The sequence below is a fragment of the Lithobates pipiens genome, unplaced genomic scaffold, assembly GCF_037356315.1.
Source record: "Lithobates pipiens isolate NorthernLeopardFrog02 unplaced genomic scaffold, aLitPip1_a1.2 Scaffold_56, whole genome shotgun sequence".
Taxonomy (NCBI): domain Eukaryota; kingdom Metazoa; phylum Chordata; class Amphibia; order Anura; family Ranidae; genus Lithobates; species Lithobates pipiens.
This window is the reverse complement of record NW_027507878.1, coordinates 94,775-166,863: the sequence shown is the minus strand read 5'-3', so window position 1 is coordinate 166,863 and position 72,089 is coordinate 94,775. Positions and strand designations below refer to the sequence as shown.

At 44.3% G+C, this 72,089-nt stretch overlaps 1 protein-coding gene across 1 annotated transcript; it reads right to left on the bottom strand.

Moving 5' to 3' along the window:
* Nucleotides 1-44,477: 44,477 nt before the first annotated feature.
* On the bottom strand, nucleotides 44,478-63,275 carry LOC143958061 (uncharacterized). Its single transcript, XM_077467516.1, has 2 exons — nucleotides 62,545-63,275; nucleotides 44,478-46,734 (listed from the first exon to the last, which is right to left on the bottom strand). The coding sequence occupies exons 1-2, from the start codon at nucleotides 62,962-62,964 to the stop codon at nucleotides 46,444-46,446; spliced, it is 711 nt and encodes a 236-aa protein (XP_077323642.1). The 5' UTR covers nucleotides 62,965-63,275; the 3' UTR covers nucleotides 44,478-46,443.
* Between the last annotated feature and the right edge of the window lie 8,814 nt (nucleotides 63,276-72,089).

Here is a 72,089-nt window from a genome sequence, read left to right as displayed (position 1 = left end):
GTTGTAACGAAATAACGTCATCACGTTATGTAAAATCGGATTTTCCGACAACGGATTTGGTTGTCAGAATGTCCAACCGTGTGTACAAGCACTTAGATTTATGTAACATCTGTGCCTCCGGGTCCATCGGAACAGTCTCCGCTGAGAAATTTTAATCTGAACTGATATAAATCTGATGCCGCGTACACGCGATCGGAATTCTCGTCGGAAAAAGCCCTGATGGTTTTCCCGACGGAATTCGGCTCAAGCTGTCTTGCCTACACACGATCACATCAAATTACGATCGTTTCGAACGCGTACGACGGGACTAGAAAAAAGGAAGTTCAATAGCCAGTAGCCAATAGCTTCTGTCTCGTAGTTGAATCTGAGCATGCGTGGTTTTTGGCGTGTCGGAATTGCATACACACGATCGGAATTACCGATAGAAAGTTTTTCCGTCTGGAAAATTGAGAACACACTATCAATTTTTGGCTGGCGGAAATTCGGCCAGCTAAATTTCCGATGGAGCGTACACACGGTCGCATTTTCCGAAGAAAAGCTCTCATCTGTCTTTTTCTGGCCGGGAATTCCGATCGTCTGTACGGCGGCATAAGTCAAGCTGTCAAGTCATTAGCTGAACAAACAAATCATAACCGCACTAACCACAAAGATAAAAGAAGTCCAATTAACTCGGTAACATTTCCACAAGAAACAAGCCTGCACAATCCTTTTACTGATAATCTGCGGTGTATATAAGGAGAAAGGTTTGTGCTTTGGCTGGAGACGCCTGCCATACTTTTATGCCAGCCAATGATGGTGAGCACAATGAAACGCTGGTTAGAGGTTTGGAAGATCTCCATGCCCTGAGGGTTGATGAAGGAGGAATAACCTTCATTTGGACAACATTACCGTCTTGGAAACAAGATACATAATTCCAAGAATTTTGTCAGATTTAATTGGGCAAAAAGAAGTTTACAAAACCAAGGAGTGGCCCCGTATGTCAAGAGAAACCAATTATATAGATTTATGGTCTAGTTCCATGGAAGGGAACCTGGAAAATGGAGTTCTAAAGGCTCAATTTTTATTTTATTTATTAATCTTAGGCCCAGTGGCGTAACTAGAACCTTCAGGGCCCCGATGCAAGAAACTATGAAGGGCCCCCCTGAACCCCAGTCAGGGCCCTTCCCTCCGAGTCCGGAGGCGGAACTCCAGGGCGTGGTCACAGGTATGACCTTTGTGAGCCCTGTAGTTCCACCACTGGTATCAGTAGTTTTTTTTATTAGTTTTTTTTAATTTTTAGGTGCCCCATTGTGGGACTGTCCCTAGGCAGGATGGGGTCCCCGTCCCCAGAAGAAATTAGGTCCTTTTCTCCAGGGCAGATGAAGTTACTGCCCCCAGGTGAGAAGGGGTCCCTGTCCTCAGGGGAGATGGGGGTCCCTGTCCTCACGTGAAAAGGGGTCCCTGTCCCCAGGGGGAGATGGAGGGGGTATGTAATAGTGTGTGGGGGATGGGGTCCTCTCACTCACCATGACCAAGCTGTAGGCAGTGCACTCATCCATGTTGGCCTGGGCTCCATCCAGTGTGCTGGACGGGTGATCAGCATATCTCCCAGAAAGACCTTTCATCATCTGTGTATGACGGGGGAGGGGGGGGGGGCTGGCAGACAAGCCTGCAGTGTCCTCCGGGGGGCTCTCATAGGGCTGCACTGCATCTGGGTGCTTAAAGTTTGTTTACCCGGGAGAAGTATGCAGTGCAGTGTGGGCTGGAGTCGGGGGGGCGGGACTCTGGCTGGGGAGAACAGACATCGGACTGAGCGGCAATGCATGGAGTAGGAGAGGGGTACTCTGAGGAGCCGGCCGAGGACACAGGTCATGCGGGGAATGCATAACTAAAGAGCAGCCAGTGCGATAGTCAAGCATGGAGCTCTGCTAGTCACCCTCCACCTCCAGCCACCCGTGTGCATGTTACACTGGTACCCCTAGCTGCCTATGCTGCTGCCGGCCATATATAGAGGGGGCTGCATGGGCCCCCTGCATCACAGGGCCCAGTTGCGGTCGCTACTGCTGCACCCCCTATAGTTACGCCCCTGCTTAGGCCTGATTCACACCTATGGCATTTTTAGTGCTTTTTGCATTTTTCAGATTTGCACTACAGGGCATTTAACATGATTTCCTACGGCACACGTCCTGTAGTGCAAATCTGCAAAATGCAAAAAGCACTAACAATGCCATAGGTGCGAATCAGGCCTTAATGCATTCTATGCATTAACCACTTGCCGACCGCCGATATATGTCCCTACTTTGAGGACGGATATCATTGTTACGGCATAACCCCAGTATCCTCGTGTTCAGTTGGCTACAAGATAAAAGTGGTCTCTGCGGCAGATTCGCCGTGAGATCACTTTTACCTCCCACCTGCCACGTTCCGGTGCACTCCGACTGTGCCCTTACCGGAGCCGGCGGCAGCGTTGGAGGCGATCCGGTCCTATCAGTGGCTGTGCATGGAGACGAGTGAGGGGGATGATGGCCCCCAACCCATCTGCATGACACTGCAGGGCGGAAGCGACATCAAAACATCACTTCCGCCCATAGCTCTTAAAGGGCCATTTTTTTTTTATCATTTTTTTAAAATGACAATTTTTTTTTTTTTATTGCAATTTAGTGTAAATATGAGATCTTTTTGACCCCCCAGATCTCATATTTAAGAGGTTTTTCTATTACAACGGATGTTTTACATTCCTTATAATAGGAATAAAAGTGATACAATTTATTTTATTTTTTTAAACAGTGTAAAAATAAAAAATAAAAGGTTAAATAAATAAGAATTATTCTTATTTATTTTTATTTTTTTAATGCACCCCATCCCGCCGAGCTCGCGGAAACAGTGTTTGAACCACACATGTGAGGTATCGCGATGATCGGTAGAGTGAGAGCAATAATTCTAGCCCTGGACCTCCTCTGTAACTCAAAACATGTAACCAGTAGAATTTTTTTAAACGTTGCCTATGGAGATTTTTAAGGGTAAAAGTTTGTCGCCATTACACGAGCGGGGCGCAATGTTGAAGCATGACATGTTGGGAATCAATTGACTCAGCGTAACATTATCTTTCACAATCTAAAAAATAAAATAAAAATTGGGCTAACTTTACTGTTGTCTTATTTTTTATTTCAAAAAAGTGTATTTTTTCCAAAAAAAAGTGCGCTTGTAATACCGCTGCGCAAATACGGTGTGACAAAAAGTATTGCAATGACTGCCATTTTATTCTCTAGGGTGTAATATGTATAATGTATATGTATATGTATATGTATATATATATATATATATATATATATATATATATATATATATATATATATATATATATATATATATATATATATATATATATATAAAACACACACACATACACACACATGTATAATGTTTGGGGGTTCTAAGTAATTTTCTTACAAAAAAAAAAAACTCACTTTTGTTGCCAGCGGTTTAGACATTAATGACTGTGTGCAGGGGCGGATTGACCATTTGGCCACTCGGGCACTGCCCGAGGGCCCCCGGGCCACTAGGGGGCCCCATCAGGGTTGCCAGCCTCAGTAAAACCAGGGACAGTATGTAAAAATCGGTGTTTTTTTTACATCCTTTTGATCTAAAAATCCTGCAATTATAGCTGCCCCTCCTCTCCAGTACCTTCTCAGCCAATAGAAACATGTCTGTGTATACTGTGTGATTGTATACTATGTGTGTGTATACTGTGTGATTGTATACTGTGTGATTGTATACTGTGTGTGTGTATACTGTGTGTGTATGTAAATGTGAGGGGTGTACTTACTTTTGTCAGATACTGTACATTGACAGAGGCTCCAACCCTACTTCACTCTAGTAAGAATTGGCTTTCCCGGTGGTAGATTTCCCATCACTGCATGAGTGGAAATCTCCCCAATATGGACATAAATAAAAATAAAAATCCAACAAACTCTGACTCTCCATCCAAAGAAAAAAAAGAATGTGGCTGCTAGGGATGGCCGAACAGTTCGCCCGGCGGTTGTTTCGCGGCGAATTTTGGCTGTTCGCCGTCCGCCCGATCGGCGGACTATTGGCGCCGTTCGCCCGGCGGACTTCCGTGTTTACTGTGTAAAAGAACTTTGACCTATGATGACACATCCATCATGGGGTACAGGACAGCCAATTGAGACATGACAGCACATGGACACTTGAACATTCCCCCTAACTTATAAATACACCTGATCCGGCGGCCATTTTACATTCTTTCTTCTGTCACTATAGGGAGAGGTTGCTGTGTGGAGCAGGGAGAGATTGCAGTGACCCAAATCGCTAGCTATTTGGTACACAAAAGTTCTTTTAAGGACTGGTATAGGTGTTAGGTGTAGTTCAGGATATAGGTTTGAGGCAGTGCTGTGCTACTGATTGTTGCAGCAGCCTGAGTGTCTTTTGTCAGTGTAGAGAAAGGGACAGGACGCTGTGTGCAGCAGGGACAGTCAGTTTAATCATTAGCTGTTACAATTAGGTCCACAAAAGTCCTTTTCAGGACTGGTATGGTAAAGTAGTACAGGATAGAGTTTTGAGTGTTATTCAAGTTATTGTTCCAGCAGCCTGTGTTTTGTCAGTTTAAATAGGGACAGGCAGGAAGCTGTGTGTGAGGCAGTGAGGGACAGTCAGTTTAATCAGTAGCTGTTACTATTAGGTCCACAAAGGTTCTTTTCAGGACTGGTATCAGTGGTATGGTAATAGGCTTGTACACGTATAATATTCTTTCTTCCAAATATAGAAAGAATATTATACTTGACTGCTGCCCTTCTGCTGCAGTCTGCTAATCAGTCACAACAACCTACTTGTTCCACAAAGGTCCTTATAAGGACTGGTAACTTGGTCTAGGGTGCTACAGTACATAGGGTTGAGTGAGGTACAGTCTGCTATTCTGTAAGGACTGGTATAGGTCCACAATACATAGGGTTGAGGTGCACTACTGCTGACCGCTGCCCTATACTGCAGCAGTCCTTCATCAGTATAGGGACTGACGTACAGTCTGCTAATCATTCACAACCTACTAGTTCCACAAAGGTCCTTATAAGGACTGGTAAGGTATAGTGTACTACAGTACATAGGGTTGAGTGAGGTACAGTCTGCTATTCCTTAAGGACTGGTATAGGTCCACAATATATAGGGTTGAGGTGCACTACTGCTGACTGCTGCCCTATACTGCAGCAGTCCTTTATCAGTATAGGGACTGAGGTACAGTCTGCTAATCATTCACAACCTACTAGTTCCACAAAGGTCCTTATAAGGACTGGTAAGGTATAGGTTGCTACAGTACATAGGGTTGAGTGAGGTACAGTCTGCTATTCCTTAAGGACTGGTATAGGTCCACAATATATAGGGTTGAGGTGCACTACTGCTGACTGCTGCCCTATACTGCAGCAGTCCTTTATCAGTATAGGGACTGAGGTACAGTCTGCTAATCATTCACAACCTACTAGTTCCACAAAGGTCCTTATAAGGACTGGTAAGGTATAGGGTACTACAGTACATAGGGTTCAGTGAGGTACAGTCTGCTATTCCTTAAGGACTAGTATAGGTCCACAATATATAGGGCTGAGGTGCACTACTGCTGACTGCTGCCCTATACTGCAGCAGTCCTTTATCAGTATAGGGACTGAGGTACAGTCTGCTAATCATTCACAACCTACTAGTTCCACAAAGGTCCTTATAAGAACTGGTAAGGTATAGGGTACTACAGCACATAGGGTTGAGTGAGGTACAGTCTGCTATTCCTTAATGACTGGTATAGGTCCACAATATATAGGGTTGAGGTGCACTACTGCTGACTGCTGCCCTATACTGCAGCAGTCCTTTATCAATATAGGGACTGAGGTACAGTCTGCTAATCATTCACAACCTGCTGGGGGGGCGGAGCGCCATGACGTAGGAGCGGCCGCACGCCGGATCTCCCGAGAACCTCGCTCTGTCTCCCTCTCCTCGCGCTCTCGATGCTGGGCTACGTTCAACGCTATCGGCCCACGGAGAGTTCCAGCAATGCCGCGCCGTTTTAAACTAGGCTCTGGCGGTCTCGAAGATCTTCCCTAGTCAGCTTGCAGGCGCGGTCGGGACGAACGCTGGGACGAACGCTTACAGCCAGCCTCTGTTTGGAGCAGTGAATTGGTGGAGGGTCTGAGAGATGCCTATCCTGCAGCGAGGGAGATCCCCTAACCAGAAGACAGCTGAATCTGGAACCTGGTGCTAGAAAAGGAGCTGTGGATCCGTGGTGCTGCGTATGTGCCTGGTGGCGTTCTGCGGTCGGTCCATGATGGTGGAATTGCGGTAAGACAAGCGCTCAGACGGGGGCAGGGGCAACTCAAAGCTGGAAGCGGCTAAGGACAGTATACAGGACAGCATACCAGATAAGAAGGTGTATATCTCTTGGCTATAGTTTGGGCTTACCTGTGCTTACCCCCCCCCCCCCTTATTGAGAATAAGAAGGTTGTTCCTGGATGTTTTTGGATGTTCCTGAATGTGCACCCTGAAGGATAGTATCTCTCCCGTATACCCCAATCCGGCTGTAGCCAGGCTATAGGTGTAAGCTGAGAGGGGAAGGGAAAAGAGATAAGAAGAGGAAAAGAAAAGTAACAATTTGTTTGCCGCTGGAACCTGTTCTATCTGCTAATCCCTCCCTGCTTCTTTTTCTCCTTTTGTTTTAAATACAAAAAACCAAGCGGATACGTATCTTTATGGTCAAAGGAGGAAGGCTGTGCGGCTGTGAACAATAGGTATCGGAAGCTCTTTGATTTTTTGATATCTTACGCAAGAGATACCTTTGCAGGAAAAACTTTAAAAAAAAAAAAAAAACTTCTCCCTGGTTGCTTGAATGTTTCGCCTGCCAACATTTAATAGCTAAAGATCTGGACATATCTGATATTAATTTCCTTTTTTTGTTTGTCATTTTTTTTTTTTTTTTTTTTGGTGTTAGAGTGGGATAACTCATCTTTAAATGTAAAATGAACTCAGTGTCACAGCTGTAATGATATTAATAATTAATAGCCCTACGCTGTTTACGCTTATGCACTACAGGTGAAACTGCTTGGGATGCATGTTATTGTTTGGTCAAGAGGATTTACCTGTGGTGTGGAAAGCAGTTGAATTGGGCCCCACTCTGCTCCCCCCTTTTTTCTTTTTTTTTTTTTTTTTTCTCCCGAAAGTAAGCTAGCTACCGTTGTAGGTATTTTTGTTCTTACTGGGCCTTACTGTGAGTGGTTTCAGACCCCTGGAGATCTCTAATGGTCCGAGAGGGAGGTATATTGGACTAGGGGGGAAGGAGTAAAGAGAAACCCCTAGTGATTGATAGATAAGGAGAGGGGGGTTTTGGTTTTCCCAAAATGAGGGGTAAGGCAGGTAAAGTAAATAAGACGATCACCCCGGCTACAAGTCCGGTCGGAATCCAAAAATATTTGGCTGCAAATTCCAGCATAAGAGAGGATGAAGGGTTGGGTAGCCCCAGAACAGAAAAACTAACTCGTGCGGGCCCTAGTAGGCAGAAGGGGGAAGAAGGTAGGGGGGTAAAAAATCCTGCCATAAAGTCAAGTGAGCTTAAAAAAAAAGCGCAGTAAACCCGCAGAATGAAGAGGTAGGTCAGAATAACCCTCGGGGAGAGGTAGAGATGGGTAATAGAGAGGCAGAAGAAGTGGTTTTGGACAGCCATAAAGAAACCCCCCAGCCCCCACAAATCAGGGAGATGCTTTCTGAGATGTTCTCAAGAATGGAGATCTCCTTAAGGGCGGACATAGCAACAATAAGAAGCGATATAGGTTTGGTCTTGGGGAGAGTGGAGGAGATAGAAAATAGAGTGGAAACTCAAGAGTGTAAGATGGAAGGAATCTTAGAGCAGATAACAGCCCTCCGGAGTTCAAATAGAATAATCAGATATAAGTTGGAGGACTTAGAAAATAGAAGTAGAAGGAAGAATATACGGATAAAAGGTCTCCCTGAGACACATAGCGGGTCCGCCCTTGAGGAGATAGCCCAACAGATTTTTAACCCTCTATTGGACAAGGAAGACTCAGCCCCACTGAAAATTGATAGAGTACATAGAATAACTCGACCCCGGGGGATTAGAACAGAAGCACCTCGAGACGTTATAGTGAGATTTCATAATGTTGCAGATAAAATGCAAGTTATGAACAGAGGGAGAACACAGTCTGGGGTGGTCTATGAGGGGACGGAACTGCAGATTTACCCTGACTTAGCGGGTGAGACACTGGGTAGAAGGAGATGCCTAAAACCACTCACTGAATTATTGAGAGCGGCGGACATCCCATATCAATGGGGATTTCCTGCATGCCTCATAGGGAAGAAAGAGGGACGATCTGCAGTCCTACGTTTCCCTGAAGACCTCCCAGAATTTTGCGAGCAGTTAAGCATACACCCCGCCCCGAAGATAGAATGGGGAGTTGAGGATGTACTGGGGGGGGGGGGGGAATAGAACCCAGGGGAGTAAATGGCAGAGTCAACCAAATAGCCGGAGCCGAAAATAGATTACTGGAATTAAGGTGAATTAATAGGCCATGCCGAGAGCGGGGGAGTGTGGGGGGGGGAGATGGGGGGAGGGGAGGAGGGAAGGTGTGTTGGGGCTTCGGGCGGATAAGGGTCTGAGCCCCAGGGATACTATGGGGGTGAGGCGAACACAAAGATCGGCCCACCAATGCCATAGGCTTAACGGGAAGGGGGGTGTCCTACCCAGTCTTACGAGACGTTCCGTTATAGGACAGGGGGGGAGGGGGAGGGAGGGAGGGAGAGGGAGGGGAAGGGTTTTTGGTTGTTTTTGGGAAGGGGTTAGCGGGGATGGGCACCACTGGATCCACTGGACGCTCAAAAAGGAAAGGTAAACGAGGGGGAAAGGAAAGGAAAAAAAAAAAAAGAGGGGGAATTACCCCGGGGTAGAGAGGCATGGTAGTTCTTAATGTTATTACTTATAATGTTAGGGGGTTGAATTCAAAAAGGAAAAGATATAGGATAAACGATGAACTGCAATATATGGATGCAAATGTAGTATGCCTACAAGAGACGCATATAACATGCACTTCTGGGGTTAGACTGAATTCGATTAGTTTTCCGTTATGGTTTTACGGGGATTCCCCATCCCCCTTTTCGAGAGGGGTTGCGATAGGCTTTAGTAGAACGATGAAATTTGTTCTAGATGAGCGACTAGTGGATCCGGAGGGCCGATACCTGTGTTTAAAGGGCAAATTGTTTAATCTTAAATGTACAATTGTTAGTATCTATGCCCCAAATAAGAATACGGGAAGATTCCTGAAGAAAGTATTGAATAAAATAGAAGATTTTAAAGAAGGGAAACTAATCCTGGCAGGGGATTTCAATTGGAGTATGAACCCTAGAATGGATACTACAGGGGTGGGCCCCAGGATTTCTGAACATAAACAGAGAATGTTTTTAAGGGCGCTGACTGCATATCAGCTATATGATACCTGGAGAATACTGCATACAAAGGACAGGGACTATACATATTTCTCCTCGGTCCACGGTTCCTTTTCCCGAATAGACTATATTTTTTTGGAACACTCATTTTTAAGGGTGCTTAGGAAGGCGGAAATAAAGATAAGAACAGTGTCAGATCATGCACCTGTGCTGATCCAGCTTGAGATTGGGGGGGACCGTGGACCGATGGGGAATTGGAGACTGAATGAATCTCTAATACAGGATAAAGAGACAGTAGAAAGGATTGAGCAAGAGATTGTACAATTTTTTAGTTTGAATGATATCCCGGAAACCTCCAGCCCAGTAATATGGGAAGCGCATAAGGCAGTTGTTAGAGGAGCATTAATAGGGATTGGCGCAGGGAAAAAGAGAGAGAGGGAGAGGAAGAAAACCCTATTGTACGAAGAAATTCAGAGACTGGAACAGATGGGGCGACCAGGGGGGATTCGGGATACCCAAGATTTAATAACAAAAAGACGAGAGTTAGATGATTGCCTGGAGCAGGATAGGAGAATGGCCTACCATATTTTGGGAAGAGAAAGGTACCAATGGGGGAATAAATCAGGTAAATGGTTGGCTAGGAGGGTGAAGGAAAAGAAAAATAGAACTTTCATTCCAAAAGTAAAGAATGCCGAGGGGGATTTACAAAATATGCCAGATGATATTGTGAATACATTTTTTACATATTATCGGGGCCTTTACAATATCGAGCAACAGGATAAGGCAGAGGATCGAGTTAGGGCGGAAATAAAGGATTACTTAAATCAGATAGATATCCCTAGAGCCAAGCAGTTAGAAATGGAAGCACTAGAAGCCCCAATAACAAGGGGGGAGGTTGAGTGGGCGATTAAAAATACAGCTAAGGGAGGCTGCCCGGGGCCCGATGGTTTCCCGATCTCCTATTATAAGCAATTCCAAAAACAGCTAGTCCCAAAATTATGCGACTATTTTAATGCAGTAGGGAGGGGCGAAAAATTTCGCGAAGAAACACTCTTGACACATGTGGTCCTGATCTTGAAAGAGGGAAAGGACCCAACGGCAGTAGAAAGCTATAGGCCAATCTCCTTACTAAATTCAGATATTAAACTGTTTGCAAAAATTATCGCTGAAAGATTAGGACCGCATGTGCCAGAGTGGATACGGCAGGATCAGGTTGGATTTATTGAAGGGAGAGAAGGTCGGGATAACACACTAAAGACCATTATGTTATCCCAAGAAGCTGTTAGACGGGGGACCCCCACGGTACTCATGTCAATTGATGCGGAAAAGGCATTCGACAGGGTGGGGTGGGGGTTCCTGTTCGAAGTCCTGGAAAGGTATGGATTGAAGGAGCGGATGAGGGGCTGGATAGAAGCCCTATACACCCACCCTAGGGCTAAAATAAGAGTAAATGGGACCCTGTCCTGTCCCCTTGAGTTGTTCAACGGGACAAGACAGGGTTGCCCGCTGTCCCCAATATTATTTATATTATCACTTGAACCCCTGCTGTTGAACATTAGGTCGAACCGAAACATCCAAGGGATATGGGCTGCTGAGAGGGAGTTCAAGGTTGCAGCATTTGCGGACGACCTTTTGCTTTATATTGCCAACCCCGGGTCTTCCATACCAGCAATAATGGAAGAATTATCAAATTATGGGAAGGTCTCTAATTTTAAGGTTAACATATCCAAATCTGAAATTTTGAATTTAAATCTGCCCATAACTGAGCAGAGTATCCTCCAATCCAAACTCCCCTTTAGATGGTGTGGGAGGGAATTGGCATATTTGGGAATAAGATTGACTTCGGAAATGAGTGATCTCTTTGAGGCCAACTATATTCCCATACTAAATAAAATTAAACATTTGGAAAGGTGTCAACATAAAGTTCTATCATGGACAGGGAGAATAAATGTAGTCAAAATGTTCATTTTGCCAATTTTCACCTATACATGCCAAATGATCCCAATAGTTTTACCACAGGTCTACCTAAATAAATTAAAAACCTTGATTAATAGATTTATATGGAAAAAAAAACGGCGAGGGTGGCACGGAATTCCCTGATAAGAAGTAAAGATAGGGGTGGCCTGGCAATGCCGGACCTCCAAAAATATTATGAGGCTATAGCAATTTCACGAATACCAGATTGGATACATAATAAAAAGGGAAAGGATTGGGTTGAACTAGAAATTAAGTTAAGTAGCAGGGAATTAGGGGAAATAGTATGGATTCCTGCAAAACACAGAGAATTAGGTCTTAGCACAAACACACTCACAAAAAATTTATTTCAGATATGGGATATAATAAATAAGCGACATATTAACTGGGAACACAACTCACCATTAATGCCACTATTGGACACGAAATTTTTTATCCCTGGTCAAGAGGAATATTTATATTATAGTAGTTGGGTTAAGAAAAACAATATTAAACTACAGGAGGTGATGGAAGGTAATAGGATGTGCACATATGAGGAAATTATAGGGAAATGGGGTCACAAACCACTAGACAAATGGAGATATTATCAATTATATTATTTTATTCACTCTTTATCACAGCCATTACGGGGTAAGGAACAATTAAGACCATTGGAGAAGCTATTAGTGAACCGTCACTGCCTAGAAAAAAGGATTTCAAAACTTTATAAAATCCTAATAGAAAGAGTAGAGCAAAATTACCCCCCCTATCTAGAAAAATGGGAAAGTGAAATTGGATCTCTAAGGGATGACTATCATAGAAATAGGATAATAAGACGAACCTATTCAGTGGCCGTAGATGCACAGACTCGAGAGATGTCATATAAACTTTTAACAAGATGGTACATAACCCCACAACAAGGAAATAAAATATGCAGCGCGACCCCTCGGTCATGCTGGAGAGGCTGCTTGGGGGAGGGGTCATTTGCTCATATATGGTGGTTGTGTCCCAAGATACAGACATTTTGGGATAAAGTAATTGAATTTATTTTTGAAATAACAGGGGAAAGGATTAGAAGGGATCCGTGGGTCTGCTTATTTCATGATATAGATAAAGGAGAGAGAGAGTATGGGTATTCCTTGATTCCCTGTTTATTGAATGCTGCCAAATCTAAATGGCGTCTTTGGGTATTATTTGTTAAAACTGAAAATTATTTGAAGATGGTGGAATCCTAGGTGAAAGGATCCCCACGGAGGAGGATCGAGTGAGAGAGGGGTGGGTAGGGCGGGGGGAGGGCGGGTAAAGGGAGATAATTTTTATAAGAAAGGATGTTGTATCTAGGATCATGTGAATCATTCACAACCTACTAGTTCCACAAAGGTCCTTATAAGGACTGGTAAGGTATAGTGTACTACAGTATATAGGGTTGAGTGAGGTACAGTCCGCTAATCCTTAAGGACTGGTATAGGTCCACAATATATAGGCTTGACTTTAGGCCAGAGCTTGCCCAATTTGCAATTGAATTGTTGGCTTGCCCCTCGTCCAGTGTCCTGTCCAAAAGGACGTTCAGCGCAGCAGGGGGGATCGTGACCGATAAGCGTATTTGCCTAGCTCACGACAGTGTTAACTACCTCACATTTCTAAAAATGAATGAGGCATGGATCTCGGAGGAATTAAACACATGTGACCAGTAGACCATGTATATTGTAGACATGTCACTGGAGAAGTGATCGAGGGGGTGTACATCTCACCTAGGTTGCTACACAGTGTGAGATGGTAAATCCAGGATGGATCAGTTTCTCAGCAGCGATATGCTGCTGAGTTGTTATTTAATTTTGCCGGGCCTGGGTTTATATGGAATGGCAGGTAGGTTTGGTAGAGGGACCTGTCATTCCACATCCCCTGATCCAGTTCTGGGTTTGGGATCAGGTGAGCTTTGATCCTAATTAGCCTGGGAAGCTAAAGGCTCTGCAGGGTCTGCAGGTGATTGCTCTCAGCCAGGGAAATGAACAGTCTGTGTGTTTGAGGAAGCTGCAAGCACAGCCACTGCTGGAGCTAAAACTCACCCTGCGATATCCAGGCGAAAGACGCTGTGTTTGTAAGTGTCAGATAGGTGAGCAGAACCTGTTAGTAAGCGCCCAGCCGGGCTAGGACTTTTATTTTTGTTGTACTTAGAAAGCACGGTGTTGCTGTATATTTTGTTTGCTGGACTGTTTGTACCACGAATAAACGCCAAGATCTGCTTTATAAATTCCAAGTCTGCTGTGAACTGTGTCCAAACACACCCTACCCCGGGAAGATCCCTTACAATTGGTGGAGAATGCGGGCAACACGGTTGCTAGGGGCAACGGTGTGGACAGACTTGGCTACAGCTGCTGATGTCCTGGGTGAAAGCTGCAACTACACTCCAAGAACAGTCCAGCAACATGGAGGAGATGCTGAAGCAGTTTATGCAAGTGAGTTTGCAACAACAGCAGGCTCAGACAGAGGCCAATAGACAACATGAACAGTCCATGGCTGCACAACAACAACTTATCGAGCACCTGATAGCAATTCGAGAGGCGCCTGTGGTTGCTAATCCACCCACAGTGATGGGAGCCGCTCCAGAGATTTTTTTTGGGAGAAGGACTGTGCAGAAAGCGCTGCAAAAGATGACTGCTGAGGACGATGTTGAGGCCTTTCTAACAGTATTTGAGCGCGTGGCTGAGCGAGAGAAGTTACCAGCCGCTGAGTGGGCAGAGGTAATTGCGCCCTATTTAACAGGTGAACCCCAAAAGGCCTACTATGACCTCAGTGAGCAAGAGGTTAAGGACTATACTCGGCTAAAAGAGGAGATACTTGCCCGACTAGGAGTTACTACTGCAGTCCGTGCCCGGAGGGTACGCAACTGGAGCTACAGTCTGGACAAATCAGCGAGGTCCCAGATGTATGACCTAATCCATTTGGCAAGAAAGTGGTTGGAGCCAGACACTTCTACTCCTGCACAAATCCTAGAGAAGGTCGTGATGGATCGCTACCTCCGAGCGCTTCCTACTGACCTGCAACGCTGGGTGGGACAAGGTGATCCTAAGAATGCAAACGAACTTGTCAACCTTGTGGAGAGGTTCCAGGCGACTGAGGACTACCTCCGTGATGTTCCTGCAGCATCTTCACCTCCCCGGAGCGCCAGATCTGTGCCGTCAGCTGGTAAGAGACTTCCATCTATTGGGGGAGTGTGGAGGGGTGCTGATGGAGGGAAAAGGGCTCAAGTGGTGTCTCAGGGACAAAAGACTGGTGATGGTCCCGGGTGGCTAAGGGGCTCTGAAAAGGACTCCTTGCCAAAGAGACCAGGCCCTATCCAGTGTTGGAGATGCCATGAGGCGGGACACGTGTCGGCCCATTGCCCTCTTACCTCTGAACCCATGGAATGTGACGCTAGCCGGCGTCAGTCGCTATTTGCGGAACCATCTTGTGCTGCAGTTCCTGGACTAGAGACTGAACCGCAAATCTGCAACATCACAATCAATGACTTTCCTGTTAAAGCGATAATGGACTCAGGAAGCCTTGTAACCTTGGTGCATGCTAGCCTGGTGACTGGGGACTTAGAGTCTAAAAAGCATATGAGTGTTGTGTGCATACATGGTGATACACAAGTGTACCCTATAGTGCTGGCTAAAGTCGGGACTGAACAAGGCACAGTACAATATGAAGTGGGTGTGGTTAAAAACCTCATGCATAATGTAATATTGGGGCGCGATTTTCCTTTATTCTGGGCTCTCTGGGAAAAAAGAAAAATCCCCAAAAGGAGTGAGGATACCTCTAAGGTGGTTGCCTTGTCCACTGTGAATGATAAAAGTGTACAGGATGAAAATGATTGTTTTCCTTTGCAGGTTCTGGCTGGGGAGGAGGAGGCTCCTCCCACTGAGCAAAATATACTAGACTTAGAGGTGTCTAGCGATAATTTTGGGGCTGCACAATTACAGGACCCCACTCTCAAAAATGCGAGAGAGCAGGTTGCTGTTATGAATGGGGTACCTCAGGAACCAGATGCTGAAAAAAGATTTCCACATTTTTCGGTGACTAATGATCTTTTCTATAGAGTCAATAAGATTAAGGATGAGATTGTGGAACAGCTTCTGGTACCTAAGCCGTACCGGCGTCAGGTGCTTGACATGGCACATAACCATGTTCTTGGGGGACACTTGGGGACTGACAAAACGCGAGAGAGGGTTCTCCAGAGGTTTTTTTGGCCGGCCATATATGATGACATTAAAAAATACTGTGAGTCGTGCCCCACATGTCAGGTTAGTGCCCCAGTGTCACATTTTCGCAGTCCTTTGGTTTCGCTCCCTATTATAGAGGTGCCTTTTGAGCGTATTGCCATGGATTTAGTGGGTCCCATTGTAAAGTCAGCTAGAGGACACCAGTATATTTTGGTAGTCATGGATTATGCGACCCGCTATCCTGAGGCTGTACCCTTAAGAAACTCTGCATCTAAAACAATTGCACGTGAGTTGTTTTATATGTTCTCTAGGACTGGGATCCCCAAAGAAATCCTAACTGACCAAGGTACGCCATTTATGTCGAAAGTAATGAAGGAATTATGCAGACTATTTAAAATCTCACACATCCGTACCTCTGTATACCACCCCCAGACGGACGGATTGGTGGAGAGATTTAATAAAACTTTGAAACATATGTTGAAGAAAGTGGTGGCAAAAGATGGTCGTGACTGGGATCATTTATTACCCTACCTCATGTTTGCTATTAGGGAGGTGCCCCAAGCGTCCACAGGGTTCTCACCATTCGAGTTGGTCTATGGTCATCACCCTAGGGGTCTACTAGACATTGCAAAAGAGACATGGGAGAATGAGTCCACCCCATACAAGAGTGTTATTGAGCATGTAGCACAAATGCAGGACCGTATAGCCACTGTAATGCCCCTGGTAAGGGAACACCTCCAGAGGGCTCAAGAGGCCCAAAGTAGAATTTACAACCGGTCCGCAAGAATCAGGACATTCAACCCAGGCGATAGGGTCCTTATACTAGTCCCCACTGTTGAGAGTAAATTCTTGGCGAAGTGGCAAGGTCCCTATGAAATTGTTGAAAAGGTCAGTGAGGTGAACTACAAGGTGCACCAACCAGGTAGAAGGAAGCCTTTCCAAGTTTATCACATAAACTTGATCAAGCCCTGGAAAGACAGGGAATCCTTGGTGGCGACAAATACTGTTAATAATTTGTCACCACCAATCCCTCCAGTCAAGGTAGGTGATACTCTATCAGTGTCACAGAAACAGGAGGCTCAGGAATTTTTACAGAAAAACAAAAACAAGTTCTCTGACCTCCCAGGGCGTACCCACCTCATCCATCATCACATTGAAACTGAGCCTAGAAGCAGAGTAAACCTTAAGCCCTATAGGATACCCGAGGCACGTAGGGAAGCCGTATCTGCCGAGGTAAAACGTATGCTTGCTCTGGGGGTAATTGAGGTGTCACAGAGTGAATGGTCCAGCCCAATTGTGCTAATCCCAAAGCCCAATGGAACTTGGAGGTTCTGTAACGATTTCAGAAAGTTGAATGAGATCTCCAAGTTCGATGCGTATCCTATGCCCAGGGTAGATGAGTTGATTGAGAAGTTGGGTAACGCCAGGTACATAACCACCCTCGATCTCACAAAGGGCTACTGGCAGATTCCACTTTCTGGTGAGGCTAAAGAGAAAACTGCATTCTCCACCCCTGATGGGCTATTCCAGTATGTAGTGATGCCATTCGGGTTACATGGAGCGCCTGCAACTTTCCAGAGGTTGATGGACTTGATTCTGCGACCACATCGTGATTACTCAGCTGCCTACCTCGATGATGTGGTCATTTTTAGCCCTGATTGGGAAAGTCACCTCTGTAAGGTACAGGCCGTGTTGGATGCCATAAGTGATGCGGGGTTGACCATAAATGCCGAGAAGTGTGCTCTAGCCCTAGAAGAGGCCAAATATCTAGGCTACATTATTGGGAGAGGGTTGATTAAGCCACAGCTAAATAAAATTGAGGCAATACAGAATTGGCCTAGACCCCTGACAAAGAAACAGGTTAGAGCTTTCCTGGGTATTACGGGGTATTACCGTAGATTTGTGCCGAACTTTGCCTCAGTTGCTGCTCCACTAACTGACTTAACAAAGGGCGGAAAGACAGCAATGGTCACGTGGACCCCAGAGGCCGAGAAGGCTTTCCAAAGCCTTAAGTCTGCCTTGTGCCAACCACCTGTCTTAGTTACCCCCGATTTCAGGCGAGAATTTCTGGTCCAGACAGATGCCTCTAACACAGGCTTAGGTGCAGTACTCTCACAAGTAGTGAATGGTGAGGAGCATCCAGTGACGTACTTGAGTAGAAAACTAACCCCGGCCGAGAAAAATTATGCCATTGTGGAGCGAGAATGTTTGGCAGTGAAGTGGGCCCTAGAATCTTTAAAGTATTACTTGCTAGGCAGGAAATTCAAGTTGGTGACAGACCATGCCCCCCTAACATGGATGAAGTTAAACAAGGAGAGAAATGCAAGAGTGACTAGATGGTTTCTCTCCCTACAAAACTTTAATTTCACTGTGGAACACAGGCCAGGGAAATTACAGGCAAATGCTGACGCATTGTCAAGGGTAAGTTGTCTGTGGGGACAAAAGGCTCAGCCCTCCGGTCTGAAAAAGAGGGGGGGGATATGTAGACATGTCACTGGAGAAGTGATCGAGGGGGTGTACATCTCACCTAGGTTGCTACACAGTGTGAGATGGTAAATCCAGGATGGATCAGTTTCTCAGCAGCGATATGCTGCTGAGTTGTTATTTAATCTTGCCGGGCCTGGGTTTATATGGAATGGCAGGTAGGTTTGGTAGAGGGACCTGTCATTCCACATCCCCCGATCCAGTTCTGGGTTTGGGATCAGGTGAGCTTTGATCCTAATTAGCCTGGGAAGCTAAAGGCTCTGCAGGGTCTGCAGGTGATTGCTCTCAGCCAGGGAAATGAACAGTCTGTGTGTTTGAGGAAGCTGCAAGCACAGCCACTGCTGGAGCTAAAACTCACCCTGCGATATCCAGGCGAAAGACGCCGTGTTTGTAAGTGTCAGATAGGTGAGCAGAACCTGTTAGTAAGCGCCCAGCCGGGCTAGGACTTTTATTTTTGTTGTACTTAGAAAGCACGGTGTTGCTGTATATTTTGTTTGCTGGACTGTTTGTACCACGAATAAACGCCAAGATCTGCTTTATAAATTCCAAGTCTGCTGTGAACTGTGTCCAAACACACCCTACCCCGGGAAGATCCCTTACAATATGCATAACTCTATAAACTATTTATTTTATCGAGCACACAGACCTTTTTTCTACCCTTGACTCACTTCCTTGTCCAAAAAAAGCACACCGTACTATATGCCGTACCCTCCTGTTTGAAGAGGTTGAGCGGTGTCATATTTTTGGGGCCCAGCAGCAAGTTGCTGGTATCCGTGCTGCTGTTAGTGCTCTCTATCACGGTGCTGGTGTCAGATCACTCTATCACGGTGCAGCTGTCAGTGCTCTATATCACGGTGCTGGTGATCATCTCCTGTACCCTCTTCTTTGCCTACCCTAACCTTCCCTCGCCTCCATTGTCTCAAGATTCCTGAATTTTCAGAATTTCACATATAAAAAAAGAATGCTTATACCTTGTGCACAGCTAGTAATTATTTTGTGGCTGCAAATATGACCTGTAGGTTTGTAAAGTTCACCATCCCTGTGCTGTGCTGACTTCCTCCTGAGGCTGTACCTCTGCTGTGCATATTATGAGGGGCTCCCACCATCCCTGTGCTGTGCTCATTATGAGGGGCTCACACCATCCCTGTACTATGCTCATTATGAGGGGCTCCCACCATCCCTGTGCTATGCTGACATCCTCCTGGGGCTGCTTATTATGAGGGGCTCCCACCATCCCTGTGCTGTGCTGACTTCCTCCTGGGGCTGTACCTCTGCTGTGCATATTATGAGGGGCTCCCACCATCCCTGTGCTATGCTCATTATGAGGGGCTCCCACCATCCCTGTGCTATGCTCATTATGAGGGGCTCCCACCATCCCTGTGCTATGCTGACTTCCTCCTGGGGCTGCTTATGGTGCAGGTGTCAGTGCTGTATATCACGGTGCTGGTGTCAGTGCTGTATATCATGGTGCTGGTGTCAGTGCTGTATATCACGCTGCGGATGTCAGTGCTCTCTATCACGGTGCTGGTGTCAGATCACTCTTTCACGGTGCAGGTGTCATTGCTGTATGTCACGCTGCTAATGTCAGTGCTCTCTATCACGGTGCTGGTGTCAGTGCTGTATATTACGGTTCTGGTGTCAGTGCTTTATGTCACGCTGCTGATGTCAGTGCTCTCTATCACGGTGCTGGTATCAGATCACTCTATCATGGTGCAGGTGTCATTGCTGTATGTCACGCTGCTGATGTCAGTGCTCTCTATCACGGTGCTGCTGTCAGTGCTGTATATCACGGTGCTGGTGTGAGTGCTTTATGTCACGCTGCTGATGTCAGTGCTCTCTATCACGGTGCTGGTGTCAGATCACTCTATCACGGTGCAGGTGTCATTGTTGTATGTCACACTGCTGGTGATCATCTCCTGCACCCTCTTCTTTTGCCTACCCTGGTCCCTGACCTTCCCTCTCCTTCATGCGCTCCACAGTCCTGAATTGTCACAATTTCACATATAAAAAAAGAATGCTTGTAGTCGTTGATACCAGATTCACCTCATACATGTGTTATGTCATTGGCCATGTGGTGGGACTATGTTTGCACAGCTAGTAATTATTTTGTGGCTGCAAATTTGACCTGTAGGTTTGCAAAGTTCGCCTCCCATTGAAGTCAATGGGGCCCGCTGCGAACGTTACGGTTCGCGAACTATCGGCCGCGTTCGCGAAACGTCCCGTCGGAAGTTCGTCCATCACTATTGGCTGCAGCTAAACTATCACCATGGCTACAAAAGCCATTGAAGTTTCACTCAAGTTTTTACTTTTCATTGAATCGATCACAAAATATTCTTTCAAGGAAAAAAAAACTGAAGATGTTTTATATTTACTTATACATAATTTATTATAATAAATATTACAATACATTATACCGTATGATGTGATATTATATTATATAAATAGGATGTATTCAATTTTTTACAATTCCTGATTTTTATTATATTTTAAAGTGCTAATTTTTATTGTCTAAGCTTGGAAAGGTTTGGGGACTTTCCTGTTAAAGTATTGATCCACCCAAAATTTATATACGGCCAAGATTGCATCAGAAGGAGTAATGCCGCGTACACACTCTCGGACATTCCGACAATGAAAACCTGGGATTTTTTTTCCGCCGGATGTTGGCTCTTGCATACACACAGTCACACAAATCTTTCTGGAAATTCCGAACGTCGAGAACGCGCTGCCGTACAAGACGTACGACGAGCCCAGAAAATTAAAGTTCAATCGCTCTTCTGCTTGGTTCCAAGCAGGCGTGGAATTTCGTGGAATTTTGTGCGTCGGAATGGTCTACACACGATCGGAATTTACGACAACGGATTTTGTTATCGGGAAAATTTGAGATCCAGCTCTCAAGTTTTTGTTGTGGGAAATTCCGACAGAAAAATGTCCGATGGAGCCAACACACACAGGGTCGGGAATTTCCGACAACAAGCTCACATCGAACATTTGTTGTCGGAAATTCTGACCGTGTGTACGCGGGCATAAGACTCTACGTCATATGAATCTCGGAGCACGTCTCCCGTAGGAGTCTCTGAGACTCGGTGGGAGATCACGCCTGCCAATATCCATCCCTAATTATCAATTTTGGGGGGAGCCAACCTTTAACAGTTTTTTTTTTCACAGCATTCTTTGCACATTGGATTTGATGCAGTTGTCGGCGAATCGTATCACAGATCAGGTAATAGGAAGTAGCAAATTGTGAACACACGTAGGCTGATTCCTCAATTCATGAAGCATGATTGGCCAGATTCCCAAATTGCGTGGTTCTCAGAAGATAATCAGGTGAAATTAAATGTACTAATCAATTCAGTCATCACAAGTAATGATATTCGTTTTGGTTTCAGTCTGGTTTTGCTTCATTGTTTCTTTGCAGAACCTGCTTATTCATGACCGCGTCCATCCGGTCAAATTCCAAGATCTTTTTTGGTGACATTGTGATTGTGAATATACATGTGCATATTCTATTGGTATGTTTGCATTTGTGTGTGTGTGTGTGTGTGTGTGTGTGTGTGTGTGTGTGTGTGTGTGTGTGTGTGTGTGTGTGTGTGTGTGTGTGTGTGTGTGTGTGTGTGTGTGTGTGTGTGTGTGTGTGTGTGCGCGCAGGGTAATGGATGTGCTTTTAATTTTTTATAATTTTTTTTTTTATATGTTAAAAATCTTTTTAACGTAATCACTAATATAAGGAGGCGAAAAATATAATGCAAGGTGATAGTTACTCTTTAAGGAGAGATCAGGGGTCTATTAGACCCCTAATGTCTCTCCTGCTCTCTGCTCCAGCCGATTGGGTATTCAGTCTGTTGTTTACTCCCCTGCACTGGGGATTTAGACAACACTGAACCTTTGGCGGGCCATCCATTAGGGGTGCATGGGCACCACCCCCCCTCAATTCATGCACCCGGCCCCCTAATCTACACGCAGTGTGCTGGATGCATGGATTTCTATGGATTTTTTTTTTTTTTTTTTAGAAGCACATGATTAGAGCCTGAGGCTCTAATTGGCTTCAAAATAGGTGGTCTCTGGGAATAGAGCACTGCGCTCTGAGCCCACCCTGTTGTGTGTCATTGGCATATTTATATTCGCTAATGTCTTCCTATTTCTCCTCCTGGCAAATCAGGAAGCAAGTTCTGAGACCCCATTGGCTGTGAGTCCTAAGACCCCATTGGTCGGGAGTCCGAAGACCCAATTGGCTGTGAATCCTAAGACCCCATTGGCTGTGAGTCTTAAGACCCCATTGGTTGGGAGTCCTAAGACCCAATTGGCTGTGAGTTTTAAGACCCTATTGGCCGTGAGTACTAAGACTCCATTGGCTGTGAGTCCTAAGACCCCAGTGGCTGTCAGTCTTAAGACCCCATTGGTTGGGAGTCATAACACCCAATTGGCTGTGAGTTTTAAGACCCTATTGGCCGTGAGTACTAAGACCCCATTGGCTGTGAGTCCTGAGACCCCATTGGCCAGGAGTCCGAAGACCCAATTGGCCTGGGAGGAGAAGCGATGGCCGGGACACGGAAAGAGATGGAGAGGGGATGATGCCGCCACAGCCATGACCTGCACAGGGTAATTGTGGGGCTGATGGGGGGCCTAGCATGTGAGAGGGTAAGCCGGCAACCGGGGGGTGGTCGGGTTGTCAATGGTGTGCGGTGGCGGGCTGAAGCGACGGGGGGTTAGTGTGGGGTGGGCAGGCTGGAGCAATGGGGGGTCTGTGGTCAGGTCTGTCTGCCACCCCCCCCCATCCGACCGATGGAGGACCAGCTGCCACTGCCCTGAACACAGAAGTGCTCAGAGCTGAGCATTGCTGGTTTCATACTCTGCAGATGACACTGAGGAATAGATGTTCATTGATAGCCTCTTATTTACAATCCTAACAACATTTATTGAGGTTCTGGGCCCCCAGGAGTAGTGGATGAGGCTGGAAGGGGGATCTATAGAAACAGCTGCAGCCATGAGCTTGTTTTGAACCTCTTAAAACTAGGACATATGGGATGCACCCAAGGTCCTTAACTGTCAATTGTGTACCCAGGTTCACCTTGGCTGGATGAATACCCTGGATGGTGGCTGAACAAAGATGGTGCCTTACATGAAAACGCATATCCGAGGAAAAGTCCTCTTTAGCATGGAAAATATATTGAATAACGGGACCACTTTCATGGGATCTTGTACAAACTAAAATGTGTATAGGGCTAAACTTTCTACATTTTTGTGTGTTTTTGGTCACCCTCGTTGTTCTCGTTTTTGCCATTCTAATGGTGGTCAGCAGGTGGTGGGTTCAGCTTAGCAACAATCACACATTCCTTGTCCAGCATGTATGGCGGCAGTCTCCGGTCCATGTACTCTCCATGATGCTCCAGAGCGTGCAGAAACTTTCGCTTCTCCTCAGCTTTTTGTTTCTCTGCTTCATCTTCTTGTAGAATACGTTCCACAGCCGACAGCATTTCGTAGGTACGCCGACTGTCCTCCAAACACACACAGGTGCATTGCGATAAGTAAAAAATTACGATGACCAAAAGGGTAACACCCAACATTCCACAGGTCTGCAGATGATATAAAAAAAGAACAGAAAGGGTTAAAGGTCTGCTCTGTATACGGATCAAAAATTCTGTACAGTACTGGGCTAAATGGCTGCATAGCTTTAGAAACATTTTTCATTGCCCGCCACTGACGGTGCCCACCACTAGTTGTCTGCCTCCCATGATCCCACCACAACTCCTCCCCCATTGGCTCACAGAGCTGATATTTCCAATGATTCCAACTTAAAGTCAGCATCTCCTCCCTTAAGATTTCTCCACAGTAAATGTGTTACTTCTACAATGGTTTTCCCCCAGGTAGAGATATCTCTTCTCCTATAATCCCTACAGTAGATGTGTCTCCTCTCTCGAAATAGTAATATTTCCACCAGGATATGCGTCTCTTCTCCTATAATGCTAAGATTTTAATGTATTTCTTCTTCTCGAATAGTGAGATTTCCCCATAGTAGATGGGTCTCCTCTCCCACAATGGCAAGCTTTTCCTACAGTTGATGTGTCTCTTATACAGTAGTGACAGTTTCCTAATTCCCACCCTTGATGTGCCTCCTCTTCCACAGTCGTGAGATTTCCCCAAAGTAGATCTGTTAAACAATAATGAGATAGATGTAGATGTGTCCCCCTCTGCCAAAATAGTAATATTTACACCAGGATATGTGTGTCCTTTCTTATAATACACTAAGGGGTTGACTTAATGAAACTGGAGAGTACAAAACCTGGTAGCCAATCAGCTTCTAACTTCTGCTTGTTCAATTAAGCTTTGACAAAAATAAAAACCTGGAAGCTAATTGGCTTCACCTGATTTTGCACTCTCCAGTTCTAGTAAGTCAACCCTTAAATGTGCTTCTTCTTCTACAGTGGTGATGTTTGCCCAAAGTAGATGTGTCTCCTATGCTACGATGGTGAGATCTCCCTAAAGTAGATGTGTCTCCTATGCTACGATGGTGAGATCTCCCTAAAGTAGATGTGTCTCCTATGCTACGATGGTGAGATCTCCCTAAAGTAGATGTGTCTCTTTTTATACAGTGGTGACATTTTCCAACAGTAGATGTGTTTTCTGTGTTTTAACTGAGAGTTTTGCCCAAAGTACATGTGTTTCCTCTCCTACAATGGTCATATTTTCTAAACGTAGCTATGTCTCTTCTCACACAATGGTGAGAAATTTTCACAGTAGTAGGTCTACTACTTTACAATAACGAGGTCCCCCCACAACAGACGTGTCTCCTCTCCTACGTTGTTGGTATTTTCCCCGCAATTGGTGTTTCTCTTCTTCTACGTAAGTGATATTTCCCCAAAGTAGATGTCTCCTTTCCTAAAGTAGTGATATTTCCCCAGAATTGTTCTGTCTCCTCTCCTCCAATGTTGACATTTCCTCAAAATTGGTGTTTCTTTTCCTCTACAGTAGTGAGATTCCCCCAAAGTGGTTGTGTCTACTCTTCTACAATTATGAATTTAAATTTCCCTACGGTTGATGTCTCTTCTCATGCAGTAGGGGCATTTTTCTACCCTAGATGTGCCTCATTTCCCACAGTGGTGAGATTTCCCCAAAGTACCTGTCAACTAATAGTGAGATTTTGCCTATGGTAGATGTGTCCTCCCTCCCGAAATAGTAATATTTCCACCGGGATATGTGTCTCCTCTACTATAATGGTAAGATTTTCCTACACCAAATGTGTTCCTTCTTCTACGGTAGTGAGATTTTCCCGAAGTAGATGGGTTTCCAATGCTACTATGGTGAGATCTCCCTACAGCAGATGTGTCTCTCTTGGCAACAGTGGAATTTACCAAAAGTATATGTGTCATTTGACCTTCAATGGAGAGTTTTCACCAACATAGATGTGTCTACTTTCCTACAAAGGTCAAATTTTATAAAAGTAGTTATGTCTCTTCTCAAACAATGGTGAACATTTCTCACAATAGTGGGTCTCCTATTCTACAATAATGAGTGTCTCCTCTCCCATGTTGTTGATATTTCCCCACAAGTGATGTTTCTCTTCTTCTTTATATTGAGATTTCTGCAAAGTAGATGTGTCTCCTCTCCTAAAATGTTGATATTTCCCCATAATTGGTGTTTCTCTTCTTCTACATTAGTGAGATTTCCCCAAAGTGGATGTGTCCACTCTTCTACGATGATGAGATTTCATCCCTGTAGGTAATGTCTTCACCTTGCCTAAAATGATGAGATCTTCCTGTAGCAGTTGGTGTCTCTGTCCCTCCTACAAAGTCAGAATTAAACTGTAACCCCCCTCACCACTTAACTCCACAAATATTTATTTATTATGGATAATTGAGTTTCCATTGGGTAGGGTGACACCCTATTTAAGCTTTTGTCCATATCAATTCAGAAAAATGGGTCACCTCATTGGGAAGATTTCATCACTGAATTGGTACAACTCATAAAGTGATCCACAATATTTGCTTTTTAAACTTTCTTCATCAAGTTTTTAAATATACATTACATTTTATGGCGCATTAAATGAAGCCCTTACCTGAAATATGAATAAGTAGTAGTCATGGTCTAGCTGATAGTTAGAGGCCGCATAGACAAAGCAGGATATGTACCGACCATCTGCGAGCGCTATCAGGAGCCAAATCAGTGGAGCTTTTCCGAGCTCCAGGACAACGTAGAGACAAGCCCATTGGCCAGACCAACAGGGGCAGCATTTCTTCTTCTTGTTGAAGCCAGGGAAATAGTATAAGCCCAAGTAGATGAAGATGATGGCGGGACACAGGTAGAACGAGAGGCTGTAGAAGCATACAAGGACTGGGCTGTAACCATTTTTTGGGCATTGAAAGTTGGAGTCTAAAACTGCTTGTATTCCTATAAGAGATAAGGTCAGCAAGGCCGTAGTCACAAAATTGGAGCCGAAGTTGATATATGCTCCGACCGTGTCTTTAAAGCCCATCTTTCCCTGGAGGTTAGCTTGGAAAGTACTGACTTGGAAGGTACTGCTGGTGTATATTTAATAAGGGAGCGCCGGGTCCCTCTGTAAGTCTGAATACTGGAAATGAAGTCTCGCCAGAAGAGAAGAATGGAGAAGTCCTTGTCTGAGGTTCAGAAGGTTCAGTCCCTCTATATAAAGGAGATCAAGTTGGATCCAAAGGTCCTCTTTTTTCAGTGTTTGAGCGTTGTGCCAATTAAGCTCATTTGCCAACTGGAAGAACTGGATAGACCTGCCACAAGAATCTGTAATGTACAACGACATCACACATTTTCTTGGAATCAGAATAATCTGACACTGCGCGTGAGAATATAAATCATTTTCCATATGGGTTCCCAAGCTCCAGGTTGTAGGAGGAAGTGACACGTAGACCATTCAGTATCCAAATAATTTTTCAGAAAAAGAGTCACTAGTGGCATCAGGAATTCAGAAAGGAAAAAGAAGGAGTGATCAGCGCCTGCAATATGCTCTTTGAGCAACTTTTTGTTAAAAATCTAATTTGGGTTGCTTTGTGTGATTTAACAAAGTACAAGCGATATAAGGGTCTTTTATTGTTGGGGACACAATACCTGCACATTCAAATGCAGAACATCATTCCTATGTCAAGCTGCATCCCCCTCACACTGTCGGGTTTCTGCCCCTTCGACAACAAGGCAAGCAGAGTTTTTCCTTAATAGGGGGTCAGTTCACCCATAAATGTTCCAGTGATTTCTAGATTCTGGACTGTTAACCCCCCTGAGAGCTTCATCTATCCTTTTGGTGACTTCATTGGTAAGATCTCTGAGCTGAGTTCCAAGGTCTGCTCACCTGCTCTGTCCATTATAAGGGGTGTACCATCGTTCCTTCACTGAGTTCCTGCATCTGCATATCTATTGTGTCCATTATGAGTAGACATGTGCATTTCGTTTCGTTCCGATTCGAAATTCGGACAAATTTTCATTATTCGGACATTCGGATGCATTCGAATTACCGAATTACAATGCTAACGAATTCAACCGAATTTCAGCCGAAATTCGACTCAATACTGGATTCGAAATGATTTCAACATGATTCGACATTATTTCAACCGCATTCGAAAATATTTTGTGACCCGAATTTAGGGCCATGTATCTCGGGGTCACTTGGTGCTAGAAACTCCAAATTTGTTGTAGTGTTAGTATCATTGTGTTTGCATACCAAATTTGGAGTTTCTAGCTATAAGTGATCCCGAGATACGTGGCCCCAAATTCGGGTCACAAAATGTCAAGCACTTTTCTGCAGCAGAGAATGACATTTTGCGACCCGAATTTGGGGCCACATATCTCGGGGTTACTTATAGCAAGAAACCCCAAATTTGGTATGCAAACACAATAGAACTAGCACTACAATATATCCAAATTTGGAGTTTCTAGCACCAAGTGACCCCGAGATACATGGCCCTAAAGTCAGGTCACAAAATATTTTCAAATGCGGTTGAAATAATGTCGAATCATGTTGAAATATTTTCAAATGCGGTTGAAATAATATCGAATCATGTTGAAATCATTTCGAATGCGGTTGAAATAATGTTGAATCATGTTCAAATAATTTCGAATGCGGTTGAAATAATATCGAATCATGTTCAAATAATTTCGAATGCGGTTGAAATAATTTCGAATCATGTTCAAATCATTTCAAATCCGGTAGAAATATTTTCGAATTTGGTTGAAATATTTCCGAATGTGGCCGATTTTTCGAATTCGGTAGAAAACTAAACGAAATCCGAAAACGAATTTAAGGAAGTTAACGAATATAACTAAACGAAATTAATGAATTAACGAATTAAAAGGAAACGAAACTAAACAATTTTTTTCCTTTTGCACATGTCTAATTATGAGGGGGTACCACTATCCCTGCGCTGCGGTCACAGGTTTGCACACCTGCTGCACCCAATGTGAGTGGCTCCCACCATTTCTGTGCTGGGTCTCTGGGTCTGTATACCTGCATTGCCCATTAGGAGGGGCTACCACTTTCCTGGAGCTGAGTTTCTGGGTCTGCATGATGCTGTGGCCCTTATGATCGGCTCCCACTATTTATTGCACATCTGCTGTGCCCATTATAAGGAGTTCCCTCCATCACTTTGCTGAGTTCCCGGGTCTGCTCTTTCAAATATACCCAGAAGATGGCCATAGACCTATATAAGTGATGGTAATCTGCTCGATCCTTTCGCTTATAGTCGATACTGTTTAAGGTGTAAATTGCATTATATAACAAGATGGGTTCGTAACCACCTCGCAGTTCATGATGTTATCTGTGATCTCAATTTGCACTATGTCTTTTCCTTTTTATTGGTACATTTTGTATCGCCTGTTATTGTACTATTTAAAACTTCAATAAATTCTTTATGGAAAAAAAATAAAATAAATAAGTGATGGTCAGTCATTGGACAGAAATCAGTCAGGCTGGAGCCAATCATATGTCTTCTAACCACCCTCGCCCTGTGCAGACCCACCCAGGAGCAGCAATTAAATGTCCGGGAGGGATTTTCCAGTAAAATTATTATTTCTTATACAAGGAATGCATGCATGATTATATCAAAAACCGTGTACAGAACAGATGTATGTTCCTTCCACCACATTATTAATTAATTCATTTTTATCACTCAGTGTATCACAATTATAGATAATGTATAGTTAAGAGTGACAATTAATTGATATCAAAACAGGAAGATTCTGGATCGGTGTGGTTCTCTGAAGAACGATGTGAACTCACATGACCAGAGAGATATCACACCCATTATAGAACAAAATACTCAGATGTTGGAATTTCTTGTACGTAGTAATTAATGAATATTTACTATTCCGCATATCCAATCGATGAACTATATCCTCGTGTGTAGCCTATCCTTATACTATATCATTTTATACATCATCTCTTACAATACTTTGAAAGTATTTGCAAATAAAAGAAGTCATGTGTAGCGGTCTGCAGCTTTCCAGGTATACTATTTTACCCTTTTTAAAGCTAAACTCCGCACAGACGAAGCGCATTTATATGCCAGCCGGTATACCTGCCAAAGCACCTGTATTTCTGTTTATCCATTCCTGAGATCCACTCCAGATGTTCGTAAAGCTGAAGAAGTCACCACTGGGTTTCATAGGAACATGGGCTTTCAGTTGCAAGATATGATGTCGGACCCTCAAGGTAGATTTTTCATTCAGCTGAAGCTGATAAGACTGACATAGGCAAACACTAGATAATTGGCACAAGTAAATACTATGAAATAAAACAAATCAGCAGAGAAGCAGAGTAGCCATAGAAACGTTGGATTGAGAAGGAGGCTTGGTTAACAATACAGGAAGTGCTCAATGAAAGGGCAGAAATACACTCTACCGTGGACTCAGAAACAAGACTTAAGATGGCGCTGCCTTACTCCTCGAAACAAGTTTTTTAAAGTTTCTTTAAACAGTAAGTAATTTGCAATTTGGGCTGATTACAGTGGCTATAGTCTGATAATTACTGATTATAATGGACTAAATGAAAAGAAGCATCAGAGTGGGAGGGTTTACTTCCTCTTTAACATTCCACTTAAAGAAGCACAAGTCCTGAAAGAGACATTCCTGTTTGCATTGCAGAGTTCCTCACTGAAATGTCTCGGGATCTCACAAACCTCTTTCCTTTTCAGGTCAATTATATGCCCCTGCTTAATGCCATCAATCTTGACCTGAGTCACTGGAGTTCATTCTCACACACATTGGCTGGGTAGAATAAACGTTATCAAGATGCATGTGTTGCCTGAGGTTGCCATTTTTGTTCCAAATGATCCCTTTCGGTGTCCCACCTGGTTATTTCTCTGGAAGCGTTCTAAACCCCGTCTATCAAGATCAATTCTTTGTACATCTGAATGCAGAGGGGGTCTTGCCCTACCAGCTTTGAAACGTGATTTCCAAGCTGTTGTTTTGCATAGGATTGCAGAATGGTATTTTCATCGCCATATAAAACTACGGATTCAACTAGAATATGATCTCAGCCAGACCTCGTTACATCTGCTGCCATGGATCCCAAAACAATTTTGAGAACTCTTAAATATTTCATCTCCGCTAACTTATCTGTCTTTGGTCACATGGGACCATATCCTTAAAAAAGTCACAAGGAGCCTATAATTCACCCCTGCTATCGATATCGGTACGGATCGGATAGGTGGCACTAAATGCCATCCGCCACCCTTACTTCTACCCAGGCCGCATAGATACTGGTTTTCTCTCATGGACCAAAGCCTCACAAATATTCAAATACCAAGTGCTACAGATGGGGAGCCTATGCCATTTAAACCACCCTCATTGGTCACCAAACTTGACGAAAGGCATTTCATGCAACTATCTCAGTTTATACGCTCACCACCGAAACCCTTAAAGAGGAAGTAATCCCTGATGAGTTTACTTCCTCTTTCATTCCCTGCAAAGGCATCGCATCACATAGTAGCCCATTATGTGTCACTTACCTGACACAGGAGCCAGCAAAGTCACCGCTGTCCCCTGTAGTTCGGCGCATCCATCTTCTCGGTGGGGTCTCGCAGCTCCGCCGCGATGACGTCGCTCCCGCGCAAGCGCACGGGAGCCGAGACGCGCGGCATTGCGCAGCATCTTCGCCATTGAGGATGCCATGCTCAGTGCGCCCGCGCGCAGCTGTCTACGGCGCATGCGCCATAGACAGCGGTGCCCGTCTTCGGGAAAATATCTCCTAAACCGTATAGGTTTAGGAGATATTTCTTGGACCTACAGGTAAGCCTTAATCTAGGCTTACCTGTAGGTCAAAGTGGTTTGTAAGGGTTTACAACCACTTTAAGATCGTTCGAAGATCTCACCCCCTATAGAGCACATTTTTGCCTCAAACAAAACATTCTCTAAGGGCATATCCCAGTTTTATGTGGGTCTCCAAGAGCTGGAGTTACCACCAGCTATTCCCACTGCTTAGCAACACAGGGAACTGGATCTACAGCACACACTCCCGGATGCTCAACGAGACAAAATACTCCAACTTGCTCATGTGTCCTCCAACTGCAGAGATGAACTTTAAACTGCTGTCAAGTTTGTCATTACTCCCCGGCACGCTTGCACAAGTTACTGACTGATTTTATAAGAAAAAAGAAAACAAGGTAGCAAATTGAAGCCAGCAAAATAGGAAAAGTAACTGAGCTTAAAGAATAAACGCCACAGTTGTAAAAAAAAAAAAATATATATATATATATATATGTAGGAAGGCCAGTATGGTGGCCTGAATTTATGGGAGGAGCCCGGAGGGTATTTAACCAGCCCGCTCGCCTGTGGTCTTTGTCGGTTTCCGGTGCGCGGCACTACGTCACTAGGCCGACGGCTCGTGTTTCGTTTCCATTCAGGACAAAACGTCTCTCTCGTGGTTTTCTTTCCCGTTCGTTTTGTACAACGTCGCCGGCTCTGTACAACGTCGCCAGCTCGACTGCCGCAGGTAAGGGTCTCGATTGACCTTCCTGTACTATTTTTAGTGTCGTTAAAACCTGAAATATCAAATCGTTCGTTATGATACCGGTTGTTATCACTCAATACGCTCCAATTTCGCAGCGCCCTTCATTTCACGGGCGTCATTTCGGTAGATATTGCTGGTAGGAAAAACTGCACTGTTTTAGTACTTGTTACATAGTCTCGTTACCATATTCCACAGTCAAAATCGTTGCCAGTCGTGTCTCACGGCACAACGACTCGTACCTCTGCCATAGCTGGCTCACATAGGTCATTTCATCATTTCACTCATTTCTTTCACGCACGGCGCTCCGATTCGAAACCAGTCGCATCCGCTAAATGCGCCGTTTCGTTCTGGTGTGCCCCTACTTGCTCGACCTCATTTCGGTACATGCTCCAGAGCCCGCTCGTCGTTAAAACGACCCGGGTCTCTGTCATGGGAGTCATTTCACCTCACCTATTACGTTCGAATCGAAACCAGTCGCTTTTCTCAAAACGCGCAGGTTCGATCGACGTGTCCCAGTTGCGTTGGCCTCATTTCGGTACATGCTCTAGAGCCCGGTCGTTGACGGTCGCAGGTTGCGTCCTCTCCAATTCGTAGCTCTATCATGGGAAACATTTCATTGTCACATAGTACGTTCAGTTCGAATCCGGTCGCATCCCCGTGCATCGATTCGTCCGGACGGCCCCAGGTATTTTTCGGCCTCATTTCAGTACATGCTCCAGAGTCCCGTTCGTTGTCAGTCGCAATCGCGGCACGACCGGTTCGGGCCTCTGTCATGGCAAACTTTTGTCACTCATTTCACTGTCACCTACCGCGCTCTGATTCGAATCTAGTCGCATCTATGATGCACCGATTCGTTCCGATGTGCCCCAGTTGTTACGGCCTCATTTCAGTACATGCTCCAGAGTCATGATTCATTGTTGGTTGCAGGTTTCGGTTCGCTGATTCATGTCTCTGTCATGGGAAATCGGTTCACTGTTATGTATCACGCTTCCGATACGAATCCAGTCGCATTGTGCGCTAATTCGTCTCGGCGCGTCCCAGGTATTTCAGCCACATTTCAAGACATGCTCCAGAGCGTACATGGTTAACGGTCAGTCGCAACAGCGGCATGATTGATTCGTGCCTCTGTCATGGCAATCAAAATAATTTCGCCGCCACGTACCGCACTCCGTTTCGAATCCGGTTGCATACGTTATGCACCGATTCGTTACGGTGTGCCCCGGTGCTTTAACCTAATTTCAGTGCATACTCCAGGGTCCGGTTCCTCATCAGTCGCAGTCGCGGCACGATCGACTTATGCTTCTGTCATAAACACATATTTCATTAATTTGACCGTCATATACCGTGCCCCGATTCAAGTCAGTCGCATCCGTGAGGCACCGATTTGTTCCGGTGTGCTCCAATTGTTTTGTTCCGAATTGGCTCGGTCGCATTTCGTTACATGCTCCACAGTTCATCTCATCACTTTTCGTCTGAAACGTCGGTTATCGCAATCAGCCTATGTCACAGCAAACATTTCACTCATTCACTGCGTACTCTTGTCACTTGAGTCTAATCCACTCATACCAACAATACATTGGTTGCACCCGTCATGTCAGCATTACAGGTATCGTTCGCATGTTGCCTGTCATTCCTCCAAGTCCGACACTCACTATAGATCGATCCTTCATGCTTCGAATTTCAGCCAAGGGTCTCGATTCGTTCGTTAAACCTTCACCTCACTACTACTCCCCCTGATAGTCGCACAATCCAATGCATCTTGGTTTCCTTTCATACATCTTACGATCGGTTCCTATCAGGATTGTTACATATAGATACAAAGATTCGTGTCAGTTTCATTTTCATACACGCTACAACCCGTTTCAATTCCAGTCGCCCCATCGGCAAATTGATTCGCACCGGGTTCATCCCGTACTCTCCACAGTCTCTTATATATTAGATTAAATTCATACACTCTAAAACGGATTTTGTCAGATTAATTTCATGCGATCGGCTCATATAAGATTCGGTTTGTTCGACCGATTCATATCGGATTCATTCCATACACATCCAAGAAACAACTTCTTGCAAATCACTGCTAGCACGCACCCAAGCATACGCTCCCTGCAATCATTGCAAAACATGTTCCAGGCACAGACTTCTGGTAGTCGTTGCAAGCGCGCGTTCAAGCATGGACGTCTTGCAATCGTTGCAAACACGCATCCAAGCATAGACTTCGTGCAATCGTTGCAAGCACGTATCCAAGCATAGACTTCTTGCAATCGTTGCAAGCACGTATCCAAGCATAGACTTCTTGCAATCGTTGCAAGCACGCATCCAAGCATAGACTTCTTGCAATCGTTGCAAGCACGCATCCAAGTATAGACTTCTTGCAATCATTGCAAGCATGCATCCTAGCATAGACTTCTTGCAATCGTTGCAAGCACGCATACAAGCATAGACTTCTTGCAATCGTTGCAAACACGCATTCGAGCATAGACCTCTTGCAATCATGGCAAATACGCATTCAAGCATAGAACTCTTGCAATCATTGCAAGCAGATGTCCAGGCACAAGCTTATTGCAATCATTGCTAGCAGGCAGTTCTGACTAGCTCAATAGATTGCTTTAGGAAAGCCTGGATACTTTCCTAAATGTACATTATATAACGGGGTACTTATGTTTATAGGTAAAGTTGATCCAGGGAAAAATCCGATTGCCTCTCGAGGGATCAGGAAGGAATTTTTTCCCCTGCCGTAGCAAATTGGGCCATGCTCTGCTTGGGTTTTTTGCCTTCCTCTGGATCAGCTGTGGGTGTAGAATTGGGTATGTTGGGTTGTGCGATACTTTGGTTTATTTGATTTGTGGTTGGACTGGATGGACTTCTGTCTTTTTCAACCTGGCTACCCATGTATCCTACCATAACTCCTTGCTATCGTTGCAGGCACGCATCCTGGCATAACTCCTTACAATTGTTGCAGGCTCACATCCTGGCATAACTCTTTGCAATCGCTGCAAGCACCTATCCTGGCATGACTCCTTACAACTATGGCAAGCACGCATCCTGGGGAACTCCTTGCAGTCGTTGCAGGCACGCATCCTAGCATTACATCTTGCAATCGTTGCAAGCACGCATCTTGGCATAACAGCTAAGCAATCATTGCAGGCACGCATCCTGGCATAACTTCTTACAATCATGGCAAGCACGTATCCTGGTGTAACTCCTTGCAATCGTGGCAGGCACGCGTCCTAGCATAACATCTTGCAATCGTTGCAAGCACACATCTTGGCATTACATCTTGCAATCGTTGCAAGCACGCATCCAAACACACGTTCAAGCACAACTCCTGCAGTCTTCGCAAAGCACATGCGGCAACACGAATTTCTCAGAGTCACTACGAACACATCTCCAGTGACAAACTCCCGTGCCATTGTCGCAAGCACATGTTTAAACACAACTTTTGCAATCGTGCCAAGGCTCACGACTTAGCATAACTTCTTGCAATCATTCTTTTGCTAGCACATTCTCAGTGTCCCACAAACTGGCTACACGTTGTTTTCAGCAGCACTTAATTGGCCACTTGTCTTCTGTGGCTTTTCTTACAAGCCATTCACCGTTCCCTGTCTGTCATCTCTCCCTTAGGACAGTTGAGTTCAACTTCCGTCCTGCACCGGGATCGTGTTGACACACGCAACTGGCTTCTTCTTGTTACACAGTCAGGCTATACCTAGCCAGCGTTCAGCATTTCTTATCATTACAGGACTCGGAGAGCCATCTGTCTTTACGGCCCATACAGTAAGATCCCCACTACGAGGCATCTAGAGGCATCAGCCCATAGCCAACGGCATACACTCGCCCATCACATCTGCCATCTTTAGGGACACATAAAATCCTCGCACATTCCCCAGTCTGGTCGTCCAAGCGGCCATCTACCGGGCCCTTGGTGGTTTTCACGGCCTACCCAGTTTTTCGTTAGTAGCACTGGCAGCCAAGTTCTACACAGACACCACCTGACGAATGGTCAAAATCTACAATACGGGCCATTCCCCAGGGTCAATCTTTATGTCACGCCTCCTGGTCTCCCTCTCACCGACGCAGGACCCCGCTTAGATCCTTAATTTAGATGCCGTAGCATTAGCAGTCCTATCTATGTCGGAAGGTTTCTTACTGCATGGATTGGTATAGCGATGTTTATACCATCTACGATGCCCTGTCACCCCTGGTAGTGACGGATGCCGCAGCCTCCACAGGCTTCGCTGCAATTTTTGGCCACCACTGGCTTACAGAACCATGGCATCAGGGATACTCCTAAACCCCGGGTTTACCTGGACTTCCTCCCTCTTCAAGCTATACCCAGTCATGACAGCCTCTCGACTCTGGGGTCATGTCAAGACAGGACAGGCCATGGCGTTCACCACCGACAACTGGGCCGAGGTTGATCTTGTTGATGAAGCTAGGTCAGGACCGCTCTTGGTTAGGTCCTTCTACGCAGCCTACACCTCGACCCCAGTCCATAACGTGGTCACTCTTTAGTATTTGAGCACCCTTGGCAGCATGTTGGCCTGGGTCCCAAGTCACGTCATTGAGAGACTAAGCAGTTGGAACCCTGCCTACCTCGCCCAGTACATCCCCAATCCTCGTGCGGAAGTGGCACAAGCATTCACCAAACTCGCTCATCTAATTAAGCTAAAACGAATAAAACTACACCCCTACCTGAATGTTTTTGCCCCCTTATTTTGGTATACCGACCATCAGACCAGGGCACACTTCAGGTCCATTTCATGTTGTTAATCCTATGGTAAAGTATATTGGTTCATATCCGTATCGGCCATAGGGCTTCGACCATAAGTAGGAAGGCCAGTATGGTGGCCTGAATTTATGGGAGGAGCCCGGAGGGTATTTAACCAGCCCGCTCGCCTGTGGTCTTTGTCGGTTTCCGGTGCGCGGCACCCACCCTCCCATCCCCTTTTCAGGGCATTTCTCAAGTTCATTTCTCTTCACAATATATTAATTTCTAATCTGGGGTATGCCCCCTTATTTTGGTATACCGACCATCAGACCAGGGCACACTTCAGGTCCATTTCATGTTGTTAATCCTATGGTAAAGTATATTGGTTCATATCCGTATCGGCCATAGGGCTTCGACCATAAATATATATATATATATATATATATATATATATATATATATATATATATATATATATATATATATATATAATATAATTGCTTATATAGGTAATTATTAATAGGAATAATAATTCATAATATTAATAAAAAAATAACAAATAATAATAATAAATAATATAACAATAATAATAATAACAATGTAAGTAATTAATAATAATAATAATAATAATAAATAATAATAAATACTATAACAATAATAATAATAACATATTACAATATAAGTAATTAATAATAATAATAATAATAATAATAATAATAAAAAATAATATAATTATAATAATAATAATAAATAATAATAATTAATATAACAATGATAATAATAATAATCATTAATAATAATTAATATAACAATAATAATAATATAACGCTTCTAATCTGCAACAACTGTAATTGCATGAAAACTGTCCAAATATTCAGTGGTAGCTGTCAGGACGGCACTAACCTTAGTACAGCTGAAGCCTCTAGATGTTCACAGGTGCGTCTCCCTGTGCATAACCGCACGTGAATGTGTATGCGCGAGCGATCGCAGGCACCTGCCGCAAATGTTGGTGCCAATGGCATTATTTAAACTCCAGCAGTGCTATTGGCCAGCGCTGACTGATCTGCAGCTATTACCTGTGTTCCTGCATTTGTTCCTCTATTGACCCGGCTTACCTTTACCTTTCTTGAACGCTTCCTGCCCTGACCTTGGCTTGTCCTTGGAATTGCTCTGTCTCCTGTTCATCTTCTTGATTCTACGTTGCCAACCCCTGCTTGTATCCTGACCAGTGGCAGCTGGTGCTCAACATTTTTTTGGGGGGAGGGCGCAAAGCGAACTGAAATATTCAGAAAAATACTGAAACAAAAACATCATCAATCATATGCAGCCAACTGTCCCGATCATATGCAGCCACTGTGCCCATCATATGCAGCCACTGTGCCCATCATATGCAGCCAACTGTGCCCATCATATGCAGTCACTCTTCCCATCAAATGCAGCCAACTGTGCCCAGCAAATGCAGTCACTGTGCCCATCATATGTAGCCAACTGTGCCCATCATATACAGCCACTGTGCCCATCATATGCAGATAACTGTGCCCATCATATGCAGCCACTGTGCCCATCATATGCAGCCAACTGTGCCCATCATATGCAGCCAAATGTGCCCATCATAAGCAGCCACTCTGTCCATCATATGCAGACACTGTGCCCGTTATATGCAGCCTCTAAGCCCATCATATGCAGCCAACTGTGCCCATCATGTGCAGCCAACTGTGCCCATTATATGCAGCCAAATGTGCCCATCATAAGCAGATACTCTGTCCATCATATGCAGACACTGTGCCCATTATATGCAGCCTCTAAGCCCATCATATGCAGCCAACTATGCTCATCATATGCCACCACTCTGCCCATCATATGCAGCCAACTGTGCCCATCATGTGCAGCCAACTGTGCCCATTATATGCAGCCAAATGTGCCCATCATAAGCAGACACTCTGTCCATCATATGCAGACACTGTGCCCATTATATGCAGCCTCTAAGCCCATCATATGCAGCCAACTATGCTCATCATATGCCACCACTCTGACCATCATATGCAGCCAACTGTGCCCATCATATGCAGCCACTTTGCCCATCATAGGCAGCCAACTGTGACCATCATATGCAGCCACTCTGCCCATCATATGCAGGCAACTGTCCCGATCATATGCAGCCACTGTGCCCATCATATGCAGACAACTGTGCCCATCATAAGCAGCCACTGTGCCCATCATATGCAGCCAACTGTGCCTATAATATGCAGCCACTCTGCCCATCATATACAGCCAACTGTGCCCATCATATGCAGCCACTCTGCCCATCATATGCAGCCAACTGTGCCCATCATATGCAGCCACTTTGCCCATCATATGCAGCCAACTGTGACCATCATATGCAGCCACTGTGCCCATAATATGCAGCCACTCTGCCCATCATATGCAACCAACTGTGCCCATCATATGCAGCCACTCTGCCCATCATATGCAGCCACTGTGCCCATAATATGCAGCCACTGTGCCCATAATATGCAGCCACTCTGCCCATCATATGCAGCCAACTATGCCCATCATATGCAGCCACTCTGCCCATCATATGCAGCCAACTGTGCCCATAATATGCAGCCACTCTGCCCATCATATGCAGCCAACTGTGCCCATCATATGCAGCCACTGTGCCCAGCAAATGCAGTTTGTTCCAGTTAGACATGTGCAGTTAGTTTTTTTCAGAATCTAAATTCAGACAAATTTTTCGTTATTCGGAAATTCGGATGTATCCAAATTCCCGAATTGCAATTGTAAGGTATTTAACGGAGAGAGAGAGAAATTACATTTCAGATGAAATTTAAATTGTTTTTTTCAAATCGAGTTTGAATCTTTTTTGTTTCAAATTCAAACTTCCAAAGAGAACAAAATAGAACAAAAATCAAAGGAACAGAATAAAATAGAAAATAAATTAGGCTGTGAGCACCAATGTGTATACTACAAAAAGAAAAAAACAGCCGTGTGTCACTAAAGTGTGCAGGTAGATGCCCGCTGGCTGCCCAGCCCCGGTTTTGCTGTCTCTGCTGCCATCTGCTGTTCCAGTTAGACATGTGCGGTTCATTAAAAAAGTATAGTAAAAGTAAAGTAAAAAGTAATAAAAGAATAGTAAACAGAAAAGTAAAAGAATAGAATATAAAAAAAATAGAATAGAATAAAATAAAATAGAACAAATATAAGCTTCTTCCAGTTAGACATGTGCAGTTCATTTTGTTCCAAATCTAAATTCAGACAATTTTGTTTGTTATCCGGAAATTCGGATGTATCCGAATCTCCAAATTACAATTGTAACAAATTTAACAGAGAGAAATTAAATTTCAGATGAAATTCAAATCGTTTTTTCTTAAAATCTAATTTGAATCATTTTAATTTCAAATTCATTTCAATTCAGAACAAAAAATAAACAGAATAAAATAGAAAATAAATTTGGCTGCGCACACCAATGTGTATACTACTACAAAAAAAAATGCCGTATGCCACTAAAGTGTTCGGGTTTTGCTTGAAGAAAAAGTGGCAACCCTAGTCGCCTGCTGTCTGCCCAGCCCCAGTTTTGCTGTCTCTGCTGCCATCTGCTGTTCCGGTTAGACATGTGCCGTTCATTAAAAAGTATAGTAAAAGTAAAGTAAAAAGTAATAAAATAAATAGTAAATAGAAAAGTAAAAGAATAGAATATAAAAAAAACAATAAAATAAGTTATATGTTATAAATATATAATAAAAAATAATAAAATATATCATATATATATATATAATATATATTATATTATATATTATATAATAAATAAATAAATAAATATATATATATATATATATATATATATATATATATATATATATATATATATATATATATATATATATATATATATGATAAAAAATAAACAATAAGAAAAATATGTAAATATATTAATAACAAATTAGGAGGAATAATAAATGAAAAAATGCTCTAAGAAAGAAATAAAATAAATAATTAAACAAATATTTAAAAATATAGCAAAAGTAAGGTGTACTAGCACCATTACACTGCTAGATGTCACTGATGTACACATACTCAGCTGTACATAAATGAAAATGATACTAGATAAAAAAAAATATACACAAAGTAGCAACAGTGTTGCAACAACATAATTACAATGAGCTACATTAGCTAAACAAGGCCACTAGGTGTCGCCAAGCGCATTGTTTATAGCGTAAGAAATAAAAAATTGCAGAGATGATCAAATACCACCAAAGAAATTTGTGGGAAATAAGGACATAAATTTTATTTGGGTACAGTGTTGCATGATTGCACAATTATCAGTTAACCACTTCAGCCCCGGAAGATTTGGCTGCTCGATGACCAGGCCATTTTTTTTGCGATTCAGCACTGCGTCGATTTTACTGAACATTGCGCGGCCGTGCGACGTGGCACCCAAACAAAATTGACGTCTTTTTTTTCTCACAAATAGAGCTTTCTTTTGGTGGTATTTGATCATCTCTGCGTTTTTTATTTTTTGTGCTATAAACAAAAAAAAAAAAGACTATTTTGTACTTTTTGCTATAATAAATATCCCCAATTTTTCTTCTTTAAAAAAAAAACATTTTATTTTTCTCAATTTCGGCCAATATGTATTCTTCTACAAATTTCTGGTAATAAAAATCCCAATAAGCGTATATTGATTGGTTTGCGCAAAAGTTATAACGTCTACAATACAGGGGATAGATTTATGCCATTTTTATTTATTTTTTACTAGTAATGGCAGCGATCTGAGATTTTTATCGAGACTGTGTCAATATGGCGGACACATCGGACACTTTTGACCCATTTTTGGGACGATTGGCAATTATACAGTGATCAGTGCTATAAAGATGCACTGATTACTGTATAAATGTCACTGGCAGGGAAAGGGTTAAACACTTGGGGGCAATCGAGGGGTTAAATGTGTTCCCTAGGTGTGTGTTCTAACTGTAGGGGGAGGGGACTGACTATAGGAAATAACAGATCGTGGTTTCTAGCTATTGGGAACGCGATCTGCATATCACCTCCTCACAGAACAGGGATGTTCACAGGTGTGTTCTATTGACAATTAGCATCTCACATGCTTCGTCTATTTGTCTAGATTATCTTTTATATATATACTGTATTTAATGGCATATAACACACACTTTTTTCCCCTTAAAATCAGTGGGAAATTGTGGTTGCGTGTTATACACCGTGCGTGTTATTCAGCTGTTCTTGGTGGCTTTCGGCCGCCATCGGCCGTTCTTGCCAGCTGAAAGCCTTAGCCCCTGTACACACGGTCAGAGATTTCCACAACCAAATCCATCGGATTTTGTCCGTCAGATTTAGTCTGACGGATTGTGTCCGAAACTGTTGCATACACACGGTCGGACTAAGTTGTCGAAAAATCTGATCGTTCAGAACGTGATGACGTTATTTCGTTACGACGGGACTACGTTCAGGCTAGTAGCCAATAGCTTTGATGTAGGAATTTGATCTGAGCATGTGTGGCACTTGGTCCGATGAAAATTCTCTACACATGATCGGATTAGGTCCGTCCGGCCCAGTTGGTTGGGAAATATTTCCAACATGTTGGAAAATTGGGTCCGACGGAATCAGTCCGATGCATACCACACACAGTCGGATTATCTGACGACACGGTCTGATAAGATGCATTCTGACGGATTCTCCGACCGTGTGTACGCGGCATTAGAGCGGTGAACTCCCACCTCTCATTAGGCAGGAACCAACTAGAGCCGCAAAGGTTTTCAGCAGGCCACGAATAGCATTCCAATTGCAGACAAGGAGTTAAAGCAGAGGTCCACCCTAAAATGGACCTTCCGCTCATCGGATTCCTCCCCCCCTCCGGCGCCACGATTGGCCCCTTAAGGGGGGAGGGGGGTGCAGTTACCTGGATAATCCCGCCCCCTTCCGCAAGTGCCCCGCTGCCTGCTGGGAAACACACAGATCCCAGAGACAGCGGGGACCGTCCTCATTGCGCAGCGCGGCTCGCGCATGCGCAGTAGGGAACCGGGAAATTAAGCCGAAAGGCTCCATTTCCTGATTCCCATACCCAAGATGGCGGCGGCAGCACTCGAGTGTCGATCTAGAGATCGGCTTCGGGTGCCGACATCGCGGGCGCACTGGACAGGTAAGTGTCACTATTTTAAAAGTCAGCAGCTGCAGTATTTGTAGCTGCTGACTTTAAAAAAAAAAAAAAACGCGGAGTCCCGGCGGACTTCCGCTTTAAGGATCTGATTCCTGGAGAGAAGGCGTGTGTGTGACAGCCGTGACTGTCCCGGAGTAGCAGAGGGTGACGCAACTTCCCAAGATGTACTGTATATCTTTTTAGGAACAGGAGTGACATCTCCAGGGGAATTTTAATCCGGACTGATATAAATATAAATCAAGCTGTCAAGTCATTAGCTAAACATATAAATCATAACCGCACTAACCACAAAGATAAAAGAAGTCCAATCAATCCGCCAGCAATTCCACAAGGAACGAGCCTACACAATCCTTTTACTGATAATCTGCGGTATATATACCCATGACGGATGTCAACACATTATTTAGTAATGAATAACAATACTATGTGGGTTGACTTACTAAAGGCAAATAGACTGTGCACTTTGATGGGGAATTTGCCCTAGAGCTAAGGTTTCCTAAACACTCGGGCAGCGGGTTCGTTAGCGGTAAAGCGCTGCTAGTTTTAGCGACGCTTTACCATTGTTTAAGCGCCACTTAAGCAGCCGAAGAAGGGGTTAAAAGCGCCCGTGTTGCGGTGCTTCCAAAACGCTTTTCATCGCTTTTCATTTGTAAATAACTTTTCAAAGTTTTGTACCACTGCCGACAGTTGAAGTGTAAACAAAACCGTTGCAGTAGGTATCAATAATTGGTATCGGCGAGTACTAAGAAAAAAAAAAAAAAAAGTATCGGTACTCTTACTTAACCGCTTCCGGACCAGCCGCCGCAGTTTTACTGTGGTAGGTTGGCTCCCCTGCACAAAACCACGTGATCTCACGGGGTCTGGATAGCAGGTGCCCGCTGCACAGCAGGGGGTGCCGATGCTCGTGGCCGACGGGGTCGCGATGACCGCCGGCCCCGAGCGATTGTGACCAGGAGACACAGAACAGCGACGAGTGTGTGTAAACACTTCCCTGTTCTGTTCAGACAGGAGTGGCAGATCGTGTGTTCCTATTAGCTAAGAACCACGATCCGTCACATCGTCTAGTCAGTCCCCTCCCCCTTTCAGTTAGAATCACCTCCCAGGGAACACAGTTAACCCCTTGATCGCCCTCTAGTGTTAACCCCTTCACTGCCACTGACACTTATACAGTAACCAATACATATTTAACTACGTCATCACGTTCAGAATGAACGGACTTTTGAATGGACTGAGTCCGTGTGTGGCCAAGTCTGTTCGTTCGGAAAGTCCATCGGAACTCCGCCGAAAGTCCGTCGGGAAGACCGCCGGACCTTTTCTGTTGGAAAGAGCGGTCAGCATAAAAGTCATTGAAGTTTCATTCCAGTTTTTACTTTTCACTGAATTGATCACAAAATTACTCTTTCAAGGAAAAAAAAAACGAAAATGTTTTACATTTATTTTCTACGTAATTTATTATAATAAATATTACAATACATTATACTGTACGATGTGATATTATAGTATATAAATATGATCTATAAAAATTTCACAATTCATCATTATTATTATTATTAGATTTTTAAGTACTCATTTTTCATTTCATTAAATTTTTAATTTCTAAACTGAAAAAGTTTGGGGGCCTCCTTGTTAAAGGGTTGATCCCCCCCCCCCCAAATTGATATGGCCGAGAATGCAGCAGGAGGAGTAAGTAAATATCCATCACTAATTATCAGTTTTGGGGCGAGCCAACCTTTAGCAGTTTTTGTTTTTTTTTGCACAGCAACCTTTGCACATCATTCGGATTTGATGCAGTCAGGGATGGTGCAAGGATTTTTGACACCCTAGGCAAAATTTAAATTTAGCGCCCTATTAGTCCCACTCCTGACACCACCCCTTTGCCCTCTGCCAATGTGGCAGAAAGCTCTGCTATACAGGAAGCATCGGCTCGGCTTCCTCTAGCGCTGGCTCCAGTGCTGTGCAGCACCTCTAATTACACTACCGGTCGGACTGAGTTAGATGCTGTAGCCTGCAGAGCATGCAAACGTGGAGGGAAACCAGCCGCCGGTCGCCCCTAGGCAGCAGTGCGCCCTAGGCGGCTGCCTAGTTTGCCTAGTGGTAGCACCAGCCCTGGATGCAGTTGTCAGTGACAATATGCCGATACATCCCATCTGCCCAGGACCATACATTTCATGAAGCATGATTGGCCAGAGCTGAGCACTGCTGGGTTCACACTCTGCAGAGGACACCGGGGAATAGAATTTCCTACTCACAATACTACAAGGGTGGACTAACAACTCATGAGGCCTCCCCGGGCAATAGGAGATTATGGGGCCCCCGGGCAATAGGAGATTATGGGGCCCCCAGGCAATCCGAGATTATGGGGCCACACACTATACACACGCACACAGTATACAATCACATAGTATACACAGACATGTTTCTATTGGCTGAGAAGGTAATGGAGAGGTGGGGCAGCTATAATCTCAGGATTTTTAGACCAAAAGGATGATGGTAAGGGACATTTCAGAGACAGATTTTTACATATTGTCCCTGGTTTTACTGAGGCTGGCAACCCCGATGGGGCCCCCTTGTGGCTCGGGGGCCCTCGGGCAGTGCCCGAGTGGCCCAATGGTCAGTCAGCCCCTGTAATACTAACAACATTTATTGAGGTGGGAGAGGCGCAAAATCACAAAGGGGAAGGGGAATCTATAGATTGACTGTTGTATAAGCAGACATTAGGAGATTATGGGGCCCCGAGCAATAGGAGATTATGGGGCCCCGGGCAATAGGAGATTATGGGGCCCCCAGGCTATCCGAGATTATGGGGCCACACAGTATACACACGCACACAGTATACAATCACATAGTATACACAGACATGTTTCTATTGGCTGAGAAGGAACTGGAGAGGTGGGGCAGCTATAATCTCAGGATTTTTAGACCAAAAGGATGATGGTAAGGGACAATTCAGAGACAGATTTTTACATATTGTCCCTGGTTTTACTGAGGCTGGTAACCCTGATGGGGCCCCCTTGTGGCTCAGGGCCCTCGGGCAGTGCCCGAGTGGCCCAATGGTCAGTCCGCCCCTGCAATACTAACAACATTTATTGAGGTGGGAGAGGCGCAAAATCACAAAGGGGGAAGGGGAATCTATAGAAAGAGCTTGTTGTTTTGACTGTTGTATAAGCAGACATAGGGGAGATAGCCAAGGCCCTCAGCTGTTAAAGTGGACCAGTCTGCATGAATAGTTCCTTACATTTTGCAAAGCACTGGTACAGAATACATTTTTCAGAAAAGCTCCAGTATTAAAAAGCCATCTATGAGCTCCAGTCCAGGTAACTAACCTGGGCTGGATGAAGACCCTGGATGGTGGCTGAACAAAGATGGTGCCTAACATGACAACACATATCTGAGGACAGGTCCACTTTAGCTTGAAAAATATATCTGATAACAGGTCCACTTTCATGGGATCTTGTACAAGCGTATGTTTACAAGGCTAAGCTTTCTACTTTTTTTTTGGGTCATTTTATGGCTCTTTGCTATCATTCCTGCTGCTGCCATTTTAATTGTTGGCGGCGGGTGGTGTGGTCAGCTTAGAGATAATCACACATTTATTGTCCAGCATGTGCCTTGGCAGTCTCCGGTCCATGTACTCTCCGTTATGCTCCAGAGCGCACAGAAACTTTTGCTTCTCTTCAGCCTTCTCTTTCATTGCTTCGTCTGTTATTAGAATATTCTCCACGTCCGACAGCATTTCGTACGCACGCCGACTGTCCTCCAAACACACACAGGTACACTTCGCTGCGTAAAAAAGTATGATGACCAAAAGGGTAATGGCCAACATTCCAGAGGTCTGCAGATGAGACAAAAAAAGACCAGAAAAGGTTAAAGATCTGCTCTGTATTCGGACCAAAAATTCTGTACAGTACTGGGTTATATGGCTGCGTGTCACTGCTCCGCCTCCTGTCTTCTCCCTGGACAAATAGTAAACAGCAGCGCACTGACGGTACCCACCGCTAGCTTTCTGCTACCCATGATCCCACCACGACTGTTCCATCTTTGGCTTACAGAGCTGATATTTCCATTGATTCCAACTTAAAGTCATTGGCTGAAATAACAAAGGATTTGAGGAGGAGTCCCTTTTCCTAAAACAGTAGATTCTAGTGGCAGAGTTAGGAAAAGTGTAAAGCTTGGAGTACCGCTCAAGCTGGAGAGGAAATTCTTCCCCTTGATCCTAGGAGACAGGGTGCCGACATTTCGCTGCATACATCCGAAAAAACACATACGATGGAGTTGGATGGACGCCAATCTCACAGACAACCCATGTGAGATGAAAATAGGAAATGGCCTTGCTCCCGACATATTTCACCCCACCAACCTGGGCTTAGACTGATGGATGGGATGAAATGCGTCAGTGGAGTGGTATGGGGAGAAGTGTAGGCTGAGGCTGTTCCTTAAAGCGGGAGTCCGCCGGGACTCCGCGTTTTTTTTTTTTTTTTTAAAAGCCAGCAGCTACAAATACTGCAGCTGCTGACTTTTAAAATAGTGACACTTACCTGTCCAGCGCGCCCGCGATGTCGGCACCCGAAGCCGATCTCTCGATCGTCTCACGGGTGCTGCCGCCGCCATCTTAAGTATGGGAATCAGGAAGTGGAGCCTTTTGGCTTCATTTCCTGGTTCCCTACTGCGCACGTGCGAGTCGCGCTGCGCAATAAGGATGGTCCCCGCTGCCTCTGGGATCTTTGTGTTTCCCAGCAGGCAGCGGGGGACTTTCGGAAAGGGGCGTAATCTACGCCCCTTTCCGCAGAGAGCTATCCCGGAAGTGGGTGCAGATACCTGTACTGTACAGGTACCTGCACCCCCCTCCCCCCTGAAAGGTGCCAATTGTGGCGCTGGAGGGGGGGAGGATTCCAAGGAGCGGAAGGTCCACTTTAGGTGGACCTCCGCTTTAACTTCTTCTCACATGGGCTGGCTGGGAAAGCGGTGTCCATCCCACACCAGAATAAGGAATGTTATTCTTTGGTACATAGTATAGTAAGGGACAAGAAAGTCCTTCAATGGCAAGGGTCAACAGCCAAAATAGAACATAGGCATGGATCATATTTCCACTTATTGTCATAAACATTTTTAATATCACAGCCAGGAGAAGGTAATTCAGAAATGTGCAACAGCCTAACATTGCGCTGTCCAAAGTCAATTAGGAGTCTACATAAGAACTTTAGCAATACAGTGTTGGAAAGGCCACATTTTTGATTTGTGTGTAATTGCCATACAGTGGGGATCATTAGAACCTATGTGTTCCAACTGGACACACTTGATCAGGGATTGTCAACCAGGGTTCCTCCAGAGGTTGGTTCCAGATACAGGACAGGTAGGAGCCTCCCTAGTCATTGTCAACCAGGGTTCCATGAAATCCTAGGGTTCCTTCAGAGGTTGTTGTGTAAGGAATGTAAGGAACATTCTTCCCACTGACACCAATGATCTTTTTAGCTATCTGTAAGGTGATAGTTCTTCCAATCACCACCAATGTAAGCAACATTCTTCTCACTGATCACCAATGTAAGGAACATTCTTCCCACTGATCACCAATGTAAGGAACATTCTTCTCACTGATCACCAATGTAAGGAACATTCTTCTCACTGATCACCAATGTAAGGAACATTCTTCTCACTGATCACCAATGTAAGGAACATTCTTCTCACTGATCACCAATGTAAGGAACATTCTTCCCACTGATCACCAATGTAAGGAACATTCTTCTCACTGATCACCAATGTAAGGAACATTCTTCTCACTGATCACCAATGTAAGGAACATTCTTCTCACTGATCACCAATGTAAGGAACATTCTTCTCACTGATCACCAATGTAAGGAACATTCTTCTCACTGATCACCAATGTAAGGAACATTCTTCTCACTGATCACCAATGTAAGGAACATTCTTCTCACCGATCACCAATGTAAGGAACATTCTTCTCACTGATCACCAATGTAAGGAACATTCTTCTCACTGATCACCAATGTAAGGAACATTCTTCTCACTGATCACCAATGTAAGGAACATTCTTCCCACTGATCACCAATGTAAGGAACATTCTTCTCACTGATCACCAATGTAAGGAACATTCTTCTCACTGATCACCAATGTAAGGAACATTCTTCTCACTGATCACCAATGTAAGGAACATTCTTCTCACTGATCACCAATGTAAGGAACGTTCTTCCCACTGATCACCAATGTAAGGAACATTCTTCTCACTGATCACCAATGTAAGGAACATTCTTCCCATTGACTACCAATGTAAGGAACATTCTTCCCACTGATCACCAATGTAAGGAACATTCTTCTCACTGATCACCAATGTAAGGAACATTCTTCTCACTGATCACCAATGTAAGGAACATTCTTCTCACTGATCACCAATGTAAGGAACATTCTTCTCACTGATCACCAATGTAAGGAACATTCTTCTCACTGATCACCAATGTAAGGAACATTCTTCCCACTGATCACCAATGTAAGGAACATTCTTCTCACTGATCTCCAATGTAAGGAACATTCTTCTCACTGATCACCAATGTAAGGAACATTCTTCCCACTGATCACCAATGTAAGGAACATTCTTCTCACTGATCTCCAATGTAAGGAACATTCTTCTCACTGATCACCAATGTAAGGAACATTCTTCCCACTGATCACCAATGTAAGGAACATTCTTCCCACTGATCACCAATGTAAGGAACATTCTTCTCACTGATCACCAATGTAAGGAACATTCTTCCCACTGATCACCAATGTAAGGAACATTCTTCTCACTGATCACCAATGTAAGGAACATTCTTCCCACTGATCACCAATGTAAGGAACATTCTTCTCACTGATCACCAATGTAAGGAACATTCTTCTCACTGATCACCAATGTAAGGAACATTCTTCCCACTGATCACCAATGTAAGGAACATTCTTCTCACTGATCACCAATGTAAGGAACATTCTTCTCACTGATCACCAATGTAAGGAACATTCTTCTCACTGATCACCAATGTAAGGAACATTCTTCTCACTGATCACCAATGTAAGGAACGTTCTTCTCACTGATCACCAATGTAAGGAACATTCTTCTCACTGATCACCAATGTAAGGAACATTCTTCCCACTGATCACCAATGTAAGGAACATTCTTCTCACTGATCTCCAATGTAAGGAGAATTATTCTCAATGATCACCAATGTAAGGAACATTCTTCTCACTGATCACCAATGTAAGGAACATTCTTCCCACTGATCACCAATGTAAGGAACATTCTTCCCACTGATCACCAATGTAAGGAACATTCTTCTCACTGATCACCAATGTAAGGAACATTCTTCTCACTGATCACCAATGTAAGGAACATTCTTCCCACTGATCACCAATGTAAGGAACATTCTTCCCACCGATCACCAATGTAAGGAACATTCTTCTCACTGATCACCAATGTAAGGAACATTCTTCTCACTGATCACCAATGTAAGGAACATTCTTCCCACCGATCACCAATGTAAGGAACATTCTTCTCACTGATCACCAATGTAAGGAACATTCTTCTCACTGATCATCAATGTAAGGAACATTCTTCCCACTGATCACCAATGTAAGGAACATTCTTCCCACTGATCACCAATGTAAGGAACATTCTTCTCACTGATCACCAATGTAAGGAACATTCTTCTCACTGATCACCAATGTAAGGAACATTCTTCCCACTGATCACCAATGTAAGGAACATTCTTCTCACTGATCACCAATGTAAGGGACATTCTTCTCACTGATCACCAATGTAAGGGACATTCTTCTCACTGATCACCAATGTAAGGAACATTCTTCTCACTGATCACCAATGTAAGGAACATTCTTCTCACTGATCATCAATGTAAGGAACATTCTTCTCACTGATCACCAATGTAAGGAACATTCTTCCCACTGATCACCAATGTAAGGGACATTCTTCTCACTGATCACCAATGTAAGGAACATTCTTCTCACTGATCACCAATGTAAGGAACATTCTTCTCATTGATCACCAATGTAAGGAACATTCTTCTCACTGATCACCAATGTAAGGAACATTCTTCTCATTGATCACCAATGTAAGGAACGTTCTTCTCACTGATCACCAATGTAAGGAACATTCTTCTCACTGATCTCCAATGTAAGGAACGTTCTTCCCACTGATCACCAATGTAAGGAACATTCTTCTCACTGATCACCAATGTAAGGAACATTCTTCCCACTGATCACCAATGTAAGGAACATTCTTCTCACTGATCACCAATGTAAGGAACATTCTTCCCACTGATCACCAATGTAAGGAACATTCTTCCCACTGATCACCAATGTAAGGAACATTCTTCCCACTGATCACCAATGTAAGGAACATTCTTCTCACTGATCACCAATGTAAGGAACATTCTTCCCAATTTTTCTTTATTAAAAGTCTTGCAATCATTAAGCATAAAATCACAATATATAAATATACATAAATATATACATATTTACATAAATTAAAATAAATATAGCAAAACTGCTCTCAAACCAAAAAAAAATACTTTACAGCAATAACATAAATCCTATTACGACTCACACCATTACACCAGACATCAAACTTGTGAGGTTAAGAAACAATCCCGCACCCATTATGCATGCAGCCCTTCTTCAAAAAGAAGATACTAACCAACAAAAGCTAAGGGAGTGAAAGAACCAGAAAAAGAAAAGAGCTCCTCACCCAGAGATGGGCAGTTCACCAAAGGCAGGTCTGATATTCCTCCACGCCCTTATCCAGACTGCCCGAGGCTCCCTGCCCTTCTCAAGACCCCGAATTTTCCCAACCTCACCCAGAATATCGTGCACCACCACCTCAACAGAGAGGACTTTCTTCCGCAGGGTAATCTGGCACCGTGCATTCCATGTGAAGTAACGGACAACTATACTAACTAAAAACAGTGTATCCAAATCAAAATCCCAGTGAGTCGGGAATGCCCCATACACCCACTCCGCATAACTCATGCGATAGAAAAAGGGGATGCCTAGAGCCCTCCCCACCCTTTTATACACCTCTATGTTAAAGGGACACTGGAGCAAAAAGTGGTCCATAGACTCCACTTTACCAACACACTCCGCTCTAGGACAATCCCGATCATCCACAGGGCGATGCTTCAAGTTCCCTCTCACATAGAGCCTTCCATGGAAGGCGAGCCAGGCTTGATCCCTAAACTTCAAGGGAATTCGTTCTAAATTGATTAAACGCAACCCCTCCCTCATTACAGAGCCTGGGCAATCCCTTAAGGCCAGTGACACACTGAAAGCAGAGCCCAAAATCCTCTTCTCCAGAAGCTTCCTGGGGAGGGACTTGATATCCTCCACTGTCACTTGCCACTGCCTAAGTATTTTCAGACACGGGGCAACATAAGCCGGGAGCTTGCCATGTCGGACTCTCAGACTTTTCACTGGCCCGCCATCTTCCCAGCATCGCAGAAAAGGCCTAAAACAAGATTGAAAAATACCCACCCATCCCGGCGGGTTCTCTGCTAGCATGTTACCAAGATTGTACTTTAAGAACAGCAGAGAAAAGAAAACTATTGGGTTGACCATTCCTAGGCCACCCTCCCGCCTAGACAGGTAAGTTACATTGCGTTTGATCAGGTTCAGCCTACTTCCCCATAACAGTTGGAAAAAGCAGCTGTACACCCTTGCATAGAGAGATACTGGCAAGATACAGACGAAGCTGACATATAAAAAAATTGGGACCAGGTACGTTTTGATCAAGTCAACCCTCTCCCTCAATGAAAGCCTCCACTTCTTCCAGCTTGCTACTTTGGCATTGGCACACACCAACCTGCTTTCCCAATTTCGATGACCATAGTCACCAGGACCAAATTTGATGCCCAACACTTTAATTTCCTGCTGGGGCTCTGGGAAGGCATCCGGAAGTTCGAAGCTTTCACCTTCCTCACCCATCCAGAAAACTTCACTCTTTTCATGGTTGACTTTAGAACCAGAAGCCTCCGTGTACTGCTCTATCATAGAGACCACCTCCTGCGCCTCCTCCGTTCCAGAGACAATAACAGACACATCATCGGCATAGGCCACGACCTTCAAAGGTGGCACACCAGCAATGCCCAAAGGCACCCCGCACAAAGATCCACACTCTAGCCTTCTTATGAAGGGGTCGATTGCGAATACATATAACAGGGGGCTCAGAGGACATCCCTGGCGCACACCAGAGCCAACCTCAAAAGGCCGTCCAACCCAACCATTAACCAGTGGGAAGCTCTCAGCCCCTTTATATAATGTCTTCAGCCAATCTATAAACCTCCCCTGCAGGCCGTATCTACCAAGTAGCAAATACAGGTACTCGTGATTGACTCTATCAAAAGCCTTCGCCTGATCCAATGCCAGCAAGTACTTTCTCCATCCAGCAGCCCTGCATCGCTCCAAAGCCTCCCGGAGAGCTAAAACCGCTGAAAAGGTACTTCTACCTTGGACCGAGCAGTGCTGATGACTGGACAACAAATCGCCTGCCACTGACGACAAGCGCCAAAAAAGAATCTTCGCCAAGATCTTTCTATCAACATTGAGAAGACTGATGGGGCGCCAGTTCTCAATCATTGAGGGGTCTTTACCTTTTGACAGAAGAATCACAGCGGATTGCCTCATGGAGGGAGGGAGCGAACCCTCTTCTAGACAGCTGTTATAAACCTCCGCTAAAAAGGGAGCCAGAATGGACTTAAAACACTTGTAGAATTCAGCTGTCAACCCATCTGGCCCAGGCGATTTTTTGGTAGCCAGCTTCTCTATAGCATGAACTACCTCATCCACTGAAATTGGTTCTGTCAAATCCATCAAAGGCAATGTACCATTTCCCAATCCTGGAGTAGAATCCAGAAAGCTTTCCATCTTGTCCCGACAAAGGTCCTTTCTTCCCAGAAGGTCTGCATAATATGATCTGAAGATCTCCAGGATCCCTGATCTGGACTTCACCAGGGAACCCGTACTATCCCTCAGGCCTATGACCGTCTTAACTGCTATGCCTTGCTTACAGTTCTGGTAAGGATCAGGCGAGTGATATTTTCCATAATCCCTCTCCAGAACCAAGGAGGCATGCCGGTCGTATTGACACTTTCTAAGAAGAAACTTCACCTCAGAGATCTCCCCTGGATCTCCTCTATACGAGACAAGACGATCAAGCTTCCTCCGCAAATGCTGGTAGGCAATGTACATACCAAGCTGCTTCTTCTTACTTATGGCCTTGAAAAGTCCAATCGCCCTTTGTTTCACAAGTTCCCACCACTCTGACTTAGTGCTGCAAAAGTCCAGAATAGAAACCTGTGCCTGGAAAAAATACTCAAAGGATTGTCTTACCTCTACGTCTTCCAGGAGAGCCGAATTCAGTTTCCAGGTACCCCTTCCCCTGGGTGGAGTGTCCGAGGCATTCAGAGTCACAGACAGCATACAGTGGTCAGAGAACTCCACCGCCCTCAACTCAGGAGCCGAGAAAGCAGAGTTCTCCTTTAAAAAAAACCTATCTATCCTACTCTGACTATTCCCTCTCTGAAATGTGAATCCCGTGCTGCCAGGGCAGTGCTTAATATGCACATCTACCAGGCCTGCTTGTCTCACCATATCTCTAAGAAAAACGCTATCATACGCCAGCCTGTCTATGGAGCCTCTCCTGTCTTCAGGCCTAATTATGGTGTTAAAATCACCTCCAAAGACAACCTGCTGGGATGTAAAAAGGAAGGGCTTGATCTCTGTGAGGAGGCATTTCCTGCCCCATCTTGACTGCGGTCCATAGATATTAATCAGACGCAAGTCCTGCCCCCTAACAGAGACGTCCAAGACCATGCATCTCCCAATCTCTACCTCAATTACCCGCCGGCACGTTACCATATCGGTTTTAAAAAGGACCGCAACTCCGCTGCAGGGCTCTGCCGCAAGAGACCAAAAGGAGGGACCGCATCTCCACTCCCTTTTTGCTAGATGGACATCGGCCAAAGTATTGAGCCAGGTCTCTTGCAAAAATAAAATCTCGGCATCAAACTCGCTGAGCAAAAATAAGGCAATATCACGAGCTCTTGCAGATTTCATGCTGGCGACATTAATGGTCGCCACCTTTATCGGAGTGGGAACTGCCATCAGGGTGATTGGGGTAGTCGTTTCTTAACCTTTGCCACACTCTCATCACCAGAAACAGCTCTCTTCAAACTATGTGACTCCCCCTCATCCATGGATGATAAAGAAAAAGATAAATCAGACATCCCATCACCTGACAAAACTGAAAAAGGGTTACCAGGAGGAACCCCTCCTGGGTCCGACTCTGAGGAAGAAATAACTACTTTATTTGTCTTCCTCTTCTTCTTTTTCTTCCTCCTAAACGTCTCCCACCCCTCATCATCCGAATCCCCCCCAACAGAGGGTGAGACATGGGATATGGACACCCTTCCATCAGCCCCACCCCCATCCAGCACCCCCACATTCCCCTGACCACGTTTGCGCTGCCGAGGGACAGGGACTGGAGGCTGAGAAGGAAGATCCGCTAAACCTGCCCCCCCAGCAGCTTCCGCTAGTCTGGAGGATCTACGCACAGCAGAACCAGGGACCACCACATGGGGGACAGACTCAGGGACCACCACATGGGGGACAGACTTAGGGACCACATCACTAGAGGGAACAGAATCTGAAACAGATGGAACAGACACAGGAGGGACAGACTCAGGGACCACATTACCAGGGGAAACAAAATCCAAAGCGACAGATGGAACAGACACAGGAGGGACAACAACAGTTTCAGCGGCCCCATCCTCCTTATCCAGCCTCTGCAGCTCAGCCTCCAATCCTGGCAGGTTATGTAAAGCCTCCGGGCACTGGCTATAAGGATGACCGAGCTTTTGGCACAAATTGCACCGAATTTCGGTACAATCCTTTGCCAAATGGCCCAGATCCTGACATAGCGAACATTTCTTACGGGTGCAGGTAGAGGCAAAATGACCTTTCTCACCACATTTATTGCACACTTTGGGCTGACCCTGGTAGAATATAGTCAGCCGATCTCTCCCCAGAAAGGCTGAACAGGGAAGGTGTTGAACTACATTGCCCAGCACCCCCAGTTTTAGTGACACTGTCCAGGCCCCTGTCCATATCCCATGTTCATCCAGGACCTTCCGCAGTGGAGTGAGGACCTCACCATATCGGCGTAGCCATACTATCAAATCAGCCTCTGGTATGGATTCGTTACGCACCAGGATGGTCACCGATTTTATCAGAGGCTGCCTGGAAATCACCTTTGGCACCAAACCACTCCACTGCGGAAGGCCCTGGCACCTCCTATGTCGCTCCCAAAATAAATCCAACCCCTCAGGCTTTACAAAGGATAAATCAAATTCATAACTCCCCACTGGGCAAATCAAAGCAAAAATATCCGTAACTTTAAACCCCATTTCTAAAACCAACTCAGCCACCCTCCCCCTCACTGGTGGGGTCCCCTCCCCCTCCCACTTCAACTGAACCACATTTCTCCTCCTGTACCCACCACCAAACCCCGCCAAATTGTGACCACCAATATTTACAACATTCCCCCCACCCTCCTTGGTGCGACTCCCCAAAACTGACGCATAACTCCCCATATTCCTCCCAGCAGAAGAGACATTTGTGTGTTTTAAACTGTCTGAGACATCTCTAGCAGATGTCGATTGTACAGATTTGATCTGCACAATCGATGAGTCTTTCCTCTGAGCAGAGAGAGAAACGTCATTTTTATTTTTCCCAGCAGTATTAACCCCTTCACCATCACCATCACCACCCACCACATTCATTGTTTTATCATGACTGTCATTGTTAATACTTGCTGGTATATTCACATGTCCTGCGGTCTTCCCAGCAGTGTCAGTTCCCACTGCTGTGCTGGTGGAATCTTCAGCTGGCCTGTTCTCTTCCATCAGGACAGGACTTTCTGCAGAGGACAGTGCAGGCTGGACTGACACATCCATGGCTTCCATTGCACATGGTGCAGTATTCTGATCCCCTCCCCCACCAGCATCAATCAGCTCTGCTGGAACACAGAGAGGCTCAGGTGAAGCAATCACATTGCAGGTGTCAGACACAGTGTGTGAAACAGCAAACTTGATAGAGGGACTACAGGTCTCAGCACATGCAGGTGCAGCAACATCCATGTTCAGGGGATTTGGTGCAGGTTCATCCTCATTCCCTGGCTGATTCTTCTGCACATCCACAGGGACCTCTGATGGGTCATCACAAACGGTAAACTTGTCTCCTCTCAGGGGGGATTCCATCCGCTGGATGAAGGTCAGGGTGGCATTTTCACTCTCAACCCCCTGGCTGGTTGCCGCCGGCGATTCCAAGGCCTTACATGGGGGGAGAGGAGCAGAGGCAGATGGACCCGGGTCATCCATATGCTGAGGCTGATCCACTGAACACGCTGAGGACTGGCTGGCAAATCTTCTCTCATTTTCAAATTTTTCTTTAAATGCTCCACTTTTTTCTTTTAGTTTTTCCAACAATAAAGTTTGCTGCTTTACTTTTTCCTCCAATTCCTGTAGCTCAGGCTTCATGGCGGTGCGATTCTTACTCCAGGCCTGGAAATATTTGGCTTTGAAGTTTTTAAGCTCCCCTCTTAAAACTTTCAGCTTCTCCTCCGCTCTCCCAATCGCCCTAAAGCGATTGACAACCTTCTGTCTGAAAACGCTGGCATCCATACCAGGGCCCGGACCCACAGACAGATCCTCCACCTCCTCCTCACTGGGCCCCGTGTCATCAGGGGGATCCATCTCAGGGCCTCCCCCAGGATCAGGCATTATTCCTGGGCCAAGCTAGCAGGCAAGGCCCAGGCTTGAAAAATGGGTGGTTCTCACAGAGAGCTCTTTGGGTGTGTCCTCCTCCTCCTTCCCACTGATCACCAATGTAAGGAACATTCTTCTCACTGATCACCAATGTAAGGAACATTCTTCTCACTGATCACCAATGTAAGGAACATTCTTCTCACTGATCACCAATGTAAGGAACATTCTTCTCACTGATCACCAATGTAAGGAACATTCTTCCCACTGATCACCAATGTAAGGAACATTCTTCTCACTGATCACCAATGTAAGGAACATTCTTCCCACTGATCACCAATGTAAGGAACATTCTTCTCACTGATCACCAATGTAAGGAACATTCTTCCCACTGATCACCAATGTAAGGAACATTCTTCCCACTGATCACCAATGTAAGGAACATTCTTCTCACTGATCACCAATGTAAGGAACATTCTTCCCACTGATCACCAATGTAAGGAACATTCTTCTCACTGATCACCAATGTAAGGAACATTCTTCTCACTGATCACCAATGTAAGGAACATTCTTCTCACTGATCACCAATGTAAGGAACATTCTTCTCACTGATCACCAATGTAAGGAACATTCTTCTCACTGATCACCAATGTAAGGAACATTCTTCTCACTGATCCCCAATGTAAGGAACATTCTTCCCACCGATCACCAATGTAAGGAACATTCTTCTCACTGATCACCAATGTAAGGAACATTCTTCCCACTGATCACCAATGTAAGGAACATTCTTCTCACTGATCACCAATGTAAGGAACATTCTTCTCATTGATCACCAATGTAAGGAACATTCTTCCCACTGATCCCCAATGTAAGGAACATTCTTCCCACTGATCACCAATGTAAGGAACATTCTTCTCATTGATCACCAATGTAAGGGACATTCTTCTCACTGATCACCAATGTAAGGGACATTCTTCTCACTGATCACCAATGTAAGGAACATTCTTCCCACTGATCACCAATGTAAGGAACATTCTTCTCACTGATCACCAATGTAAGGAACATTCTTCTCATTGATCACCAATGTAAGGAACATTCTTCTCACTGATCACCAATGTAAGGAACATTCTTCTCACTGATCACCAATGTAAGGAACATTCTTCTCACTGATCACCAATGTAAGGAACATTCTTCTCACTAATCACCAATGTAAGGAACATTCTTCTCACTGATCACCAATGTAAGGAACATTCTTCTCACTGATCACCAATGTAAGGAACATTCTTCTCACTGATCACCAATGTAAGGAACATTCTTCTCACTGATCACCAATGTAAGGAACATTCTTCTCACTGATCACCAATGTAAGGAACATTCTTCTCACTGATCACCAATGTAAGGGACATTCTTCTCACTGATCACCAATGTAAGGAACATTCTTCCCACTGATCACCAATGTAAGGAACATTCTTCTCACTGATCACCAATGTAAGGAACATTCTTCTCACTGACCATCACACTAATGTATCATGAGTTGTAGATAAAGTAACTTTTAGCAGGGCTAGAAAGTTATTTCAAGGGTTCATCTGTGTTGGAAAGGTTGGAAAAGGCTGCTCTAGATTATGCGACTGCCTGCCAATTAGCACAGTTGGAGGTGAGACGTATCACCTAGTCTGAGACAAATGAGTGTACTTCAATATTCAAAAAAATTGGAAAAAAGGTAAAAACTCCCATCGTGTGCAGCATACATTTAACCTTCAGTAAAAGTTTGGTGGCATAAAGTTGGTTGAACTGGAAGGACAGGCGTCTTTTTTTTTTCCAACGAGATTAACTATGTAACTATAAAGACAGGTTATTTGTTAACGTTATGATAAAACATGGAATCATTATTAAGAGTTGGACCCATTTATGGTACTACCCTGTTTCCCCTAAAATAAGACCTAGCGTGATTGTCAGTGATAGCTGCAATAAAAGCCCTACCCCCCAAATAAGCCCTAGTTAAAGTCCTTGTAGGTCTTCTTTTCAGGGTAGGGCTTATTTTTGAGGAAACAGAGTAGGGCTTATTTGGGTGGTAGGGCTTATATTGCAGCCAACACCGACAATCACGCTAGGTCTTATTTTAGGGGAAACAGGGTATTGGTTCTTGTAGGCAAATACTATCGGAGTTTGGACGCAATAGCGACAGCCAAGACCATCACTCTTACTTTCAGGTCCATAACTCCTAAGTGGGCGTAGTTATGAAGTTTTACAGACTATTATCAAAGTCTTGCCTGTGCTAATAAGGTAATCTGCATGTTAAAATTAAATGATGGAGTAATATGACGGAAGAGCATACACAATATTATTATGACTAATTATATTATTACATGATTATAGATGTGTCTATTCGCTCTTAAGAAAGATCTGCAAATTGCGTAACCATCTCACAATCAAAACAATGCAATTTGCAAGATATAAAGTGTGTTGGATTTCATGGTAGAAACACTTTTGCCAAAACTTTGTGAGGTCGATAGGAAATGTATGTGAACGCTTTATAATGTATACAGCTGTGGTGCTGTGAGGGGAAATAATATTCAACGCTACTTATGTTTTATTGTCATTTTTGACATTTATGTATTTTTGTTATTTATGTCATTTATTGTCATTTTTGTACAATGTTATGGTTTTGTACGGTATGTAATTAAAAATCACGTTTTAACAAGATAATTTTTCTGGTTGAGGGTGTGACACCTTTAAAAGTCCTGATTGGTGCGACTGACACAATAGTCTTTACTACTCATGCGGTGCCCAAATAAGAATAGGTAAAGGGACGCTATCATTAACGTTTTTTTTTTTTTGTTTATGTTTTTTTTTTTTTGCTTAAACTTGAAGGTGTGATCTAAAGGATTTTGATGTTCTATATGTTTTATATATACTTTTCTGGCGTTTCTTGAGCAGCATATGGCGTATTTCTTGAGTGGTAATATGGTGGGGGGGGGGGGGGATTTGTGCTAGAAGGGAATTAATTTTTTTTGGGGGGGATTTGTGCTAGAAGGAGTAATTTGATTGCAAGGATTTGTTGTACTAGGAAGGGGGATTTGGGGGGTTAGCGCTATAAAAGATGATATGGTAAAGGGGGGAGGGAATTTGTGCTAAGAGGGGAATTTTTTTGGAGGGGGGGTTTGTGCTAGTAGGGGTGATTAGGGGGTATTTGTGTTAGGAGGGGAAATTTGAGGGCAAGGATTTGTGCTAGAAAAGGGGATTTGGAGCAGGGGTAGAGGATTTGTGCTCAGAGGGGAAACTTGGGAGGGGGGATGGGTTTGCGCTAGCAGGGGGGATTGGGGGGGGGGGGAAGAATTAGTGTTGGGAGTGGGATTTGGATTTGGGGATGGAGGATTTGTGCTAGGGGGGGGGATTGGGTGGAGAATTTGTGCTGGGAGAGGAATTTGGAGTGGGGGGGGGGAGAGTTTGTGCTTAGAGGGGAAGTTGGGGTGAAATTTGTGCTAGGAGGAGAAATATGAAGGCAAGGATTTTTGCTAATAAGGGGGATTCGGATTCGGGGATGGAGGATTTGTGCTTGGAGGGGAAATTTGGAGGGGAGGATTTGTGCTAGGAGGGGGGGTTGGGGGGTGAATTTGAGCTGGGAGGGGAATTTGGAGTGGGGGGTGAAGTTTGTGACTGAAGGGGAAGTTTAAAGGGTAGGGGATTTGAGATAGGAGGAGTGATTGTTTTTGAGGGGCGAGATTTGTGCTAGGAGGAAAAATTTGCAGGCGAGTATTTGTGCTAATAAGGGGGCTTTGGAGTAGGGGTAGAGGATTTGTGCTTGGAGGGGAAATTTGGAGGGAAGGATTTGTGCTAGGAGTGGGTTGGGGGAGAATTTGTGCTGGGAGATTAATTTGGAGTGGGGGGGGGAGGGTTTGTGCTTGGAGGGGAAGTTTAAGGGGTGGAGGATTTGAGCTAGGAGGAGTGATTGTTTTTGCAGGTGAGATTTGTGCTAGGAGGAGAAATCTGAAGGCGAGGATTTGTGCTAAAAAGGGGGTTTTGGAGTAGGGGTAGAGGATTTGTGCTTGGAGGGGAGGATTTGTGCTAGGAGGGAAGATTGGGGGGAGAATTTGTGCTGGGAGAGGAATTTGGAGTGGGGGGGGGTTGTGCTTGGAGGGGAAGTTTAAGGGGGTAGGGGATTTGAGCTAGGATGAGTGATTGTTTCTGATGTGCGGGATTTGTGCTAGGAGGAGAAATTTGAAGGCGAGTATTTGTGCTAGGAAGGGGGCTTTGGAGTAAGGGGTAGAGGATTTGAGCTAGGAGGGGTGATTTGTGATATCAGGAGAAATCTGTGGGCAAGGATTTGTGCTAGGAAGGAGGATTTGGAGTAGGGGTAGACGATTGGTGCTCGGAGGGGAAATTTGGAAGGGGGGGAGGATTTGTGCTATGACGGGTGATTGGTGGGGGGGGAGAATTTTGTGCTGGAAGGGGGATTTGGAATTGGGGGGGGGGGGGGATTTGTGCTTAGAGGAGAAATTTGAGGGGTAGAGGACTTGAGTTAGGAGGGTGTTTTTTGGGTCGAGGGGGATTTGGGGAGAGAGAGGATATGGGATGGGGGTCAAAGGTTTGTGGTGCAGATTATTGCTTAAATTTATTGTGGGGGGGGAGGGGTGGAATTTTTGTCGGCACATAACGGTCATACATCCTGCAGGGGGCGCAGTTTGGTATGTTTGCCCCTGGCTCTAGATGATTTTGTCTTGGCACTGGGTACAACACATCAAGTGGCCCTCACTCTTTGGGTTTTAAGCTTTCTTCATCGGGTTTTAGGTATGAATTACATTTTCTGGTGCATTGAATGAAGCCCTTACCTGAAATATGAATAAGTAGTAGTCATGGTCCAGTTTATAGTGGGAGGCGGCATAGACGAAGCAGGACATGTAGCGACCATCTGCGAGCGCTATCAGGAGCCAAATCATTGGAGCTTTTCCGAGCTCCAGGAAAACGTAGAAAGAAGCCCAACTGCCAGACCAACACGGGCAACATTCCTTCTTCTTGTTGAAGCCAGGGAAATAGTATAATCCCAGGTAGATGAAGATGATGGCGGGACACAGGTAGAACGAGAGGCTGTAGAAGCATACAAGGACTGGGCTGTAACTACCGTCCGCTGGACATTTAAAGTTGGAGTCTAGAATAGCTTGTATCCCAATAAGAGAGAAGGTCAGTAAGAACGTAGTCACAAATTTGGAACCGAAAGAGACGTAAGATCCGAACGCGTCAGCGATGCCCATTTTGCTCCGGTGGTTAGTTTGCCAATTACCGACTTGGAAAGTTGCCGCTGTCGTAGATTTTACCGAGGGAGCGCCGGGTCTCTCTGTAAGTCTGAAGACTAGAAATGGAGTCCTCGACCAGAAGAGAAGTATGGAGAAGTCCTTGTCTGAGGTTCAGAAGGTCCGGTCCCTCTATATAAAGGAGATCAAGCTGGAATCCGAAAGGCCTCCTTTTTTTTTTTTTTCAGTGTTTGAGCGTTGTGCCAATTAAGCTCATTTGCCAACTGGAAGAACTGGATAGACCTGCCACAAGAATGTGCGATGTACAACGGCACCACAAATTTTCTTGGAATCAGAAAAATCTCACACTGCTAGTATGGATATAAATCATTTTTGATACAGGGTCATGACCTCCGGGCTGGAGGAGGAAGTGACACGCAAACCCTATCCGCATCAATGGGGGGCACCAGGAATTCAGTGAAGCAAACAGAGGGAATTACTAATGCTTGCAATCCGCTCTTTGAGTAACTGTTATTTGGGTTGCTTTGGGTCATATGAATGAATGAATGAAATACTTGTATAGCGCACAATGCGAACTGAATCGCCTCTAGGCGCTGATCATCTGCTAGAAGAGGAATTTTTTAGAAAGGGAAAAGAGGGCTAACAGGGGACTGGAGGGTAACCAACCCCCGGGATTTTTATAACGGTACCATATATATAAACACAATAATTAAAATCAATAAAGTTTTATTAAATGTACAAAATACATGTTTGAATAGGGAAAACAAATTTCTCCATATACATATAGTGTAATGAATATAGATATACAAACACTGGTGCAGATACTACAAGGTTCCACAGATTACCACATTTGTATACTATTGAGCCTGCATTGTTTCTTTGCTACATGTTTCGCTCTTCTGAGCTTCCTCAGGACATTGCAGCAAACAGCGATATACAGAAAAAACCCTTGAGATTTATGAGTTTGTTTATCATTTGTCACTACTGTAGGTAATTGTTATTGGTAAGTGAAGGAACTCACACCAAACAAATGGAGTGTAATGAGGACACCATTGGGGATCCCTGGTGTCTCCCTAGAGTCTGGAAAAGCTTTCTCCTGGACTTTTCCCGACTCTAGGGAGATACCAGGGACCCCCAATTTGTTTGGTGTGAGTTCCTTCACTTACCAATAACAATTACCTACAGTAGTGACAAATGATAAACAAACTCATAAATCTCAAGGGTTTTTTCTGTATATCGCTGTTTGCTGCAATGTCCTGAGGAAGCTCAGAAGAGCGAAACATGTAGCAAAGAAACAATGCAGGCTCAATAGTATACAAATGTGGTAATCTGTGGAACCTTGTAGTATCTGCACCAGTGTTTGTATATCTATATTCATTACACTATATGTATATGGAGAAATTTGTTTTCCCTATTCAAACATGTATTTTGTACATTTAATAAAACTTTATTGATTTTAATTATTGTGTTTATATATATGGTACCGTTATAAAAATCCCGGGGGTTGGTTACCCTCCAGTCCCCTGTTAGCCCTCTTTTCCCTTTCTAAAACATTTTCAATTGGGATGTGGTACCTTTGTTATTTATTCATGTCATTGACCAATAGCCTTCTCTATATATATCTTTTGTCTGCTGGAAGAGGAAGGTCTTGAGTTTTTTCCTAAAAGCCAGGTGATTTTCTTCCAGGCGGATGTTGATTGGTAGAGCATTCCATAGCCGAGGCCCTTGGACAGCGAATCTCCGATCACCCTTGGATTTATACCGGGCTTTGGGCACGAGGAGGAGGTTTTTGTTGGCTGATCGAAGACTGCGGTTTGGTGTGTAATGATTTATTTTCTCCATTAGGTATTGCGGAGCTTCTCTATGCACGCATTTGTGAGTGAGGCAAAGGGTCTTGAACGTGATCCGATTTTTTAGGGTTAGCCAATGTAAGCTCCTCAGTGAAGGAGAGATGGATTCCCAGGGTTTTTTTCCTGTTATCAGCCTTGCCGCCGTGTTTTGGATCAGTTGTAATCGGGCAAGTTGATATTGTGGTAATCCTATGTAAAGCGAGTTTGCGTAGTCCAGTCGTGAATTAATGATTGTTCCAACTACCACTGCTTTGTCATTCTTTGGGATAAAAGGGATGAGTCTGCGAAGCATGCGCAGCAGATGGTGAGATCGACTGACTACAGATCCTATTTGCGCATCCATTGACATTTGTGCGTCTAAAATAACCCCGAGACTCTTGGCCTTGGTCTTTCTGCCCAAAGACGGTTGGTGGAGACCAGGAAGTTTTGGTTACGGGATTATGATTTGGGTGTAAAATAAGAAGCTCTATAACTAAGTGGAAGCGATTGAAGGGTCTTTTTTGTTGTTGGGAACACAATGCTTGTACATGTTAATCCCTCCTTCAAGTTTCTTCTCCTGCCCCTTCAACCGCAGACTTTTTCTTCATCGGTGGGTCAGTCCATTCAGAAATGTTCACAGTGTTTGCTACGTTCCGGACTGGTAAACCCCCTGAGAGCTTCTTCTCTTTGGTGACTCCATTGGTAAGATCTCTGAGCTGGGTTCCCAGGTCTGCTCACCTGCTGTGTCCATTATTAGTGGCTCCCACCAGTCCTGTGCTGGGTTTATAGGTCTGTATACCTGCTTTGTCCATTATGAGGGGCATCCATGTTCCTGCAGCTGAGTTTCTGGGTCTGAACGAAGCTGTGGCCTTTATGAGTGGTTCCCACTATGCTTGAGTTGAGTTCTTGGGTCCACACACCTGCTAAGCCCATTATGAGGGACTCCCACCATCCCTGTGCTGGGTTCCTGGGTAGGTAGACCTGCTGTGCCCATTATGCAGGCCTCCCACTATCCCAGAGTTTGGTTCTTGGGTCTGTACACTTTCTGAGCCCATTATGCAGGGTTCCCACCATCCCTGCACTGAGGTCCCAGGTCTATACAGCCTCTGTGTCCAATATGAGGGGTTCCCACCATCCCTGCACTGAGGTCCCAGGTCTATACAGCCTCTGTGTCCAATATGAGGGGTTCCCACCTTCCCTGCACTGAGGTCCCAGGTCTGTACAGCTTCTGTGTCCAATATGAGGGGTTCCCACCTTCCCTGCACTGAGGTCCCAGGTCTGTACACTTGCTGTGCCCATTATGAGGGGTTCCCACCTTCCCTGCACTGAGGTCCCAGGTCTGTACACTTGCTGTGCCCATTATGAGGGGTTCCCACCATCCCTGCACTGAGGTCCCAGGTCTGTACACTTGCTGTGCCCATTATGAGGGGTTCCCACAATCCCTGTGCTGAGTTCCTGGGTTTGTACACCCACTGTGCCCATTATTAGGGGTTCTCACCACCCTTGTGCTGAATTCCCAGGTCTTTACACCTGCTGTGCCCATTATGAGGGGTTCCCACTAGGGTTGTCCCAATACCAATACTAGTATCAGTATCGGTGCTTATACTGAGCATTTGCCCGAGTTCTTGCAACCCCTCTGTGCTCCTCCAGTCCCCCTCCATGCTCTCGGTCCCCCTCTGTGCTCCTCCAGTCCCCCTCCATGCTCTCGGTCCCCCTCTGTGCTCCTTGGTTCCCCTCTGTTCTTACGGGCTCCTTCCTTTTCCCAATGTACACTGACTGTCGATTCATAACTGAGCATTTTGTAAGCTGGGTTTACGATGCTTCGGTTTATGAATGGAGAGGAGCCTCTGTCTCCTCTCCATTCATCTTCAGTGCAGCTGAGGCTGCAGAAAAAGGGACTGGGGGATCTCTGTCCTCATTCCCTTTCCCTGTCTCATAAGGGAGGTTCAGGGGTCTGTTAAGACCCCTAATATCTCACCAAAGCCACCCCCCAACAGGGCTAATAAAAAAATTAAAAAAAATAAAAAAGAATTATAATAAATAAATATTGAAAAGGTTAAATTGTAAAAATAATAAAAAATAAAATAAAAAAACACAATGACACTGTGCACCCCCTCCACAAAAAAGAAAAAGAAAGTATTGTAAAAACAAATGTAAAAAATCATTTAAAAAAAATTGTAAAAAAAAAAAAAAAAAACTACTGACACAGTCCACGCATCACCAGTGCTGCATATTAGTGCCACTGTCACATGACAATAAAAAAAGTATCTTTAATCGGCATCGGCGAGTACTTGAAAAAGTGATATCAGTTCAACCCTAGTTCTTACCATCCCTGTGCTGAGTTCCCGGGTCTGTACACCTGCTGTGCCCATTATGAGGGGTTCCCACCATCCCTGTGCTGAGTTCCCTGGTGTGTATACCCGCTGTGCCCATTATGAGGGGTTCCCACCATCCCTGTGCTGAGTTCCCGGGTCTGTACACCCGCTGTGCCCATTATGAGGGGTTTCCACCATCCCTGTGCTGAGTTCCTGGGTCTGTACGCCTGCTGTGCCCATTACGAGGGGTTCCCACCAACCCTGTGCTGAGTTCCTGGGTCTGTACGCCCGTTGTGCCCATTATGAGGGGTTCCCACCATCCCTGTGCTGAGTTCCCAGGTCTGTACACCCGCTGTGCCCATTATGAGGGGTTCCCACCATCCCTGTGCTGAGTTCCCAGGTCTGTACACCTACTGTGCCCATTATGAGGGGTTCCCACCATCCCTGTGCTGAGTTCCCCGGTCTGTACACCCGCTGTGCCCATTATGAGGGGTTCCAATCATCTCTGTGCTGAGTTCCCGGGTCTGTACACCCGCTGTGCCCATTATGAGGGGTTCCCACCATCCCTGTGCTGAGTTCCCAGGTCTGTACACCCGCTGTGCCCATTATGAGGGGTTCCCACCATCCCTGTGCTGAGTTCCCGGGTCTGTACACCCGCTGTGCCCATTATGAGGGGTTCCCACCATCCCTGTGCTGAGTTCCCGGGTCTGTACACCCGCTGTGCCCATTATGAGGGGTTCCCACCATCCCTGTGCTGAGTTCCTGGGTCTGTACACCCGCTGTGCCCATTACGAGGGGTTCCCACCATCCCTGTGCTGAGTTCCTGGGTCTGTACACCCGCTGTGCCCATTATGAGGAGTTCCCACCATCCCTGTGCTGAGTACCCGGGTCTGTACACCTGCTGTGCCAATTATGAAGGGTTATCCCCATACCCACTGGATGTTTATTAAAAAAATGTTATTGTGAAGAATAAGCTATTAGGTGTTTGGGACCATGGAATGGGTGGGAGAGTCCAAGAGTAGGAAAACAGCTGGGCGGTAGATATGGGAAATGGTATGGTTATTTATTTATACAATGTATGCATGCTTAGATCATAAACCCTCTACAGAGCAAGAGTACAGCAAACGTATCCTCCGTCCACCACATTATATTAATATTTGGCTTTTTCAGACAATATTCTCAATTCGCAAAATCTAATTATTTCATAATTACACGGCTTTCCTGACTGATGACAAGAGGCCAAAAGCACGAGAGCGAGCGAGGGTTACCGGTAATTTATGTTGCGCAGTGTATCACAATCATAGATAATGTATAGTTAAGAGTGGCAATTAATTAATTCCAACACAGGAAGATTTAGGATCTGTTCGGTTGTCTGCAGAATGACGTATAATGACTTCACATGGCCAGAGAGACATCACACCCATAATAGAGCAAAATACTCGGATCGTGGAATTTTCTGTACATAGTAATCAGCGAATATTTACTATTCTACATATCCAATCGATGAACTATATCCTCGTGTGTGTGGCTTATCCCTCTACTATATCATTTTATACATCATCTCTTACATTACTTTAAAACTATTTGCACATAATAGAAGTCATGCGTACCGGTCTGTAACTTTCCAGCTGTAGTATTTTTCCGTTCGTAAAGCTATTTATTGCAACCATAAGATCGTGGATTAGAGATTTAACCACCTGCCCACCAGGCCATAGATGGGTTTTTTTTGCAAAAAAATTACTTAGAACCCCCAAACAATATATATATATATATATATATATATATATATATATATATATATATATATATATATATATATATATATATTTAGGTCCTAGAGAATTAAATTGTGGTCATTGCAATTTTTATGTTGCATGGTATTTGCGCAGCGTTTTTTCAAACTCGATTTTTCAGAAAAAAAAAAAGGCACTTTAATGAATTTAAAAAAAAAAACACACCTTATATAACCCAGTGTTTTTATAAAATACGAAAGATGATGTTCCGGAGAGTAAATAGATACCTGACATGTCATGCTTTAAAATTGCGTACAGTATCGTTCACGCCGATACCTCGTTTACACCATTTACATATGTGAGCGCGACCTACGTTTGCATTCACCACTGTGCGCGAGCACAGGACGACAGGGGCACATTAGGAAAATGTTTTCATTTATTTTATTCCATTATCTTATTTTTACACTGTCCCTTAAATGTATTTATTTATTTATTTTTTATCACTTTTATTGCTTTCACAAGTAATGTAAAGTTCCCTTGAAAAAGCAATACAGCATTATTATTATTATTATTATTATACAGGATTTATATAGCTCCATCAGTTTGCGGCAGCGCTTTACAACATGAGGGCAGACATCATGACAGGTCCTCTTTAGGGAGAGATCTGGTGTCTATAAGACCCCAAATCTCTCCTCTACCTTTAAAAGCAAAAGATTAAAAAAAAAGTTTTTTTTGATCTTTTAAAAAAATAAATAAAAAAAAGCCTTGTTTACATGCCAGAGGAACCGGAAGTGACGCCATCTTGTCCTCCAAGGCCATAGAGATGAGTGGATGTCATCTTGCTGTCACTCATCTCTATGCTAATCCACTGCCAGCTACAGATGGGACCTGCGCCAGTAACCACTGGGAAGCGGCGCTTCTAAAAATGATCCAATGGCAGATTCCTCACTTGGACCACTTTAAACGCGTAGAGAAACGTCGGCTGAAAAAAAAAGCAATACCGGGGTAATGACATATTGGTGCAGCCATACGGTGACCCCCGGTATTCCACTTTTTCCGACCAGGACGTCATTTGTCTATGGCCCAGTCGGCAAGTAGTCAAGTCATCCATTTCAATATTTTAAAATTTTAATTCAATATTCAATATTTTATCCTAAATCAACTACTGAAATACACAATGAGGTGTGGTAGCCTCAAAAAAAAGGTTGTTGTTTTTTTGTTCGTTTTGTTTTTTTCATTTTTGTCACTTTAAATAATAGAAAACCATCAGCCATGTACCGTTCTTGTAGAAGAGATTATAAGAAAAGAAAATAAACACAGCAGCAAATCAAAACAAGTAAAATAAGATAAAAATAAGTCTAAAGGAAAACTCCACTCTTGTTGAAAAAAATGAATACAATGTATTCAGTTGCTATACAAGCCATTCTGTTATTAGATGAAATAAAAATAAAAATAAAAAATTGGTTACATTTTCATCTGCAGCCACTGTAATTGTCTAAAAACTGTCAAAATATCCAATGCAATATTTCCCATCTGTATGTGGAATGCTCCCAGGATTATGTCTACCTGCTGTGTGATTAATCGTTGATTTTCTCAAGGTATGCACCAATAAGTCACATTTTAGGCATCCCCTGCACTAGGAATGGTATTTTTGATGAAATACTCCCTAAGGCTCAGAAGGACTATTATTATTATTATAGTGAATTATTGTAATAAGCGCTTCCACTATGACAGGTAACCAATCATTGGGGATGCATTGCACACGGCGCTCACCTTCCCGTGAACCCGATCTGATGAATATAAATTGATGTAACAAATTCTCCTGACAGGTAAATAACCATTGTGGATACATTGTATGCCGCACATTATTCAGCTTCCCAACAATGTATAATTTCTTACTGGTGAGCGCAGATGTCTCTCAATCGTTTTGGTCTGTAAGTTACTTCTGTTAATTAGAGTATAATTTTTGAGCGTGCAGCAATATAATATACAGTATAACAATAATACAATTTATATATAATATAAAATAAGTAGGGATGAGCCCGTTGTTCGACTCAAGACGTTCGCCAAATGCAAAATGGCCCATAATGAACGCAGAGAGCCTCAATGCACGGCGAGATCGCAGTGCATTGACGGCTGCTGATTGGCCAAAGCATGCACCTGACCTGCATGCTTTGGCCAATCACAGCGCGGGGTGCCTTTGACCAATCACGAGTCCACGCCCCACACTGTTAGGCTGCTTGCATAGAGGCTGCACATAGTTTTATGAATGAGAGCAGCAAAATAACATTTGTAAAGGAAAACATTTCATTCAAAACTGCTCACGGCTGTAATGTATTGCCGGATCCCGGCAATATAGATAAAAATCACTGTAAAAAAAAACAGCATGGGTCCCCTCCCATTAGCAGGCTCTTTGGGTCTGGTATGGATATTAAGGGGCACCAAGATTTTAAAAAAAATGGCGTGGGGGTCCTCCCTAAAATCCATACCAGGATACTATACATTTATTGTTAGATGTTATACCCTGTACACGCGGTCGGACTTTCTGAAGGAAAATGTGCAATCGGATCGTGTCGTCGAAAAATTCGATCGTGTGTGGGCTCCATCAGACTTTTTCCGTTGGAATTTCAGGCACACAAAGTTTGAGAGCAGGATCTAAAATTTTCCGACAACAAAATCCGATCGTTTAAATTACGATCCTGTGTAGACATTTCCGACGGACGAAGTGCCACGCATGCTCAGAATAAATTACGAGACGAAAACGATTGGCTACTGGCCCGTTTATAGTCCCGTCGTACGTGTTTTACGTCATCTCACTCTGAACGATCGGATTTTCCGACAACTTTGTGCGACCCGTGTGTATGCAAGACAAATTTGGGCCAAAATCCGTCTGAAAAAATCCGATGGATTTTGTCGTCAGAATGTCTGACCGTGTGTACAGGGCATAACTCATTAAGGGGGATATAATACTGTATATATATATATATATATATATATATATATATATATATATATATATATATATATATATATATGCAGTGGTGGCAGTGCACAAGCACCCCAGATCCCCAGATGATGTCTTATTAGACAAAACGCGGCGGGACGGGCTTTACTGATGCCACTGCATCTCATTCAAAATCTTTTATTACAAGCGCTTTTTTATCTTCACAAATGTGAGTGTTCCCTTTTTATACAATAAGTGTCCTTTTTCATTGAAATGGAATCACACAATGTGGCCTATGTCTTCT

Excerpts from the sequence above, each read along its gene's own strand:
- LOC143958061 (XM_077467516.1), bottom strand. The coding sequence starts at position 62,964 with ATGGGCATCGCTGACGCGTTCGGATCTTACGTCTCTTTCGGTTCCAAA. Across the intron at positions 46,735-62,544 it reads ACTACTTATTCATATTTCAG|ACCTCTGGAATGTTGGCCAT; the intron begins GTAAGGGCTTCA and ends TCTCATCTGCAG.